Source organism: Bos mutus, chromosome 22 (assembly GCF_027580195.1).
Source record: "Bos mutus isolate GX-2022 chromosome 22, NWIPB_WYAK_1.1, whole genome shotgun sequence".
NCBI classification, from domain to species: domain Eukaryota; kingdom Metazoa; phylum Chordata; class Mammalia; order Artiodactyla; family Bovidae; genus Bos; species Bos mutus.
Genome location: NC_091638.1, coordinates 22,692,787 through 22,764,875, shown reverse-complemented (window position 1 = coordinate 22,764,875; position 72,089 = coordinate 22,692,787). Strand labels below are relative to the sequence as shown.

General features: G+C 40.2%; 1 protein-coding gene across 3 annotated transcripts; it reads left to right on the top strand.

Annotated features, from left to right (window-relative positions):
• The first annotated feature begins 22,108 nt into the window (after window positions 1–22,108).
• Window positions 22,109–69,802, top strand: LRRN1 (leucine rich repeat neuronal 1). 3 transcript variants are annotated; one of them, XR_011461896.1, is made up of 3 exons: window positions 22,109–22,563; window positions 60,609–64,716; window positions 64,805–69,802. XR_011461896.1 is itself a non-coding variant. In XM_070359311.1 (2 exons), the coding sequence occupies exon 2, from the start codon at window positions 60,888–60,890 to the stop codon at window positions 63,036–63,038; it is 2,151 nt and encodes a 716-aa protein (XP_070215412.1). In that variant the 5' UTR covers window positions 22,109–22,563; window positions 60,609–60,887; the 3' UTR covers window positions 63,039–69,802. The 3 variants fall into 3 exon arrangements, 2 of the variants coding, with proteins under 2 accessions (XP_070215412.1, XP_070215413.1); XM_070359311.1 differs by having other exon boundaries at window positions 60,609–69,802; XM_070359312.1 differs by having other exon boundaries at window positions 22,561–22,696; window positions 60,609–69,802.
• Window positions 69,803–72,089: the final 2,287 nt, after the last annotated feature.

Genomic DNA, 72,089 nt, shown 5'->3' with positions numbered 1-72,089 from the left:
CTTTGACCAGAGAGTCCTAGGATTTTTGTTTGGCAGCTATTCTTTTAGCAGTGGATTCCACAGTACTTTCAAGAGTTAGGGAGAGACTCCTGATCATAGCCTCATGTGTATTTACTCCTATTCAGGGAAATAGAGGCCTGTGAAAGGAAGCAAATACTGATCTGTGAAAGCATCCTGGTAAGACTGTTCTAACTCAATGATGTAAAATCAAGGAAGTGGACTAGTGTGGTGTCTCAGTCTGTCTGTGAAGAGTTAGGGGCACAGTTAGGTAACCTAAAATCATTGCTGTATTATACACCATTCGCCCAAAGAATGGATGCTTTTGAATTGTGGTGCTGGAGAAGACTCTTCGGAGTCCCTTGGACAGCAAGGAGATCAAATCAATCTTGAAAGGAATGAACCCTGAATATTCATTGGAAGGACTGATGCTGAAGCTCCAATACTTTCACCACCTGATGCGAAGAGCCAACTCATTGGAAAAGACTACCATGCTGGGAAAGATTGAAGGCAAAAGGAGAAGAGGGTGGCAGAGGATGAGATGGTTAGATAGCATCATCAACTCAATGAACATGAATCTGAGCAAATTCCAGGTGACAGTAAAGGAGAAGGAAACCTGGTGTGCTGCAGTCCATGGAGTCACAAAAAGTTGGACATGATTTAGTGATTGAACAATATCACATAGCCAATCATTAAAAAAAAAATGCAATTAGAGCTTTTTCAATTGTATCCAGCTTGTTCACACATCAACATTTCTTTCCACAGATTCTTTTTCCACAAACCTTCTACAACTTTTTTTTTTACATTCAGATTCTATTCTGTTTTTTTCCCTCTTCCCCACTCTGAAATAATCAGTCTTACATTAGAACAAAATTACCTTCTTTTCTCTCAATAAAATGCACCTCTGTTCCTCATTTCTTCTCTTGCCAAAAACACAATCCTACTTTCCATTTTGCCCTTTTCCTTTCTAAAAGCATTAAACAGTTGTGAATAGTCTGTTACTGACAAATTTATAAATACATTCCATTAATTTCCCCAAGTATGTTTTCCTCATAGTACATTTTCAATGTGGCACAAAATATGTTTACCATTAGATCCAAATATCTTTAATTCCTCTGTTAAAGGAAGCCAAAAAAATGTGTAATCTTGTTTTTAGTAATGTTTCAGTGTTTTATTTGGAAATAACCTAAATATTCAATAAATTTGACTTAACATCATTTAAATTAACTTAGCAAAACCTCAAGGCTACAAGTAACCAAAGGTTTTGGAAACTCTGTTGAAAAGTTAACCTAGAAACTCTGATCCTATTTAGACCTATTATATTCATTACATCTTTAAACTACTTGTTCTTAATCATGTTTTGAATATCTATGAAAACTTCATTGGACATTAGACAAAGGTAATCATCTTCTTAAGCTATTTTTATCACCAACAAATGATGCCGGAGGTAACATTAATTTATTTAATTAGAAAACCCAGGTAGAATGAAAGTATTATATTTCATGCTAATAACTCCAAAGACGTATCTGTTTTAATTAAACCAACAACCTTATACTAACCTTTATTTTCTAAAGAACTTATTATCAGGTTGTCAACTAAAAAATAGTCACAACCTAAAAGTTAAGAATTATGTTTTTTATTCGATGGGAATTTTTAGGACTTCAAGCCCCAGGCGACAGCATCTCAAGTGATTCTGAGAGAACGGCTCTGAAGGGAGGAGGGTACAAGGGAATGTGTGTGATCAGGTTAGACAGGATTTTGTAACAAAGGGCAAGTACTCTAAACATGAAAAGTATTTTTGTGAATTAAAGAAAACCTGATCTCTCAAGTTAAAGAATTTAGCGCTTTTCTATGTAGGGGGCTTCCCTGGTAGCTCAGCTGGTAAAGAATCCGCCTGCAATGCAGCGGAGACCCCAGTTTGATTCCTGGGTCAGGAAAATCCACTGGAGAAGGGATAGGCTACCCTGGAGAAGGGAATGGCTACCCACTCCATTATTCTGTTCTGGGTCACAAAGAGTTGGACACAACCGAGCAACTTTCACTTTCATGTATGAGAAGATGTAACAGTCTGGGCTCACTGAAATCATTCCTTTCATACGTATCTCAGCTATCTGGCGCCAGCATCCAGTGATCTTTCCCATCCTAAATTCCTCAGTTCTCACCGTAGGGCAAGACTGCAGCCTGATGGTTGCCTAATCGCAGGTATTGTTCTCCTTCCTGCTTGTCCTTAGGGCTAGAAATTTACATTTGGAGGGTCAGAATTGCTGATGACTGTAACATCCTTTTTTACTGATATGGCCGGAAGTACTCTGTTTCTCAAGGTGAACTTGAAAAACATCTGAGTTATATTTTTGCATTTCCAAGAGTTTTAAGAAACTTTCACCAGTATAAGAACTTGATTTTCTTCAAGCCAATGAAATGGAGCTCTTTTACAAGTCAATTTACAGTAATATCATCATATCATCCAGAGGTAGAAATTAATATACATCTACAACACATACACATAGATACAGACACAGACACCTTATAGTTTCTATTTAAACATTTTAGCCATGAATTAGATACAATAACATAAAACTTACTAGTTATAAAAATGACTGGAGTCAAACTACATTTCTGACAGATGGAATAATTTAAAGTTACCTCCTCAGATGGCTAAAGGCCTTTATTAATATTGGTGGAGAAGACATTTAAGATTTTTCATTTGCCTAAGTGTCAAAATAACCTTTCCTTTTTTAGTTTTTCTTCTGATAAGAATTACCTCCCTGAAGTTTTCATTTCAAGAAGATGGCCTAGATAAGAGTTCTAGGACAGGACCAGGTAGAATATTTACAGCTCAAAGGCACAGTGAGAGAATGTAATTCCTCCAAGAAGGACTTTTGTTCCCTAAGGCCAAAATTTTTATAATACCTACAATTTGTTTGTAATATTTTACTAAATCTTTTCACAAAAGCTTCAGGTTTTTCTTTCCCTCTGGGCACATGGTTTCATTTTAGCTTAGGGGTTCAGTTCAGCTCAGTCGCTCAGTCATGTCCAACTCTTTGCGACCCCATGAACCACAGCACGCCAGGCCTCCCTGTCCATCACCAACTCCTGGAGTCCACCCAAACCCATGTCCATTGAGTCGGTGATGCCATCCAACCATCTCATCCTCTGTCATCCCCTTCTCTGAAGGCCTTAAAAAAAAAAATTCCTATCAGGCTATGAATATCAGCTTCAAATTTAGCCAAATTCTGATGTGAGAGATACTTTAAAAAAAAAAGAAAAAGAAAGACATCCTTTCAAACATCTTGTAACTTTTTAGCCAGAACAAACAGTAAATAATTTTGGTAACATAGAGTGATCCTTTTTGGATTAAAGAGGTATCCCCAAAAAGGATGCAAGAGAGGTTTTCTTTTCCTTTCTCTACCTGGTATTACAGAGATACAAGAGAGCAGATTCTGGTAGGAATTCTCAACCTTTACTGACTTCTGCAGGATCCTACCTGTAGGCTATCACTGGGGTTTAGAGTGTAGCTATGATATTACCAGAATTTGGCAAGATTTTTTAATTTTAATTTTAGTTTTTCTTTGGCGGTTTAAAAATATTACTGGTAGCAGTTTACTAGTCCCAGAGAACCCCATGAACTTCTGAAGAGGCCCACATAGGGCCTGTCCTTTGAGGGTAGAAGCAGCAGATTTGGAGATGACTTTGAAGATTTTTCATAGAGCCGATGAGGACAATCTTTTTTCCCCAGTGTCCTAGTTGATTGCAAGTGAGACATCAATCCCTGGGCCAGCATTTTGATGATGCTTGTGAGGGTGTGATGTAGAGGACCCAGGTGTTGTTTTAGATGCCAGGACTTGAAGCTGTTGTAGTTGTAAGGTCAATAGCTTAGTCGACTTTTGCTTGTGGTCTTGTTCCAAAATACTTTCAAAGTGCACAGCACTGGTCATGAATTCAGTCAAACCAATAGTCTCCCACCCTATTTCCTGCCCTTTTATCAGTCCATTTATCTTAGGAGATAATTTATTTACAAACAGGGCAGCTAGAGCAGGTTATGCTCAGGCAGTCAGGTCCAACTCTTTGTGGACCTATGGACTGTAGTCCACCAGGCTCCTCTGTCTATGGGATTTTCCAAGCAAGAATACTGAAGTGGGTAGGCATTCCCTCCTCCAGGGGATCTTCCTGACCCAGGGATCGAACTAGCGTCTCCTGCATCTCTTGCACTGGCAGGCAGATTCTTTATCACTAGTGCCACCTGGAAAGCCCAGAGCAGATGGAGTGACTTCATTTATTGAATGAAAGTTGGAATGCCTTAGGTAAAACACTTCCAGACAGGCTTTAAAACTTGCAACAGAATCATTTTTGTTTTGTTTGCATCTTTGAATAATACACCAACCTACATGGGCAGAGAAGACTAGGAATGGCTTTTAAAAGATTGGTTGCTATTTCATGAGCTTTATTTTTTGGTTCCTGAGGGAACCATGTTGATGGCTGAGGATCTCATTCTCAGGATTATGTCTTTCTGCTTCCCATATCCACTTTTTAGCATCATGAGGTCCTATCAATATGTGCACCAGCAGAGTACTTTGGTAAAGGATAGAGGGGAGCAATAGGAGTTATGTCGGATTTATTTTCTCTATTTTAGGTACCTCTTGGGTCTTTAATTTTCTACTAGTGTTTCACAGCACATTTTTTGGTGAAGCTATTTTGGAATCTAGAAGACTTTTGGATGCTTGTGCACACCAACTTAAATAGGTATCCCATTCTGTTAGGATCCCATTCAGGAATGCTTGCTTTCAACTACACTTTTTAAATGACCGATCTTGTCTAATTGGAACATTCACCACAATGGCCATTGTAATTCTAGACTGTTTTTAGTAAGATTTTGCCATTTTTGTAGATATTTTTAACTTCTGGGACCATAGTTCTTAGACATAAAATAAGCAGGTATACCAGAGACGGCATGCTCAACTTTTTTGGAATTTAAGTATCCCATTTTATTACTGTTATTCTATTTGTTTATTTTAGCTAAACTTCTGAGTCTTTTGGAGCCAAACTATACCTAACAGGAATGTGCCTCTGGGTTGGGAATTGTGTAATGTTTTTCAGTGTACCTTATTGCGCAGAAATTTTCTTGAGATTGACAGGTTAGTGTCAATCTAACCCATTGTGTGACCAACTGAATGTAACACAGGTGTGTTAGGTGACAAGCACTCTAAAGGCTTTTAAATGCTTGACTTATGTACATTTCTGTGACTTTCTGAGATCCTGACTAGCAGTAGTTTCTACTTCATGTGCACATTAACTTACCAGCATTATCAATGTTACTGTGGAATGGCCGACAGAAAGTCCTGTGTCCATCAACAGCAATTCCCATGAAACTGGGGGGCTAGATAAAGAAGTGAACCAGTGAATCCCGAAGAATGGGGGCTGCAGGACTGGTTTGTACAACAAATCATTTGCACAACCAATGCTGGTGGTGGTGGGGGCTGGGGTGGTGGTGGGGGCTGCAGACTAAACTGCCAGCAGTTCCCAATGTGGATCTAGAGACAGAAACAAAGGTTGTGGTGTTCCGGTGAAAAGGGGAATTGTGAACTGAACCAAAGGCTTGGGTTCTAGATGGAGCCATCTGCTTGCTCATGCTGACCTACCCTGGACTGGAAAGCCAATTAGATCAGGAGCTCAACACAAAGAGAACAGAGCTCAGAACCACAAGGAACTTACCCACAGCCCTCAGAAATGGAGAAAAAGAGAACTCAGAAGATTTTCCAGGTACCAGGCCTCTATTTCTCATTTTCCCTGAAACCACTGGAAGTGTTAGCTGCTCAGTCATGTCTGACTCTTTGCAACCCCATGGACTGTGGCCCACCAGGCTCCTCTGTCCATGGTATTCTCCAGGCAAGAATACTGGAGTGGGTTGCCATTCCCTTCTCCAGGGAATCTTTCTGACCCAGGGATTGAACCTGGGTCTCCCGCATTGCAGGCAGATTCTTTACCATCTAAGCCATCAGAGAGGCCCCATTGGGAGTCTCCTTCAATTCCAACATGGCCACTAAATTTGTTTAAAAAAACAAATTCAACTGAGTAAATCTGAAGATCTAATTTGCTTTATTTCATGATTCATGAATTGGGTAGCATCCCATCTCAGCCAATAGAAGGGGCTCCAAAGATCTGTACAAAATGGAAAAATTATAGGCAGAAGAAGGCAGGACAAGAAAGCTATTCTAGCAAAGCATGGATTGTTTCAGGTGAAGTCACTTCCTTTAGGGAAAGGCAGGGGGCTTTCAGGCAGATTACCTCAGTTATACTGACCAGGTAATTCCAGATTGACTGATTAAAGGTCACATTCCTGGGAGAGGTCAAAGTTGCAATTAGGTTAAGTATGATGTCTTGGTTTGCTGACATGGGGCTTAGCACAAGCAACTCCATTTTGGATCTGCTGTTTTTTTTTTTTTTTTTTTTTTTGGCATTTTAACTGTGTTTCTCAGGCTCATGGCACAGAAAGATTTCTGCCTAGTTTGCATGGCAAAAATGTATATATCTATCCTGTCTTTGTCACCTTTCCTTTCCACTAAATTTGCACATGGCAAGGAAATAGGATTAACGTGCATTCAGATAATGGGATTAAGATGCAATAATTTAGGTAAGGGAGGAGGCTTCAGAAGCATATGATCTGAGCTACCTCCTATGATCTATATAAAAATAACATTCATCATGGTAGACCTAACATTTAAAAAAGTAGATTATAAAAAATAAACAGAGTATTTGCTGCATATTTTATCCCTAGGGCATTACAAACTAACCTCAGTATTTTGTGTTCCCAAAATTTTATCATGTTAAGTTCTAGAAGCTTTCAGGAGATACCCAAGACATAAAAAGATCACAGTTGCACTTGGGAAGGTTATAGTTTTATTAGTAACTTGAAATTCAACTAGTGAAAACATTTAAAGAGAATTTCCAGAGCAATACAGAAGCACAAATGCTGGAAGACAAGCACATGTATATGAAACTCCTTATTTTTAAGCCAGTATAGTATGTTTCCTTAATTGAAGATAGAAAATTCCTAAAATATTTTATTTCCTTTCTGTGCTATACATGTGCACTATCTCATTTAACCTATTCAAACACATATAGGGTAGATATCTAAATGACAATTGCTTCTATAGATGAGGGAGCTAAGGTTTGGAGAGAGAATTAATTTGTCAAGGGTCATCACAATACCAAGAGCTAGGACCAGAATTTCAGCTACCCTTTTGAATCGTTCCAGACCACTTTGGACCACAACACAGCTACATCCCAATGCAGTTTCTTATTTTAAACTCAGGGAGTTAAATTCCTCAAATGTAGAAAGGCTGCCTAATAGTGGATATAAAACCTGCTAGAGTGATCAGCTTACTCTGGTCTAGCCTGACTTTACTGATTTTAGGCATCAAAATATTACATCCTGGGAAATTCTCCCTTTAAAAAAGAAAAGTTTTCTGCACCAGTAAACTTTTGCACGCAAACTCGACAGGTGGCCACCTTACTCATGGTTTTGCCACATATATACGGGTCGAGTCAGTCCTAACATCATTCTCTCAAGTCACCACCACAGCCTACATCCGATCCCCTAGGGCCTACCTAAAGCTCAGAGCCAAAAACAAGCCCTAAACATAGGAGAAACTCAACAAATATTTGCTGAGTTAGTGTCCATGTTTGTCAAGTTCTCCAGCTCACGGGCCACAATGTTTTGCCTCCAGTCACTGTTCATCAGTGTTTGCTGAATCATATATAGATTAAATCAGTCTGAAATAAACTTTAAGGGCAGTCTGAAGGAGGTAAAGAAGGCTCCAAGGAAGGAAGAGATCTGTCTCTTCATCTTGATGATGGTGTAGGACTTGGGGCTTGATTGCACATTTATGAATATCATATCTCTCTCCTCTAGAAGGTCAATTGGTGGAGCCACATTTCCTCTCCTGACCAGCAACCTCCCCAAATTGCTGCTTGATTGCCAACACCAGCTGAGGTCAAAGTAAGTGCCCCAGTGACTGTCTAGACAACATTCCTCAAGTCTCAGGCAATATGCTCATAATTAGCCCATCTAATGCTTGCAACAACATGACACTGTTACTATTATTATTCCCATCTTATGGATAACTTGACCAAAGCTTCTAAGGGGACTGAATCAGAAACCAAGCCCTTAGACACAAAGACAAAGAACATTCCATGTAATCATAGAGTTGATGGACATGTCATCCACCAATCATGTGGTACCTCACCGACATCTATTGTCTTTGAGTGTCGAAAATAATCAGAATAGTTATTTTCTGGTAATTGAAATATATTAGGGAATAAAAGATTATGTAAACAGAACTTTGTATAATTTATGGTGGCTTAACTTTGCTTGTTCTCTCTTCTCATTTTTGGAACTTTGTACTTGGAATCTGTAGGTCTGAACTTGTGCCTAACACTATAAGCAGTTTTCCTATGACTGCATCTGCAAGTACTAGCAAAGGTAAAATTCTTCCCTTGAAAAGCCCAAAATATGTCCCTCTGAAAAACAAACTATACATCTTCGTCAAATATTCACCTTTCTTTCCCTTGCACTTCTTTTTCTTTCCTTTTGTGTAAATTGGATGTTCTTGTACAGATATATCTAACTGAGGGAATCAACCAAATGTAAATGTAAATGAAGCCATATGCCATGGCTTTAATATCCTTAACTACTGATAATTATAGAGAATATATTGGAACTAGCTGAGTCCAATAGGAAAACACTTCTTTAAACTTCTCCACTTTAACCTTGGAAATGCATGGAATCAAGGAATTTTACAACTGGAGAGATCTTAGAAATAATCTAACTTGGTGATTTTCTAGCTTCGGTTTACAGAGCCATGGGAGCCTGTTTGATGAGTGACTGTTCAACAGGGTCCCATCAACATCAAGGAACAGTGACAGGAAAAGGTTAAATAGGGGTCCTGCTCAACTTCAATGTGTACTGATGGCATGTATTATGAGTTGGCCCACCCAGCACTTACTTCAACCCCTTTCTAGCTCCCCTCCTGCCCTGTACAGGGCCTGGCTTCAATCAACAGCACACACACACAAAAGCGAGCTACATGAAAGGGCAGCCCAGAGGCTGGGGGCTCAGATCTTCTGGCAAGGACAATGGCAGCATCATTAGGCAGAGCTGTGTACAGTTTCTGGTTTCCAGTCTATAGTGCGGTAGGTATCGAGTGATGGGCAAATGACAACGTTGCTTCCACCAGAAGAGGGACATTTTGGAATATTCTCTAGCTGCTTTGTTCCTTTGCTGACAAAGGTCCTTCTAGTCAAATCTGTGATTTTTTCAGTAGTCATGTATGGATCATAAAAGAGTTGATCATGAGAGTTCGATCATAAAAAGACTGATGCCAAAGAATTGATGCTTTCAAAATGTGGTGCTGGAGAAGACTCTTGAGAGTCCCTTGGACAGCAAGGAGATCAAAGCAGTCAATCCTAAAGGAAATCAACCCTGAATATTCATTGGAAGGACTGATGCTGAAGCTCCAATCCTTTGGCCACCTGATGCAAACAGCCAACTCACTGAAAAAGACTCTGATGCTGGGAAAGATTGAGAACAGGAGGAAAAGGGGACAACAGAGGATGAGATAGTTGGATGGAATCACTTACCTAATGGAAATGAGTTTGAGCAAACTCCAGGAGAGAGTGAAGGACAGGGAAGCCTGGCATGCTGCAGTTCATGGGGCCGCAAAGAGTTGGACACAACTTAGTGACTGAACAGTGAACAACCTCATGCCTGTGCCTGAGGTCATGGTCTATGGGAACCTCATGCTAGAAGCCCCATGTCTCAGAGACTCTTCCAATCTCCTGGCACAAGAAAAAAAAAAAAAAGAATGACATATTCCACAGATTGCAAAGTGCTTCATTGAACAGTTTGACTTGATTCAAAAAAAAAAAGCACTCAGGATGGACTTTTCAGGGGGCACATTTAAACTGGCGGTTGGCACACTGAGAGGGACATGACTGGTCAATGGCACACTCATATCTTCTGACTGTAGTCCAGGACTCTTTGGAGATTTCTATACAAATAACATTTGACTAATATATTTGAATCAGTTCAGTTGCTCAGTCATGTCTGACTCTTTGTGACCCCATGAACCGCAGCATGTGAGGCTTCTCTGTCTATCATCAACTCCCAGAGTTTACCTAAACTCATGTCATGTCATGCATGCCATTTACCTTAGGTAAATCCCCTTCTCCTGCCCGCAATCTTTCCCAGCATCAGGGTCTTTTCAAATGAGTCAGCTCTTCGCATCAGGTGGCCAAAGTATTGGAGTTTCAGCTTCAACATCAGTCCTTCCAATGAATACCCAGGACTGATCTCTTTTAGAATGGACTGGTTGGATCTCCTTGCAGTCCAAGGGACTCTCAAGAGGCTTCTCCAACACCACAGTTCAAAAGCATCAATTCTTCAGTGCTCAGCTTTCTTTATAGTCCAACTCTCACATCCATACATGACTACTGGAAAAACCATAGCCTTGACTAGACAGACCTTTGTTGACAAAGTAATGTCTCTGTTCATATATTTGAATAGCCAGTTCTAAACCAATTTATAAATCATAGGCTGTACATTACAAAACCAAACAGATCTAAGTATGTGACTCAAGACTGGTGTAAGGTAATAGACAGGGTGGCTTCTGAGATCATCTGAAGTCCCTACCCCTTGAAAACAATCACCTTCAATATTTGTTAATGTGTAGGCTTACTGCCACACTTACACACTGTTCTTGGAATAAAAAATGGTACCACCACTTTGGAAAACAGTCTGGCACTTTCTTAAAAAGTAAAAAAAAAAAAAAAAAAAAGCCCACGTACCATATGATATATTCATTTCACGCTTGGGTATTTACTCAGAGAAATAAAAGCATATATCCAGATAAAGACTTGAACATAAATACTCAGAATAGTGTTATATGTAAGAGGCAAAAACTGGAAACAATTTAAATGTCCATTAACAAGTGCGTGAATAAACACATTGTGATATAAACACAACGGAGTTCTCCTCAGCAATAAATAACAGACTATTAAAACACCAAACAACATGGATGAATTTCAAAATAATTATGCTGAGTGAAAGATATTCTGGAAAGTATAAATGAACTTAGAGAAAGAAGATGAGTTTACTGAATCTAGATTTGGGTGGCAAGGAGGGGCACAGAGGGTCGGAAGGAATAAAATACAGGAAGACACAAAGAACCCCTTGAGGGTGATGAATCTCTTCATTATCTCCATTGTGATGATGGTTTCATAGGTGTATACAGAGGTCAAAATTCAACAATATAAATAAGTGAATTTATCATATGGCAATTGTTTCAGTTTGTTAGGGCTGTTATAACTAAATACCATAAACTGATTTAAACAACAGAAATTTATTTTTTGATAGTTCTGAAAGCTAAAAGTTCATGATCATGGTGTCAGTAGGGCTAGTTTCTTCTGAGGTCTGAGAAGGAGAATCTGTTTTGTGACTCTCCACTACCTTCTGTGGCTTGCTGGCAAACACTGGTGTCTCTTGGCTTGTAGAGCCTCACCCTAATCTCTGCCTTTGTTTTCATTGAGTGCTCTCCTCATGGGCATGGATGTCCAAATTTCTCCATTTTATAGGACTCAGTCGTTTTGGATTAGAGGTCCACCCTACTCCAGCATAACTAATCTTAACTAATTACATCTGCAATTATCTTATTTCCAAAGAAAGTCACTTTCTGAGGTCCTGGATTAGAACTTCAGCATACGAGAAGAGACACAATGCAATTCATACAAGAAATTATAACTGAATAAAGCTGTTTAAAAAAAAAAAAAAAAACTTACCAAACCAGTTAAACTCAAATTCAACCATCAATTTTATGTAAGAGTTGAACTTTTCCCATTTTTTTTCTAAAATTAAGTCACCTCTAAAGTGGCACCCCACTCCAGTACTCTTGCCTAGAGAATCCAATGGGCGGAGGAGCCTGGTAGGCTGCAGTCCATGGGGTTGCTAAGAGTCAGACACGACTGAGCAACTTCACTTTCACTTTTCACTTTCATGCATTGGAGAAGGAAATGGCAACCCACTCCAGTACGCTTGCCTGAAGAATCCCAGGGACGGGGGAGCCTGGTGGGCTGTCATCTATGGGGTCGCACAGAGTCGGACACGACTGAAGCGACTTAGCAGCAAAGTGTGGACATGGTGTTCATCCTGTCTCTCTCTCTAGTTTAGACTACTCCATGTTGTGGGCTGATTCAGTTCTTTTTTTTTCTCTCCCTTCACTTTTAACTCATGAAATCTCTCAGGAACCTTCTTTCTTGGAATATGCTGAGACATCATGTGGCCTTTACCTAGTAAGAAGACATCATTTATATATCAAAACCACCCATTTTCTCTTATCAGTTCCGATACAAAGTGGTACTGTAATCAACATGGTCATATACACAAAAAAAGATACTGGCACTCGACAGCATTTTTCTTCATTCAGTTATAGGATGCCATTCAATGATTCAGAATATGCTTATATTGACAGTAATTTTTCAGATCATTACTAGAATGCAAACAAGTAAAATTTTCTTACAGCAACCTAGTGGACTCCTGAGAGTATAACCACAAAATTCTGGGAAACCTGAGGATCCCAGTTAAAGTTATATTACTATTAATACTAGAGAAAGATTCCTGATCTAAAAATCAGAGACAGATTTTAGGCTTAAGTGTGCCTATTAACCAGCAGTGTGACCTTGGACAAGGATTTAAATCTACCCAAACTTCCCAGATGCACTGAAGTACGTGGAAATGTTAACATTCTTAAGACATGAGCTTCCTCATCTGTGAAATGAAAAGGTTGAGCTAAGTTATCTCTAAGGTTCTTTTCAGCCTTCAATCCTATGGTACTCGCTGAACAGAACTTCAATATAGGTTCAATTCAAGTGACCAGCCTAAGTCACCACTTATATATCACATGTCTTTCTGCGGCTTTTTCATCTTCCAAAGTCACAAAACTCAAAAGCTAAGGCCCTTTTCCAAAAAACAGTGTATGGTGCAAGGTTTGGGCTAGATACAGACTCAAGGGTACAATGTGAATCAAATTTCAGAGAATAATGATTTCAACAGATGATTAGCCTGGTAGGCAAGTACTCAGTTATCCATGAAAATGAAATACAGGCAATCCTTTACTTGGAAGAAACTGTTAACATGCTCAGAGATGTAAAATGTGAGCATCTTTATTATAAAATGAAGTGCAGTCAAAAATGCAGACAAACTTGACAGAGGAAGGTATTGAATGAAGTGGAGGGAAATTCCAAGAGCTTCTGTATTTCTGCAGGATATGTATAAGACTTCTGTGTCTCCTTTGCCTGATGATCTTTCTTTTATAGCCTGGTAGACCCCTAGGACTAAAAGTAAATGTAGATACTAAATTTATGGTAATGGGGCACTGAATTCCCGTGCAGTTTTCCTATGAGGAAATATTCTGAACTTTTTTAAAGTCTTATGGTTACTGGAAAAAAAAAAGGATATTAATGAAAGCAGGAGCAAAAGCTGCTGTGGGGGCAGCTGACGGTCACCTCTCCCTACTTTAAGTCTCTGGGAACTTTCGGAAGGCAACAGAGTGATGGTAATGAGGTTAGCCATCCCCCAAGAACAGTTTTAAGAGGAAGTGAGAGCAGAATACAGCCAATATTTTATAATATCAGTCATGTCCGACTCTTTGCAACCTTATGGACTGTAGCCTGCAAGGTTCCTCTGTCCATGGGATTTTCCAGGCAAGAGTAGTGGAGTGGGTTACCATTTCGTCCTCCAGGGGATCTTCCCAACTCAGGGATTAAACCTGCACCTTTTGCGTCTCCTGCATTCTTTACCACTGAGTCACCTAGCAGGAAGCATAAGAAGAGAGGAGAATATGGCCAATATTTTATAATGACCATAAATGGAATATAACCCTTAAAAAATGTGAATCACTATATTGTGTATCTATAGCATAGACTATTACACATCAACTATACTTCAATTAAAATAATTTATAATAGAAAAAGAGGAAGTGAGAATTGGAAAGCCCTGACAGATGTATTATAGTGTATTTTGTTTGCTATAACGATGGCCTTGTCCTTGCTGTATGACCCTGAGTCAGTCATGTCCAGACTGACTGTCCATAGGAAGAAAATCTATGAAAAACCTAGACAGTGTATTAAAAAGCAGAGACAGCACTTTGTCGACAAAGGTCCGTATTGCCAAAGCTATGGTTTTACCAGTAGTCATGTATGAATGTGAGAGTTGGAGCATGAAGAAGGCTGAGCGCTGAGAATTGATGCTTTTGAACTGTGGTGTTGGACAAGACTCTTGAGAGTCCCTTGGACAGCAAAGAGACTAAAGCAGTCAATCCTAAAGGAAATCAATCCTGAATGTTCATTGGAAGGGCTGATGCTGAAGCTCCAATACTCTGGCCACCTGATGCAAAGAACCAACTTATTGGAAAAGACCCTGATGCTGGGAAAGATTGAAGGCAAGAGAAGGAGCAACAGAGGATGAGATGGTTAGATGGCATCACTGACTCAATGGACATGAGTTTGAGTGAACTCAGGGAGACAGTGAGAGAGAGGGAAGCCTGGCATGCTGCAGTTCATGGTGTCGCAAAGAGTCAGATATGACACAGAGACTGAACAAGAGTAACAACATATGTTAGGAACATAAACATTTTTTAATCCTCACAAGCCCCACCATATAGATGCAAAGACTAAGAGAATTTAAATAACTTGTTCAAATCCACACAGCTATGCTGTGCTGGAATATAAACCTTGGTAACATCCCCCATCCCTGGGATTCTCCAGGCAAGAACACTGGAGTGGGTTGCCATTTCCCTCTCCAATGCATGAAAGTGAAAAGTGAAAGTGAAGTCACTCAGTCGTGTCTGACTCTTAGCAACCCCATGGACTGCAGCCCACCAGGCTCCGCTGTGCATGGGATTTTCCAGGCAAGAGTACTGGAGTGGGGTGCCGTTGCCTTCTCCCAACATAAATAAAAGGCCCTAACTTGTAACTTGGAGAAGGCAATGGCAACCCACTCCAATCCTCTTGCCTGGAAAATCCCATGGACGGAGGAGCCTGGTAGGCTGTAGTAGTCCATGGGGTTGCTAAGAGTCGGACACGACTGAGCAACTTCACTTTCACTTTTCACTTTCATGCATTGGAGAGGGAAATGGCAACCTACTCCAGTATTCTTGCCTGGAGAATCCCAGGGATGGGGGAGCCTGGTGGGCTGCCATCTATGGGGTCTCACAGAGTCGGACACGACTGAAGCGACTTAGCAGCAACAGCAGCAGCAGCAACTTGTAACTATTACAGTATATTGCCTCTTTAGTAGGTGTATTACCTGGCACAGAGTAAGTACTTAATTTATTACTTTATATTATCTATTATCGTACAGGCAAAAGAGAAATCAGAATGGAGAGCAAATAATTGAAAACAAGTATATAAACTAAAATCTTTACAAGAGCCAAAAACCAAAATAAACCTTTATTTATTAGTAAGGTCTGCCTAAACATAAATAGCAATGGAAATAGAGAAAAACTGAATATATTAAACTGATGCTTCAAACTATAGTTTATGCATCCATAGTTCAATAACCAAAATGGGCATTTCTAATGAGTAAGTTTACTACAACATCTGCTGTAGCAAATAACTGATAAGGCCTTATTTCTCACCAACAGAAGATTGGTAGAATTACACAGCCATAAAGCATTACAGTTTCAAAGACATTTTAATAATATGAAGAAAAAGCTCATGATCTAATTTGCCCTAATTATATAAAGACATTAATTTATTAATTGAGTCAATTCATCCATTCAAAAAATGTTTACTTAGTACCTATTACAGGCTGAGTGCTGGACTAGGAGATGGCCATCTGGTTTCTGCCTTCAACCAGTATATAGTCTAGCTTTATAGAGTAAGCTTTGTCAATATTCTGGCACAATCCCTGTGTAAGACTTAGTTTTCTTATGTGTAAAATAAGGAGATTGGGCTAGATGACTGACAAGGGCTACCCAGCAATTAAATTAAGTGGAAATGGGATTCTTGATTCAGTTAGGCAAAAAGACATTATCTGGTGTATGTGCAAGGTTATAGCAGGACTAAAATTGCAAAAGTGCCCTAAACTTAGGAATGCGAGCTGTTTAGAGCAATGAACCATCTTGATTTGTTCCAGACTGAGGGATTTCTCAGATGTGAAACTTCAGGACTAAAACCTCCAATGTCCTAGGAAAACCAAGATAGTCGAATGCCTTAGTTTCATGTCAAATTATTAACATAATTGCTGAAGTTACATTAGTAATAGTAGAATTATTTTGTTAAAACAATATAAATTATTACAGAAACCTTAATGAATACCTTTTCTGTGTTGAAATGATTTCATATGCAGTACAAAACTGAAGGAACAGAAACTCAGACACGCAGTAAACTCATTCAGTTGTCAAAATTTTTTAGAGAAATAATACGTTTGGTGTGCAAGTGAACAATGATCACAACAATCACATGAGTTTTACAGTCATTACCCTCTAAAAGCTTGGTGATGATTCCTTTAAAACTATAATCTTAATTCAGAGGCTGTATAAAACACTGGCCGTCAGAGAGAGACCACACTATCTCTCTCTTATTGAAATACATATTTACTATTAAGATACATTAATATAATATTTAGTACATGTTATGTTAATATTTAATATATTAAATAAATAATAATATTTTACTCAGAGAGACATTTCTTTATTATTATTATTTTTTACTGAAGTTTTTGTTCAGTCGCTATGTCATGTATGATTCTTTATAACCTCATGGACTGTAGTACTCCAGGCTTCTCTATCTTCCACTATTTCCCAGAGTTTGCTTAAATTCAAGTCCACTTAGTCGGTAATGCTATCTAACCATATAGTTGACTTACAATGCTGTGTTAATTTCTGCTGTACAGCAAATTGATCCAACTTCATGAAAATGAAAGTGAAAGTCCGTCAGTCGTGTCCGACTCCTTGCAACCCCATGGACTATACAGTCCATGAGATTCTCCAGGCCAGAATACTGGAGTGGGTAGCCTTTCCCTTCTCCAGGGGATCTTCCCAACCCAGGAATCAAACTGGAATCTCCTGCATTGCAGGCGAATTCTTTACCAACTGAGCTATCAAGGAAGCCCTCAATTTTATCTATATATGTAATATACTTTTTAATATTCTTTTCCATTATGGCTTATCACAGGGTTTTGCACATAACCCCCTGTGTTATACAGTAGGACATTGTTTATACCACATCTTCTTTATCTTTTCATCTGTTGATGAGCACTTGGGTTGTTTCCATGTTTTGGCTGTTGTAAATAGTGCTGCCATGAACATAGGAATGCATGTAACTTTTTGAGTTATTGTTTTGTCTAAATACACATCCAGGCATAGGACTATTGGATCATATGGCAAGTCTATTTTTAGTTTTTTGAGGAACCTCCATACTGTTTTCCATAGTGGCTTTCCCAGCTTATATTCCCACCAACAGTGTAGGAAGCTTTTCTTTTCTTCACAACCTCTCCAGTATTTGTTATTTGTAGACATTTTAATGAAAACCAGAATGTGTCACTGGTGTGAGGTGGTGTCTCATAGTTTTGACTTGCATTTCTCTAGTAACTAGAGATGCTGAGCAACTTTTCATGTGCCTATTGGCCATCTGTATGTCTTCTTTGGGAATATGTCTGTTCAGGTCTTCTTCCTATTTTTCAATTGGGTTATTTGTCTTGTTGTTGAGTTGTATGAGATGTTTGTAAATTTTGGAAATTAACCCCTTGGAGAGAGATATATTTTCAGCTTGTAAAGGTTATGGCTTAAAATGGCATTATTATAATTTCATTCTTAAAGTACAGATGTCCTTTAAAAGATTATTCTAATATGATTACCTTCTAAAGATTCCATCTTTCTTTTTTCTGTTCTTTTACCACATATACCAGTACAATTAAGCTAATACCAATTATAATGTTTCTTCAAACTGAAGCTAAAGAATATCAAGGGGATGGTGAGGGATCCCAGAGGAATTTGCAGTGTCTCAACAAGGCCAACTCCAGGGGCACGAATGCCTCCCTACATCAACAGTAAGACCTGGCTCTCTTGGGAACTCTGGGGCCCTTCTATCAATTTCCATTCTCCTCCAAAGCCTCCGAGGTCTTCCAGAATGTAAGAAATAAATAAATGTTTACTAATAAATCTAGGATACCAGTAATGGGTGAGCTCAGTAGGAGTAATTTAGATAGATTGAGAATTCTACAAAAGAAACAAATGAGTTTGGTTTAGTTATCCTTGTCTGTTGACTATTTCCTCTTTATTCATTCCAGTGACAAGAGGTTTTTAAATGTCAGTTGATAAAATAATCCTGACACCCCTTTGCAAAGCTACAAAATGGCAGTTCCTAAAATTTGGACCCATTAACTATTTAGGCAATTCATCACATTTCCAATGACTGCATTAAACTTCTGATTCCTTTATAAATGCTCTTTCTATATCTGTTTTCCTCTGTCCCACAGCCATCTTTCCAACAAACAGCAATCCTGGTCTTCTGCACCAACCAGGCTCCCTTCCCACCTCTGGCACATATCTTTCTTCCTAATGATAATGCTTCTTCTGTCAGGAGCCAAATACACGCAGTGGTCAAGGGGAAATAGGCAGAGCTTCTTTTCTCATTCTTGCTTTGGGGAAGAAGGAAAGTAGTTTAAATAAATGATATGGGGGTTTAAAAAGAAACGAATAGTGGAGGGACAGTCTGTTTCTCTCATTGGAGCTAATAGTGCTTTTAAAATACTCTGTCACCTGTGTCAGCTCTGTGAAATAATCATGCCACTTGTCTGACCTAATGACCTAATGAGGACCTAAATAGTCCTCACTACTGGGCTAGTAATGCCTAATGCTTCTTTGTGCTGAAAGCTTACTTCAGTTCAGTTCAGTTGCAGTTGTGTCCAACTCTTTGTGACCCCATGGACTGCAGTACACCAGGCCTCCCTGTCCATCACCAATTCACGGAGTTTACTCAAACTCATGTCCACTGAGTCAGTGATGCCATCCAACCATCTCATCCTCTGTGTCCCCTTCTCCTCCCACCTTCAATCTTTCTCAGCATCAAGGTCTTTTCAAATGAGTCCATTCTTCACATCAGGTGGCCAAGTATTGGAGTTTCAGCTTCAGCATCAGTCCTTCCAATGAATATTCAGGGCTGATTTCCTTTAGGATGGACTGGTTGGATCTCCTTGCAGTCCAAGGGACTCTCAAGAGTCTTCTCCAACACCACAGTTCAAAAGCATCAATTCTTTTGTGCTCAGCTTTCATTATGATCAAAGTCTCACATCCATACAAGACCACTGGAAAAACCATAGCTTTGACTAGATGGACATTTGTTGGCAAAGTAGTGTCTCTGTTTTTTAATAAGCTATCTAGGTTGGTCATAACTTTTCTTCCAAGGAGCAAGTGTCTTTTAATTTCATGGCTGCAGCCACCATCTGCAGTGATTTTGGAGCCCCCCAAAATAAAGTCTGACACTGTTTCCACTGTTTCCCCATCTATTTCCCATGAAGTGATGGGACCAGATGCTATGATCTTAATTTTCTGAATGTTGAGCTTTAAGCCAACTTTTTCACTCTCCTCTTTCACTTTCATCAAGAAGCTCTTTAGTTCTTCTTCACTTTCTGCCATAAGGGGGGGTGTCATCTGCATATCTGAGGTTATTGATATTTCTCCTGGCAATCTTGATTCCAGCTTGTGCTTCCTGACTAGACACCAAGAACTGCACCAAGCATTTTACAAGCTTATTCTTACTTAACCAGCACAACACCTTGGGATAGGTACTGCTATTATCCCCACTTTATAGGCAAGGAAACTAAGGTTTAAAGAGGTAAAGTGACTTATCCCAGAGGGAAACAGTTCATAACTTGCAGTGCTGGGGTTTAAAGCAGTGTCAGCCTAGTTTCAAAGCTCATACGCTGGTATCTAACTTGATTTCTTAGCTGGGCTTCACACCAGTCTCATGAAGCCTCTTCCAAAACCTGGAGGCTGTTAGTGATCTTGCCTCCTAGTAACAGTAATTCCTGCTGCTGCTGCTGCTAAGTCACTTCAGTCGTGTCCGACTCTGTGCAACCCCATAGACGGAAGCCCACCAGGCTCCCCCGCCCCTGGGATTCTCCAGGCAAGAACACTGGATCGGGTTGCCATTTCCTTCTCCAATGCATGAAAGTGAAAAGTGAAAGTGAAGTCGCTCAGTCGTGTCCGACTCTTAGCGACCCCATGGACTACAGCCTACCAGGCTCCTCCATCCATGGGATTTTCCAGGCAAGAGTACTGGAGTGGGGTGCCATTGCCTTCTCCACAGTAATTCCTAACCACCATTAATTGCTTCAACTGCTCCCCAGGACTTACCTCTGTCAAACTCCACTGTGCAAAGTACAACATTGTTTCCCTTCCTCTCCCAGAAAGACAGTTCGAAAAACCTAAAGTAGACTTCCCAGACTCGATGGACATGAGTCTGAGTGAACTCTGGGAGTCGGTGATGGACAAGGAGGCCTGGCGTGCTTGATTCATGGGGTCGGAAAGAGTTGGACACGACTGAGCAACTGAACTGAACTGAACTGAAGAAACCTGTGTTGAGTCTTTCCCTTATCATTCAAGTTCTGTGTTTCTGCTAGATGCCCACCTCCTTTCAGACAAGCTACTTCCAAGCTACATGTAATCAGCATGAGAAAATTTGAGTCTTGGGAAAAGTTCTAGATTCACCTTACTTTGAAAGTTTTAAAATCTTTTCTAGGCAGCACTCTCCCATTCTATTTGCAATGGGCTTTTTTGTATAGCTGTCCTTCTACACTTCATTTTACCTGTTTCCCTAAATCAAAATATCTTCTTTCCCTCGAGCTTTTAAGGCACAGTACGACCTACTGATATCTTTATGACAGTTTCAGGACAAAAGAAAGTAAATGGACATTTAAGACCATCAAATATTTATCAGGCATCTATGAAAGACATCAAGGAATGCTATAGGAATCAAGATAAAACATTACTATTATTAAATGCATACCATATTTTCAAGGAATTTGAAAGATGATACTATAATAATGAATTTATTCTTCCAAATTCCACGGAAGTTCTAAACTTGGACATCACAAAGAAATGTCATATTCTCTTGCCAGAAGCCACTTGGCACTGAGGGGTTAATAGTGCTCTAGCTTAAATCAGTAACAAGTACTAAGGGCTTCTCTGAAGTCTGGTTGCAAGGTGCCCACTTAGAGGATGAAATTCAGGTTCATGTTCAGTTTCCAAAAACCCGTTTCCACCTTGCTCTCTGACACCCTCCACTTCAAACAGACTGCATTCTCAATCCTTCGCTTATTTGAACACAACTTTCACACCTAAACAATCAGAGAGCTGTAATTACGAAGTTTCAGAAACGTTTTCTGAAAGCGTCCCTAAATATAAGAAGCTGTTTCACCATCCATTTAAGTGTCATAATAGTCTCTTTCTGCGGCAAGGACACAGACCAGTTCCATGTGCATGTAAGTTCAGGTGTGTACACACAGCCCAAGAAATCTCCATTAATTTTAAGAGGAAGGGTCAGGTTTCACACCGAGACCTAGCTGTCTCCTGGGTTGAATTTGTCTGCTTCTCAGTCTCAGAAGCCCAAGTTCTATGTTGCGCAGGAATCTGGCTCCATTGTGCCTAGGTGGCCTGGTAGAAAGGGTGTTTTTTTTTTTTTCCTTTTTTTTGGGTACCTTTTCTGCTAAGAAATGGCAATGTGCTTTGCCTGCCTAACCCAGCCGCAGCCTGTCGTTCCCTAGACAAAAAGCGGTGGCCCTTTGCTCCCCGCAGCGGCCGCGGCCGCGACTCAGGGAGGCCGAGCCAGCCGAGACCCACGGCTTTACGCTTTTGTTGGGCCGGCTACAGATGGTGCCCCAGCACTGGGCTGAGTCGGGGTGGTGTGGGGGGGCAGGAGGACCAGAGGAGGAGGCCAGGAAGGGGGTCGGGCGGGAGGGGAGGAGACCGTGGAGCAGCCAATGGGAGTGCAGCCCATCAGCTGACCGCTTTTGCTTACACCAGGTGCACGCCGGCTGCGGGGAGCACAAAGCGGGGCGCACCGAGGGCGCCGGCAGCTAGCCGGCGAGCTAAGCGAGGCCCGTGCGCCCGCGCCTGCAGCGCCCTCCGGGCGGGGAGAGGGGCCGCCGGCGTCAGCGCGGGCAGCAGCATCCGCGCGGTGGCATCCCTAGGCGCCCCGGACGCCCTCCTTTGGACCTGGACACTCGCTGCCCCGCTGTCAGCATCCCGCTTCTATCCTTTATCCCAATCCTGCCTGCCTCTGCCCGGCCCCCGAGAGCCGGATTGAGCCCAGGCCCGCGCAGCAGCTGTTGCTCGTGCTACTGCCTCGCTTCGCGTCTTGGTGCTCTGCCGCGAGCCCCCTAAGGAGCCAGTGCCTGTGGGTTTGGAGGGAGGTGCCGCTCAGCCGGTCCTCCTCCTTCTCGTCTTCCTCCTGCTGCCGCCTCCGGTGCCTGGTCAGTGCGCACCCCGACACCCCTGCCAGCCGGGCCTCGGGGTAAGTGCGCTCGCTCAGCCGGGCAGTGGCGGGAGACGTAGGCGGCAGCGAGGGGAAGTCAAGGCAAACTTGGTGGCTTGGAGGGCTCGAGAAAGGTCTGGGGAACCGTGGGACAAGATCGCGGGCCTAAGAGGTACGAGGGGGCGCGGCTCATGAAGCTGGGGAAAATGACGGATCCGGGGGAGCGGGAATCTAGTAACCTCCTTACGGGGGGGAAAAATCACTGGGGTCGGGGAGAACGGTAATTCGGAAGGAAGGCCGAACAGAAATGAGCAAAAGGCAGTAACAGGAGGCGAACCCGTTAGATTCCCGGGACCGAAGGCGGGGAGGGTGATGCCCATGGATCCGGAAGAAGGAGGGCTGCTGGAATCTGAACTGAGGAATGCAGCCCGGAGTCGGAGGGAGCCCGGGGAGTTGGAAAAAGGGCTAAGAAAACGGGAAAGAAGGTGGCAAGCTGTGGAAAGAGAAGAGAGAGAGGATGTCTTGGCGGTGGCCTTTTCGGCCAAAGGGTAAGGGGCGTAATTCACAAAGCACTTGAGTGTACTGAAGTGAAAGCATTCGAAAGAATCAACTCAGCTGTCGCGCGGTCTAAGTGGGGAAAGACCTCACCCTGCGTCGCGTTTTGAGTGCAGAAAGGGTGGCAGCCTCCGGAGGTTTGCCAGGGATGCAGAAATGTCTGGGAAACTCTGTCCGCTCCAGGCACGGAGCCGGTGCTGGTTCCCGGCTAGGCTGGGGTGGATAACGAGCAAAGTTTGCCAGCGGGTGTCTTTTGTGCTGCGTGGAGAGGGGTGTGGGTAGCCGCCGACTCGGCACTTCCGAGGGACCGGCAGTGACTGCCTTCACCGAGGGGAGCCCCAGCCTGGTAGGCCCAGCTAGGGTGGAAAGATCGAGTAGCTGGAGGGGCTCGGCACACCCGGGACTGGTGGGAAAACCCGTCCCAGGATGGTTGTAAGGAAGCCGGCCTGGATACTGGCACTGGGAGATTGGGCGGTAGTACCGCCTTCGGGAGAGAGATGGGGACCTTGCCTGCTGAGTTCACCTCTGTAACCATAGCGCCTGGAACTGAATTAATGAATTACCGGGGTGTGAAGGTTTTGAGGGATTCATTCAACTCTCGAATCCCACAGGCCAAGAGTTGAAGAAAATAGACCCTTCTCTAAATCGCACACCACTATTAGCATCTTCATTCCCAGACCCAGATAATAAAGAAAATAGAATTCATTGAGGGGACAGGTATTGCTGACTTGAGAGCTTTTTGCCTGTAGGATATTTGGGAAACACAGTATATTGTTTTGTTTTGCAATTTGCTCTGCCACCATGGCCTCAAAAGCATTAACACTACTCGGATATGCCGATTATTTTTGAAAGCCAGCACTAGAGGACTGGAAAGTTCAGGAAGGTACTTTGATCAGTGTAAGTCTACAGTTAAAAAGTGGTGTTGTTGGCTCTGGGGCCATGTGTGTCCCTAAGTCTCTGATTTGCATGCAAATGTGAGCAAATCCTGGCAGATGTCTGGCCTCATCCATTCACATGAAGGAATTTGAAAAGACAAGGAGCCTTTAGTTAACAATAGACCTTAAGAAAATGGAATAAAGGCTCAGTGAGTTTTTCTCTTTGGGAATTCCAAGGCTTGCTGACACTTTTATTCAAGAGCCAAAATCTCTGAGTGTGATTGTACTGAAAGCTCCAAGTACTGCTTGATCTTTACCTGGCTGTGTGTTTTTTGCAATATTTAAGCTGGATGTTCTGAGCTAGTGAGGAAAAGTGTTAAATGAAGCAGAAGGTAACTTAATTCCACTTCTGGTGGTTTGAAGTAATTTCTGAATTGACCCCTCAACTTTTATTTAGAGTTTCTTCTCTTTTCCTTTTAGTAATCCCACTTCCTGCTCGCATAGGCTGTCCATCCTCAGGGATATACAATATAGTTGAAGAGAATTGTAGATGGCTGACAGGAAGATCTCACTAGAAGATCTTCATAGTCCTGTCAAAATCAATTCAGTAACAGGCACCAAACTTGTAGAAGTGCAGGAGATGAAACCATCACACTCCTGGTCACCTGAGGGCCTTCAGGGCCACAGGACAGAACAGTGAATAGGGAGGCACTCATGCAATGGACCCCCAAACAGAGAAATGTCTGCCTTGTCTAAGAGTAGCTAGCAGACCACTGCACTGCTGACTTCCCGGCACTGATCAACTGCTGAACAAAAGGCAGGCAGTGTGGTCTGCACATGAGTCCCAGGGATCATACCTACTTACAAGCCAACCAGTGGCCTCGTCTTTTCTCAGCCTCAGTCACTGTTGAAGGGAAGAAGAACCTATTCACTGAAAAGCATTTGCCCCTGTATTCTATATATTCACTGAAAAGGACATTAAAATACAAGTTAAAAAAAAGAGAGAGAGAGAGAGACAATATTGTTTTGAAGTTCAGTGGGGTGGGAGGGGTTTAGGGGATGGGTAACAGATGTTAGTTTGCTATTTTACCTGTTTTCTTAAGTTATTTTTGCTGGTTCAGTGACTTTTTTAAAACACATAACGCTGTACTTTCCCAGAAGGGTAAAACTGAACTGAGTCAAATTTAAGTAAGAAAAGGTTATAGCCAAGATTACATTTTTCTGTCTCTGAGCTATCTAGAAGTCAGAAAGTTACAAATCATTATAATAAACTCTTATGTGACTTAAACTTGGGATTCTGTCTTTACTATGGACTTGAAGGGTACCTATAAAATGTAGTTGGCATTTCTAAACTAGGCAATAAGCCATTTTATTGTAAAGTTATCATCTAGATATTTTTGAAACAAATGTGGTAACTTTAAAATGACCAAAGTCTCACCTTTTGTGAGAATTTCTTTGGCTGTTATCCTGGCTGTGTGAGATCTTTGTTCCACAAGTCTAATGAAAGGGAAAATTAGGGCCTATTCCTTGGTAAATAAAAGTAATAAAGTACCTATTATTAGAAAGTATCACTCTGCTAAATAAAATCTTAGACCAGATCCAACTGCATACTCTGGTTCTAAACAGTAACATAGGTACTTTTGCACAGTGTCTGTAATTCCCAAAAAGCCAGGAGAAACACAACCACTGATTTTTCTCTGGTTCGAACCTGTTAAAGCTAGCTTTTTGACCTGAACTGTTAGAACAATTAGCACATATTCTAAAGCAGTTATACTCATGGGAATGAACCCAGTAGGTACTAAAGAAAATCTGCCTTTACAGAATTATACTGCTACTTCCCAAGCCAGTTGGGCGTGATTTTAAATAATCAGAATGGTAGACCTTTTTATGCCACCATAAACAAACCATAAACCATAAGTAAAATGTGGTAAATTATAGGACCTGGATGTCATTTTTTACTAGACTTTCATAATACTTTCTTATAATTTATTTTTAAGCTACTAAATAATAGTTTTTTGAATGATTCACTTGAGCACTAATGTAAGGTTGCTCAAATATTGTATTTAACTTTTCAAAATTATTATGCAGAACATCTATTTTGGGTTAAGGCAATCTGGAGATAAAGCAAATTCTATTTCAGAATCATAATCATATTTTGGTTTCTGGGAACAATGGAAGTATCTTTAACTCATGAATAGAGTTTTGATTAATATTTTATTCAGGATGAAATTATAATTATATAAATAAAGTCCGAAAAACATGTATTCTCTCTTGTTTTGGCTCAAAGTGCAGAATAGAGACCAAAGTTAAACCCTATATGTAAAATTCAGTACTTTAGTGACCAAGGGAATCATTCCTTCTATAAGTCTTAAATAAAATTTGCTTTTTAAATTTTCTTGTTTTATCATAGTACTATTTGCCTACTTGCTTCTCTTGTAGCTCAGCTGGTAAAGAATCTGCCTGCAATGCAGGAGATCCTGGTTCGATTCCTGGGTCAGGAAGATCTGCTGGAGAAGGGATAAGCTACCCACTCTAGTATTCTTAGGCTTCCCTGATGGCTCAGCTGGTAAAGAATCTGCCCGCAATGCGGGAGACCTGGGTTCAATCCCTGGCTTGGGAAGATGCCCTGGAAAAGGAAACGGCTACCCACTCCAATAATCTCGCCTAGAGAATTCCACAGACTGTATAGTCCATGGGGTCACAAAAATTTGGACACGACTGACTTTCTTTCACTCACATTTGCCTACTTTATGGATCCATCACTGGATGTAGTATCCAAGTCTCAAAACAGACAAATGCATAATAAATTGTTTACTGGCATTACAATTATAATATATGATACAATCATATAGTATTTATTTTCAGACTTTATGGACACCCTTGGGCTCCCTGGTGGCTCAGTGGTAAAGAACTCGCCTGCTAATGCAGGAGATGTGGGTTTAATTCCTGAGTCTAGAAGATCCCCTGGAGTAGGAAATGCTAAGCCCTGCCTGGGAAATCCCATGGACAGAGGAACCTGGAGGGCTATAGTCCAGCCTACAGTCCATGGGGTTGCAAAAGAGTCAGACATGACTTAGAGACTAAACAATGCCATGCCAACAGAAGTGCTAAGCATTTTATTCAATAAATAAAATTTATTCCATTTTATGTTCAGAGTTTTTTTTTAAAGAAACAATATGCAGGCTTATATATTATTATTTTTTTTACTTTTTGAATATTTTCAAAAGGTCTAACAAAAGTAGAATGTTATTAGCAGTTTTATCAGTTATCTGGTTGGTAACTCAGCTTTCTAATCATAACCAGGTGATCTTAGATTAGTTTCTTTACCCCACAAACCCTCAGTTTCCTCATTTGTATCTGAGCAGGTTAGGTGGATAGGGCTGGAAGGACTGACTGCCCTAATAAGTAAGATGGCTAAAAGGTCTGTAGGAGTTGTGCCCTCAGTACCACAGCTAGCATAAACATTTAACTTGGATGGGACCCTTACACTTAATACACTGAAAATCATCCTGAGATGCAAAGGAACTTGCCTTAAACTTGCACTGATACATTACGGAAGGTCTGTCAACTTTGACTTGGGGGTACCCTCCAAAAATACTGCTGACTTTATTTATGACATTTAGTTTCAAAAACTGAGGCGTGAAAACTGCTTTTACAGTGGCTTATTGCCTTCCATTTACACTCATCGCTCAGGGGTTGAAATGTTATTTGAAAGCTCTGATTAATATAAATGACTGGTAATTTTCTGACCCAGGCCATCCTCGCTCATATCTATTATACGACTGGCAGACATGTGGACTCCACAGCTGCCCCCTCATTTGTGTGTGAAACAGACACACTGGTGGCATTTTTTGGTCACCATAGTTACACTAACAATATACATGTGACATGACATTCTTCTACATGAAGGGTTTTTGTGGCAAATACTATGTAGACCTGGGGGTAAAGGACGACTGTGTAAAGTTTGAGGAATACATAGATTAATCTGTTGTCCGTTTCTGGAGCCATCATTTCATTCATGGGAGGACAGTCATTCTACAGTGAGATCTAGAAAGAGGCAACTGCAAGCCTTTGATTAACAAAGATTTTTAAGGGAGGCATTTCCAACAATGCTTAACCTCTACTGAAGGATGTCTGTTAAGTATTCATTTCAAAATATTTGCTACTCCTATTTATGACTGCCCTTTGAGATAATGTATTAGCATAGTCATTTTTGATTCATATAGGGAAAAATGGACAGCACGAGTATTAGCATCCATCTCAGGAAGGCCCAGGAGACAAAAAAAAAAAAAAAAGTCAGCGTTCAGTATTAAGTAGGAAGCACAAAGAGAATCTTCATTTAGGAAAACTAAGAAAGCTTTACAAAGAAAGAAAGCTTGCTTAATTGGTTTCATGCCTATAATTTTCCCCTCTAGAAAAAAATGTTAGCATGGCAATAAAGAATATCATTAACCTGCATTGTTATTTCACAATAGTAATAAGTCTTAATTTGCATCCATAATAATCACTGTAATCAAGTACTGGACAGGGAGTCAGGAAGGCGCAGGCTCATTTCCCAGCTCTGACACTAATGACTGAACGTGTGACCTTCTGGATGTCCTGCATCCCTCCTGGTGCTTAGCGTCCCTAGCCAAGTTGTGTTTTAAAGGATCCAAGCACACTAGTACATGTTTCTAGTATTTCCACTGCAAAGAATGTGATTTCTGTCGTGTATGTCATGATGAAACAGAGAGCTTAAGGTCTGGGGGACACAGGAAGGTGATCTTCTTGGTTCCTAATCCCACAGTTTAAGAGATTGTTTTGTTCTTTAAAAATCCCCCCACCCCTTCCACCACAGGACAATTTCCCAGCACCTCACTTGGATTCTTTTGAGGGAAGGAATTTTACTTGGGATACAGGGAGCTGCTTAGGATTATAGAACACTTGTTCACCCAGTAAATATATACTGAGCACCAGACGTGTGCCAGGCACTAAAACCAATAGAAATTAGCTTGATTTTTCTGCAGCTTGTACACTAAATCATCATACGCATTTTGTTGCCATCAGTCACGTAATCTTAGGGGATTTATTGAATGCCCAGTATGAAAGACACTTGGCTAGATCTAGCATGGAAGTTTTCAACCGGGGGTGACTTTGCCCCTTCACCCCCAAGGGACATTTGAAGACACTTTTGTCAGGTATTGTCACAACTGAGGATGGGGCTGCTACTGGCTAGAAGTCAGGGATGGTGTTAAATATCCTAAAATGAACAGACGGGCCCTCCATAGCAGAACAGTACCTGTTCCATATGTCAGTCAGCCTGAGGTGGCGGAATCCTGCTCTGGTGAGTTTAAGTCTAGAACAGGTGACAGAAAGGAGACTGGCAAGTGCAATAAAGCACTCTGTGATGGTAAAAGTGTGAGCTACAGAATCTGTACAGAAGTAGAAGCCTTCATCCAAATTTTGACTGCCAGCAAACGCTTTAAGAAACATTCTGATTCATTCCCTGAACAGGCTATCCCCTGGAATACCAATACTCAGCAGGAGACAATTTTAGACCTAACCGTACTGAACATGAATGAGTTGGACAGTTGGTTGAAAGAGGGTACAAGCCTTAAATTTTCAAGAAGTCTACACTGGGGACAGAGCTGTTAATTCCTTGTAGAACTCAGAATTCAGAGTGTCTTGAGTCATCAGGAGAGGAGGCTGGAAACAGAATGAGTGTCAGTGACAAGAAACATAGGGCTGTACAAGCTGCTTAAAGAGCTTAAAGAGGAGACGTGTCTGACAAAGCGAATAATTCAGCAGAGTCCTTAAATATCTATCTCATTTGACCTGCAGCATTCTGAGACACCAGATATTATCATTCCTTCTCTCTCTCTCTCTTTTTTTTTTAATAACTAATGAACCAGAGCCATGGAAAGACTCAGTGTGACCTTGGACAAGTCACTTAATATTTCTCTAAGGTTTACCTATAAAAGAAGTAGGGTTGCAAGGCTCTTCTTCGTAATGCATTCAGTTTGTCTAAGGTCACACATCTAAGGAAACAACAGAGCTGGGTGAGACCCGCCTCCCTGCCTCTTTCAGACCCAGTGCTTTTCCCATTCACACTGAAGTGGCTTCCTGGACCATGAAGTCAGAACAGGTAATAATATGACAGTGACTCAGCATTCTAGCTCTTGGGTTACCAAAGAGAGCAAGGGGTGCTTTAATTATAATGTATCATGCAGAGAAACTTAAGCTGGGTTTCCCAGACACCTAAGGATTAATATTTCTTTTTCTAATATTTTATTTCAAGCTGACCTTAAAAGCTTAAAAATATACCATGACAAGCTCGGAATAAAGGTTCATAAAAGAGTGATACCAGGGTAAGAAAATGACATAACCCAGAATATGTGGACAGAATTGAGGCTGTTCTCCCTAGGAAAAGAGATGCAGTAGTAGTGTGGCTTTCTGCCTTTGCTTTTGCTTTTTTTCTTTGGCAGGATTATTTTAACTTTTCTGAGAATAATGACCAGTGTATACATACATACACTTGCACACCCACATGTAACAGGTATGACATTAGATTTCACACCGAGAAGTTTCTGTATTTGCTTTTAATAAAAGCAAAAAGAACACAAAAGTGTGAGTCGCTCAGTTGGGTCTACTCTTTGTGACCCCATGGACCGGAGCCTGGAATTCTCCAAGCAAGAATACTGGAGTGGGTAGCCATTCCCTTCTTCAGGGGATCTTTCCAACCCAGGGATTGAACCTGGGTGCCCTGCATTGCAGGCAGATTCTTTACAGTCTGAGCCACCAAAAGACTGGCACATTAAAAATGAGTTTTGGGGAGAGCCTTCTCTCAAGGTTTTAAATATATAACTACTTCTCACTTCTCTGGAATGGTATAATATTTTCTTGTGATAAGAAAGACTGAGGAACTGCCTGACTCTTCAGGGTTTTCCCATCTTTGTAATTCTGTGATTTCCAAGATCATGAGTGAGAGTTATGTAGGCCTTCAGCCATGACCTGAGAGTTTCCAAGACACTAATGGAATTTATATTAACTTATCCAACCATGATAGAACCGCTGGAGATGCTGGAGTGGCAATTAACTGGATTTCTCCGCTTGTTCTTCCAGCTAATTATGGTTCTTCACAGAGAGAACCGCACGTCAGGTTTAAATTCCCAAAGGACCAGTTAGCTTTGCTGTGTCCTACAGGGATAGTCTGTCTCTGGAATCCCAGCCAACTTCTGCACATACTCAAAAACCCATCATTTCTCACCTGGGAGACCAGGTGGAAACCTTGGGTCCCTTCAAAGCCATCTAAAGGAAAAACAGAAAGTACGTGGGCAAATGCTGGTGGGACAGTGTTCTCTTCATGCATTGAAGGATAACACTGTCCAAATAAACCTACTGAAGAAGTTTCCAAATGATTTCACCCTCAAGATAGAGCAATGGAATCAGAGATTCACTCCATGTAAGTGAGATACTTTAGTTTTTAGGAAGAAAATATTATGTAGGACTCCCAAGTTATATCCCCAGGGCCTGCCATGTTACCTAATATAAAATGTAGAAGCAGTAGAAGAAACATGTCCAACATTCTTGTGCCTTCCCAGTGTGCCCAGAACCATCCCACATGCCTTACCTGCATTCATTCATTTAATCCTTGCAACTACTCTATAATGTAGATGCCTGCTTTACAACGCAGGAAACTAAGGGACAAAGCAATTAAGTAACTTGCCCAAGGCCACAAACTAGTGTATACTCAATAGATATGTCAAATGAATGAATATAATATATATGTTTTAGAGGAGAGAGTCCTTTATTTGAACTCTCAGTTTTATAGCAGTCCTGCTTTCTAAGCAGGGCATTTTCAAGAACTGGCTCTGGATGACAAATGAAGTCTTAGAGCTGGTAAATGGCAGGGCAGGGATGTGAACTTGGGTCTGACTTTGAAACTGCACTTTAAAAGTCCTTGGCAGTGTTTCTTTCTCTTTAATTGCAGCTGAAAAACAAAAGGATTGGACTAGACTAGCTTTCATAGCCCATCTGGCTCTAAAAATTCTATAATTCCATTATTAAGGGTTTATGTAAAATAAAATGATGTACTTATTTATTACTTTAAATTTTAAAATATGAGGTTTTTATTTAACCAATCATCATTGAATTATCCTTTAAAATTATATTGCAATTATTAACAGCATGTTTCTAAATTGTATTTAAGATAAGTAATTTTAAGTGGATGAAAATGCATACTTAAAGACTGCATTCTCCTAACCATTACCATCACATGGCATATTGAGTTATTTCATCTGTTTAAATTTAGAAGGTTTCTAAAAGTTGAAAAACATCTTTATGGTACACATAAAAAAGAAGTAAAATGATTAGTTGTGACAAAAAGTTATTTGATATTTGCAGAGATAAGTAGATTGCTGAATATTATGAAAAGTATTGAGTTTGCTATCCATATTAGAAACTACATGAGATTTGCTTCTTTTTTTTTTTCATGGAAGGCTAGGTGTTTATTTTTGCTGCTTCTCAGACAAGCTCCTCAAGGTAAAAACAAAATACACAGTTTCAATAGCATAGATTTTGCTTCTAAAAACTGCTTTGCTTTAAGAGATCCTTCTGGTGTGCAAGTGATGCATCAAAAACAATGTGAGTCCCTGTCATAGTGTTACAGGATGTACAACCCAAGGCAGGGCTAAGAGAGTGGATAACCAGGCAGGTCTTAGGGTTGGGAAGAATTGGTTCCCAAACTGCATCCTGGCTCTGTAACCTGGCGTGAAGTCAGTGAGCCTCAGTCTCCTCTTCAGTAAAATGGGGATAGTAATAGGCCTGCCTTACAGGATCACTGGACTCATTCAGTGAGATCATCACCTAAAGCCTTCTGCACAGTTCTTGGACCAGCGTAAGTACATAGTAAATAGCAGCAGTGGGTCAGAGTGGTCTTATTATGTAGAAGCCCGGCATTCTGAGTGCTGTAGTGTCTGGATGCTCTTTTGTAGTCAAGTGGAGGTATTTTAAGAGACAAGAAGATTCAGACTGGATGTTTGAGAAGTTGATTGTACACACAATTGTCCCCTTTTGTGGTGGACCCCAAGAGAGCTTATATTTGTCCAGACATGCAAGAAATCTTGAATCAGTGGATGTACAATAATTTGAAAGAACTGGCAAACAGATGAATACATTAGAGCCTTTTTTTGTTTCTAGATTGTGCTTTGTATCCATTCTGCCTTTTCTTTCTTTGAAAATATTATAATACCCCCAAGCTGTGATTCCTAGAAACAGATTTTCTAACCAGAGAGAAAAGGTACAGTTCAGAGCTATCATTCCCCCAAAGAGGAGCTGAATTCAAAACCTTCTTACAATTAACAGATCCAAAAGCTTCAGCTCTAACTCTGTAGGATCCACTGTTAAGATAATAAATCATGCTGCTACCATTATCATTGTCGACTCTTTGAATCACCGTCTTTGTAATATTTACCTTCTTGCTTCTTGACTAAACTGCAAAACTCCTGGTTGGGACCAGATTAAAATCCAATGCAACGTAACCAAAAGTCCTCCTGGGAGCAGGTCAATCACAAAGCAAGAGGAAGTACCAGTCTAGCCAAATCAGGTGACTCTTAAGGAGACCCTTGGTAGAGTGACATAGGAAAAAACTGCTATGATTTAAACTGTTCTGCCTTGCTTCAGCTAGCAGATTCTACTTTACACATGAAGGAGAGGGTTGGAATACTATTAAGTGCCTCATTTTCTTTGAATTCTATGAGGGCTGGAAATAATAATTACACACAGAGAACTTTTATTGTCTGTCTCATCCTTCTAATCAGAGCTTCCCAACTGGTAGGTGGGTGTATTGACAGGTAAATGGAGATGCTGCTACTCTTAGCCATTGGGGACAGACAACCAGTGCCACCCAATCAGTCACCTCTAGTTACTCTTGCCAACAAATAGCTTTTTCTAAGTGTGCTGAGAGGAGGGCACAGCAACTCTGGGACATAGGTGTTATCCCCAGTTTAAAGATAAGGAAAAAACCTGACCCACAGAATGTGTCCAGTATCTCACAGCCAGTTAGGACCGGATGCTTTTAACTCTGGTTTCCCTCCAGGCTGAGCTAGTCACATTGTCTTTGCTTTCCCCACATTTCCTTGTCCTCTCTTCAAGCATAGATTATCTTAAGATTATTTATTTACATCACTGTGATACCACCTCCTCCATTCAACAGCTCCTTGAGGGAAAGACTATGACTTCCTCAGCCTCACGTCCCTAGCACCCAGAAGAGTCCACTTAGAAACACACAGATATTCAGCGAATGAAAGAGGAAAGGGATTTCCTTATCATTTGTCCATTTCATTTTGCCGTGCTGTTTCTTTCAAATAATTTTTAAAAAATTATTTCCTAAAGTTTGGTAAAAATTAGTAGCTCTTAAACCTGTATTATACTCACACATGTTAGTACATTACTATTTTAGACAGGGTGTTATAGAGAGCTGAACTCATTTGGGGATGCTTTTATGTTATTAATGCCAAGAAAGTACTATTAATCAAAAAGTATTCATTAAATGCATGTAGAATATCAAGTGCTATTAGCAGGGTGATGGGGGGGATCAAAAATAATGTGCAAGGTGCTATTTCCATCCCAAATAAGCTTTGAGACTCATTGAGGAGATAGAATGAATAGAAACAAGACAAAATAATAAAGTGATCATCTGTGGAAATTCCATAACAACGGAAAAAAGGGCTTAGATGAGATGGGTCCAGATGTCAATTTCAACTGTATCCCATACTAGCTGAGTGATCTTGGTTAAAAGACTGAATTTATTTGCTCCCTGCCCCCGCCCAAATTCTCTCATCTGTGGAATAGAGGAATGATGTGATCTCACAGGGTTGCTATGAGGATATGTGGGCAAGCTCTTGCTGTAATGCTTAGAACATGACAGTCATTTACTTCAGTCACTTGACAGACACTACCAGCATCACCTCTGTCTCGGTGCCCATCTTTGTGTGTGGACTGAGGAGCCTTGCAGGCTATAATCCATAGGGTCACAAAAGAGTTGGATGCAACTGAGCAACTAAATGACAACACTATGGCCCACTCTCACATGCATCGTATCTGGGGATATAGTGGTGAGCAGAACAAATGAAATACGGTCCCTTCCCATGTGGGGCTCGCCTGCTGATGGGGAAAAAGCATTAATCCAGTTATCACACAAGGAAATGTAAAAGTATGGCTCTGTCAAGTCCAGTGAAAGAGAAGTTCAAGAGGCCAAAATAGAACATGCCATGGAGGCTTCTAAGAGAAGACTTCCCTGAAGAAGTGACATTTCAACCAAAATTTCAAGGGTAAGTGAAAATCATCCAGGCAAAAGGGTGTAGGGGAGATCTTTGTAAGCTAGGACCTGGAGGTTGGAAGAAGCTTGATGGGTTTGAGAAATAACAGAGAAGACCAGTGAGGCTTAATATAGAACAAAATTTTGAGGGAAATTAGTTTTACCTTCCTTTACCCCTTCCTCTAAAGAACACTGGAGTTGACAAGGCAGGCTATTATGGAGTTCTGCAAAGGAAGAGTTAGCATTATGTACAGAAGGAATGGGATGTGTTGAGTTTAGTCATGGAAAGAAGAAGACAGCAGAAGGCTTGAATTCCTGGAGACATGAACTGCAGGAACGGACAGTTGAGTGGCATGCTGGTGCCTGGCATATTTGGACTGACATGCCCAGACTAAGAGCCAAAAAGGCACAGGGCAAGAAAGGCTCTCTTCCTTTCTGAGTAGTCCTGGGCATGTTACTTAACTTCTCCACCTCTTGGTTAAAGATATAATGCATGTGAGAGTGGGCCATAGTGTTGTCTTTTAGTTGCTCGGTCACATCCAACTCTTTCACAACGCTATGGACTGTAGCCTGCCAGGCTCCTCTGTCCACGGGATTTCCCAGGCAAGAACACTGGAGTGGGTTGCCATTTCATTCTCTAGGGGATCTTCCCAATCCAGAGATTGAACCTGCATATCCTACTTGGCAGGTGGATTCTTTACCACTGAGCCACCTGGGAAGCCCTGTAAACTACTATACCCTCTTTTATTTTCTGCTTTCCATTGCCTGTTTTCCCCCTTCACTGTAGATGTAATACACGTCCCTTTATTGTAGATGAACCTCTGATTAAAACACTGGCTAACTAACAACATATCAACTGTGTTGCCCACAGTTATAAAGTTTTAAGTACTGGTTTAGGAGTATCACTTAAATAACTCCTCTTGCTTGGTATGCAAATGTTTTAGGTGTAGAATATCATTCTTGTTCATGGTCTCCATTATGAAAGTTGCACTTGGCCACATCTGGCCGGTGTTAACATGAAAGAGGTGACTAATGTGGAATGTGCAAGATCCTCTAAGATATTTAGATGGTGAGTAATTTCATTAGGGTGTTAATGACCATAAAACCTAGTAGTTATTGATTTGTCCTCCATGGAGAGATATACTTTTCTGCCTGATCTCAATTGTTATGGTTCATAATACAGAGATCACTTCAATACTGAGTTAGAGTGCTGCCTGCTAATAATTTGTTTTAGCTCCATCTTTGTATTGACATATAACTTAATTCAGACACTATCACCAAACAGTTATCAAAGGAAATGATAGAGATAAGAGTCCCGTGTTTTTCAGCGAGATGCCATTATCCTTTGTATTTGTACTGTGCTTTATGGCAGAACATCTCTGGCTTCCCTGAACCCTTTTGTTATTATTCTACTTTTCTCTCCATGCCTCTTGGGATTTCAAGTCTTCTATACTAGACCTTTATGAAAAAAACATTCAAGTTTCTCTCTGACCATAACCTCACTTGCAAACTCCTGTCCTATATTTTCAAAATATCTGCTGGATATTTTCACCCCTAAAGAATTACAACATCATGGAAGGGTCAAGAGGAGGCAGTGATTTGGATCCAAAATGAGCTGTGCCTGTATGAGAGGATACCATAGTGTTCTGCAGAGGAACATAGTCACTACACACTGGCCCAGCAGTGACGAGACCAGAGGGAGAAGTACTCCAACCTTTTTCTCTTCCCGCCTTCTAATCACACAAATGGAAACTCAGCCCACTTTCAAAATAAGCTCTTGCATGCCCTGTCTTGTTTCACAGCCAGGATCTCAAAGTCATCCAGGCTCAATACTTTGGTATTACTTGTAACTATTTTCTCCCCTTTCTCCGCATCTAGTCAATGTAATATCTGATAGATACCTCTCTACTTATAGCCCTCTGATGTCTCCTACATATGGTCTTTCTACTCTGTTCCTATCACTGTGACCCCAATTCCAGTTCTCATTACCTCTCATTTAGCTTATTCAAAGTGCTTCTTGGTGGGTTTCCCCATATCCATCATGTTCCCTCTCCTGTCATACACAGCCAGAGAATCAGTCTTTCTGAATTTATAGAAATAATCCCATAGTTCCCTGCAAAGACATTTAGTTGTCCTCACTGATACTGAGACTGTGCTGGATATTCTCTATACCCCTCTGGATCCACCCTACCCTTTCCGTTTCACTTTGTAACCTGGGAATGGGATTGTATGGACTGTCCCTGTGGGTCCCTTGCTGTCTGGTTTCTTGTTGGCTTCTGCTTCTTGCAGTAGCTAGCTCAGGGCTGTTTGGTCATCTTTTGTGAGTTTAACTGAACCTTGTCCATGCCTTGTAAATGGTCCCCTTTTAGGATTTTTTTTTTTTTTTAATTCACTCCCTTTTGAATGTACCTTCTGTTTTCTGCTAGGTCTCTGACAAGGATAGTAAATTGAGAGAATACTTCTTAATGAAGCATTAAAAGCCCTCCATAGATAGGTACCATCCTTCCTTCTCTGTCCTGATTTTTCCACCCTTATCTTGTTGTTGTTCAGTCGCAAAGTCATGTCTGACTCTTAGTGACCCCATGGACTGCAGCTCTCCAGGCTTCCCTGTCTTTCACTGTCTCCCAGAGTTTGCTCAAACTCATGTTCATTGAGTCAGTGATGCCATCCAATCATCTCATCCTCTCTCACCCCCTTCTCCTCCTGCCTTCAATCTTTCCTAGCATCAGGGTCTTTTCCAATGAGTTGACTTTTTGTATCAGGTGGCTAAAGTATTGAAGCTTCAGCTTCAGCATCAGTCCTTCCAGTGAATATTGAAGGTCAATTTCTCTTAGGATTGACTGGTTTGATTTCCTTGCTGTCCAAGGGACTCTCAAGAGTCTTCTCCAGCACCACAGTTTGAAAGCATCAATTCTTCAGCACTCAGCCTTCTTTATGGTCCAATTCTCACATCCGTACATGACTATTAGAAAAACCATAGCTTTGTATGGACCTTTTTTGGCAAAGTGATGTCTCTGCTTTTTAATATGCCATCTAGGTTTGTCATAGCTTTTCTTCCAAGGAGCAAGCATCTTTTAATTTCATGGCTGTAGTCACCATGCTATCTTAGCAGACGTTGAATCTCATTCATACTGAAGTAGTTCTGATTCCGTGTACCTATTCCAACTCTGCTACTTTGGTGCCTTAACACCAGTAGTGTGTTGGTAAATGTTTAACATCTCTCCAATAAGATAATCCTGATTCCTAGGGTTTGCCAATTTCTGTGGTGTACTCCAAGCCAGGCTTTAGCAATATGTGAACTTCCAGATGTCCAAGCTGGTTTTAGAAAAGGCAGAGGAACCAGAGATCAAATTGCCAACATCTGCTGGATCATTGAAAAAGCAAGAGAATTCCAGAAAAACATCTATTTCTGCTTTATTGACTATGCCAAAGCCTTTGACTGTGTGGATCACAATAAACTGTGGGAAATTCTGAAAGAGATGGGAATACCAGACCACCTAACCTGCCTCTTGAGAAATCTGTATGCAGGTCAGGAAGCAACAGTTAGAACTGGACATGGAACAACAGACTGGTTCCAAATAGGAAAAGGAGCTCATCAAGGCTGTATATTGTCACCCTGTTTATTTAACTTATATGCAGAGTACATCATGAGAAATGCTGGGCTGGAGGAAGCACCAGCTGGAATCAAGATTGCCGGGAGAAATATCAATAACTTCAGATATGCAGATGACACCACCCTTATGGCAGAAAGTGAAGAGGAACTAAAGAGCCTCTTGATGAAAGTGAAAGAGGAGAGTGAAAAAGTTGGCTTAAAGCTCAACATTCAGAAAACGAAGACCATGGCATCTGGTCCCATCACTTCATGGCAAATATATGGGGAAACAGTGGAAACAGTTTCAGACTATTTTTCTGGGCTCCAAAATCACTGCAGATGGTGACTGCAGCCATGAAATTAAAAGACGCTTACTCCTTGGAAGGAAAGCTATGACCAACCTAGATAGCATATTCAAAAGCAGAGACATTACTTTGCCAACAAAGGTCTGTCTAGTCAAGGCTGTGGTTTTTCCAGTGGTCATGTATGGCTGTGAGAGTTGGACTGTGAAGAAAGCTGAGTGCCAAAGAATTGGTGCTTTTGAACTGTGGCGTTGGAGAAGACTCTTGAGAGTCCCTTGGACTGCAAGGAGATCCAACCAGTCCGTTCTAAAGGAGATCAGTCCTGGGTGTTCTTTGGAAGGAATGATGCTAAAGTTGAAACTCCAGTACTTTGGCCACTTCATGCGAAGAGTTGACTCATTGGAAAACTCTGATGCTGGGAGGGGTTGGGGGCAGGAGGAAAAGGGGATGACAGAGGATGAGATGGCTGAATGGCATCACCGACTCGATGGATGTGAGTTTGAGTGAAGTCCGGGAGTTTGTGATGGACAGGGAGGTCTGGAGTGCTGCAATTCATGGGGTCGCAAAGAGTCAGACACAACTGAGCGACTGAACTGAACTGAACTGAACATGGGTGCTTGTTAGATTTTTGAGACTTAAAAGTCCTGAAGCAAAATTAAGCTACCTGTCCATGTTTTATCCCAAGTTGCCGAAGCTTACTATTTAAAATTGCCTAATTATCCAGGAAAGTAATTCTCATTTTCTGGTCTTGTGTTCAAATTATGTCTTCATTATCCTCATTTAAATGTAATGTGAAGTAATAATAAACCAACATCAATCTATTTCATCACTGTTATAACCAGTTGAACAAATAGTGTACTCTTAAACTTAAAACCCTAAGAAAGCTTGTAAGGTGTACATTAGTCCTAGATAGATAAGCTTGTACTGCATTTTATTCTAAAATGTATTTTATTAAAAAAGAACCTTCTTATTTAGTTAACCTTTCTAAGAGATAACTTTCATTTTGATTCAGTAAAAATATCATCCCTATATCTAAAGTTCAAAAAGTAACTCCTAAAGTAATAAAGATTATCTTATAATAGCATTGAATTATTTTATATTTTAATGGTTATGATGGCAATATATTATAGCTATTTAACTAAAACTATTCTTTTTACTTTTAATTTAATAAGACACATGAATTGAGGAGATTATGGAATGCATTATGATTTACAATGCCTGCTGGCATTTTTATGTTCTCAGCTGTTCCTTTGCACCATTGATTACGTCAAGCCTAAACTGTGTAATTAAGGGACCGTCCCACTAATGTGTTCTGGTGGATTTACGGCCCCCAGGTCATCGACGATCTGAGCACTTTGTGTATTGGACCATTAATTTCAAATGCATACTAACATAGGCAAACACATTGGCATTAAGGAGAATCTATAAGAAGAAGCTATTTCAAATTCAGGAGGTAGCTTTCACCTGATTTTAATTTACCAAAACAATTTAAAAACCTGATTACCAGAAATCCTAATTAACTAGAAATTTTTTCCTCCAGAGTCCTTTTTTAGGAGAAAATGGGAAATTTGAAGAAAAGAAATTAATAACAAGGGGTCTAGATATTTTAAAAACAGTTCTTTAATATGAGTTCATTATCAGGGCCTTGAAGGAAAAAAAAGTCTTTAAAACAAAAAACCAACTACCCTTATCTAAGGCAAGAAAGTGGGTATTAAAGATGGAAACTAAAAGCTCTCTAATAACGCTTTAAACTTGCAGATTCCCTGAGCTTAATCTTCTGGTTAACCAAGGTTTTACTTTATACATTGGTTTTCTTCTGCGTACCTGCAATTCGCTGCAGTGCATTCACACTTCTTATTGGAGGTCCAGTAAGATCACCGAGGCAAGTGGCTTCACAGAATGGGTTCTGACTTCAGAATGTAACAAACCTGGGGGACTTCCCCAGTGGTCCAGTGGGTAAGACTCTTTGCTCCCAATGCAGCGGGCCTGGGTTCGATCCCTGGTTGGGGAACTAGAGCCCGCACGCAAGCTACAACTTACGTCTGCAGCTACAAATTGAGAGTCCGCATGCTACCACTACTAAGCCCGCACGCCACAATGAAGATCTCGCGAGCCACAGCTAGGAACCAGTTCAGCCAAAATAAGTAAATACATATTTAAAAATAAATCACAATAAATGTACTTTTAAAAATGATGTCTTTTTTTTTCTTTTAAAGAATGTTAATAAACTTGGGTATAATACCAGCTCTTTCACCAGTTAGCTGTGGGAATTCTAGCAAGTCACTTAGTCGCTGGGCCCTAAAAGTTCATTTATAAAATGAGAATAATCACATCTGCCTCCATCCCATGCTGTGAGAACGTAGGTAAAGCATTCTCCACAGTGCTGCCCTCTTGCTGTGTATCCTGCTCCCATCCCTGGTCTTCGGCCATCTTGACACTCTTCCGTAGACAACCACTGCCACCCCCACCCTTCAGAGGGAACATTGGAATGGACAGGCACCCTTTTTAGAGAAAGAACTTGAAACCACATTTATTTTAAGAGTTAGGGGACAGATGGCTTTATTTTGCTTCTTTAAAAAATATTGCAGTCTGTAGAAATACAGTGTGCTTAAGGTCTATCAAACTGAAGGGCAAATACTGTCACTCACCCAAACACTGCAATCTTTAACCTTGAGTAGCAGGAACTTTTACACTGAAGATATGTATACCTCTGTATATCGGTCTCCAAATTTTACAGGAACATTTCAATGTGAAAAGGATATGTTTTTGACATTTTCTCAGTATAAAGTTTAATAGCACTTACTCCTCTAGTTGGCAAATTCTAAGCAGTCAGATTCCTTAGAGAAATACCTCAAGATGAGATCTAAAAGTACAAGCTCCCCTTAGAACAACACTGGGTGTTTTCATTTTTTAAATAAAATTTTTGTGAAAATGTCTGTTAGCTAATAAAGATTACTACTGGATATAAAAATATAACAAAAGGTGGTACAGAATTCTCTTTGAGCAAAGAAAAATGCAAAAAATATTCTGATGTGGATGTGAAAATGTTTGCCATTTTTTAGATGAGAAGTTATTATAGACTAAACTCTCATTCAGGCTGGAAGCAAAAGAAAACCTGATACAGTCTAATGGAGTTGCTTGACTTGGTTGGCATCCAGCAGTCTACAGTGTTGGTATTAGCAGCCGACATATTGCCACTTTCAAAACCAACCATGATGAGTCTATTTTTTTCATTGGTCTATCTGTAGTTTTGAAAGTATAATCAAGAGCCATTATAGCAGGTGGCTCCTTATGCAACATTTATTAACATGGCATGGTGAAATCTATGTGTGCAGTGAAAATATTAAGCAATATACTGTGAAGTTCTTAAAAAGAAATAATGAAACAGCCTTCTGGACATATAAAGGCTGCCAAACTAAGAATTTTGCATTTATTTAACATTTAATCATGTCGGTAATTACAAAGCAATTATTTTATATAGACATATTATGGGAGGAGAATTAAAATAACTTGTAAAAAGACTAAAATTAATTGATTTCATGGTAGTTTTTATGTCACTGCACTTGCTGATACTAAAAAGGAGCAATAAAAATAGCCCAGTTGTTGGTTCATGTTTTGTTCTGTTTAGCCTTCTGTCGGTTTCTCAATTCAATAATGTTAAATTGCTACTTTATGATTCCAGTTATGCAAATAGCTCATTTCTTACAAAGAAAGGAAAAAAATAAAAAAACTTTCTTGATCCTGCAAGTGATGTAAACAGGAAAAAAAAAAAAAAATCCTGGTCCAGCTTCCTTTGCTGTCTTAGAATCTCAGGTTTAAAAGGGATTAGAAAGACGATAGGTTCAAGAATTCTTCAAACTGTATCTGCTTTATGACTTTCAAAACACTGGGGGGAAAATTATTTTGGCATAGAGCTGAGAGTTCATGAATAACCATTAGTCGTGCTTGCTAAGTCCTAGAGAAAAAGCTGTAAAGATCATCAAGTTTACCAGAGCGTTGAAGAATGAGTACTTCCCTATCCATAAGATGTACAGGCAATGGCAGAAAACCACCTTTTTTCATAATTAGTTTCTGTGTCATAGGTATGCAGTGGGGAGAAGGAGGGTAAAGAGAGTCAGCACCTTAAATAAAATAATGATTCATGGAAAAATAATTAGGAAAGTAGCTAATACACATATTTATTGTTTAGTCACTAAGTCGGGTCCAACAGGCTCCTCTGTTCATGGCATTTCCCAGGCAAGAATACTGTATTATTTTCAAGACTGTCATAATAAAATATCAAGGCTTGGGTGGCTTAAACACCAGAAGTCTACTGTTTCAGTTTGGGAGGTCAGTAGTCTGAAATTGAGGTATCCAGGATGTTAGCAGTGTCATGCTCCCTCTGAAACCTGCAAAGGAACCCTTCCTTGGCCCCTTCCTAGCATCTGGGGGTTTGCTGGCAAACGGGTGTTCCTTGCCTTTCAGCTGTGTGACTCAAATCCCTGCCTTCATTGACAAAAGGCATTCTCCCGGTATTGTCACCTTGCTTATTTAACTTATATGCAGAGTACATCCTAAGAAATGCTGGGCTGGATGAAGCACAAGTTGGAATCAATATTGCTAAGAGAAATATCAACAACCTCAGATATGCAGATGATACCACTCTAATGGCAGATAGTAAAGAGGAATTAAAGAGCCTCTTGATGAAGGTGAAAGGAGAGTGAAAAATCTGGCTTAAAACTCAACATTAAAAAGACTAAGATCATGGTCATGACAAATAGAAGGGGGAAAAGTGGAAGCAGTGATAGATTTTATTTTCTTGGGCTACAAAATCACTGCAGATGGTGACTGCATCCACGAAATTAAAAGACACTTGCTCTTTGGAAGTTAAGCTATGACAAAAAGCAGAGACATTACTTTGCTGACAAAGGTCTCTATAGCTATGGTTTTTCTAGCAGTCGTGTATGGATTTGAGTTGAACCATAAAGAAAGCTGAGTGCCAAAGAATTGATGCTATCAAATTGTGGTACTGGAGAAGCCTCTGGAGAGTCCCTTGGACTGTAAAGAGATTAAACCAGTCAATCCTAAAGGAAATCAACCCTGAATATTCACTGGAAGGACTGATGCTTACACTAATACTTTGGCCACCTGATGCAAAAAGCTGACTCATTGGAAAAAAACCTTGATGCTAGGAAAGATTGAAGGCAAAGGGAGAAGGGGGCAGCAGAGGATGAGATGGTTAGAAAGCATCATCAACTTAATAGTCATGAATTTAAGCAAACTTTGGGAGATGGTGAAGGACGGGGAGCCTGGTGTACTGCAGTCCATGGGGTCGCAAAGAGTCAGACACAACTGAGTGACTAAACAACAACAATATTCTTGCATGTCCCTGTGTTCACATCATCTTCTCTCTTATAAGGACATCAGTTACATTGGATTAGGGGCCCACCCTGCACAAGTATGACCCCATCTTAACTAATTAACATCTGCAACAACCCTATTTCCAAAAAAGGTCACTTTCTGAGGTCCTGGGATTAGGATTTACAAATACCTTTTTGAGGGAGGACAGTTCATTTGAGCCTTTTAACAACCCGATGAAGAAAGGATGCTCACACTGCTCCTGTATGTAGAACCAGGTTTTCATTCAATCTATTGGCTCCAAAGCCTGAGTTTACTCTTATCTTCTAAAGAGTTGCCTTATCAGTTGACATGTCTTCCCTCCCCTTTCTTTTAGGTGGGAAATATAATTTCCTGAGTTCTCAAAAACAATTTCCACCTTTTCTACCATAATATGAATTTGCTGTATCTTCTATTATCTGACCCAAGGGTGTGATCCAGAAATGACAAATGTTTTTGATGAGGTCCAGCTAAAGTGCCTAAAAAACAAAATAGTTAAGGCACAATAGCACCTAAAAGCTTATTCATGCAACAACCAATGTTGAGTGCCCCCTCAATGCTGAGCACTCTACTAGGCACTGTGTAGCAAACGCCATCAGCAATTCTTAATTTCTGAAAGTTTCTTACACTCAGCCTTATAAAGAAATAGACAAAGAATGATGGCATTTGTTACAGGGTTAGACATTTTTTGTTTAGGTTATTTTCTATTATTTTCTATACAGAAAGGTCTCAGATAACTGCTATTTTCAAAGATGGTAAGGAGAACAATGGTGCACTCTGATACCTAATTTGAAGGCAGGAGTCTTACTTGCCTTATCCTGAGATTCTGGACGAAAGATTTCTTTTTTCATAACTTTCCTTCTGTAGTCAAATTATGAATCTTTTAAAGAGTGCATTGGCTTTCTTGTGTTTGCTTTTTGCAGTCTGCCATCCATCCATACATCTGTTTCAAGTGGGCTTTGGCCTCTGGAGTGGCAGTCTCCTTAAGTGGAAGATTGTTGAAAATGTATTTTGTGATATATCTTGGTTGTTTCAGTCAACATTTATAGAAGACTCATAGGCAGGCACTGTGTTAGGCACAGCAGCTACCAAGAGGAATAAAACACAACTTTGGACTTCAGTGAAATATTAGCTTGGAGCTTGGGTCACCTCCAAAACACTTGGATGAGTTGGTAAAGGAAAGAAACAGAGTGACTTAGAGCAAAGCCAAGCCAAGCGACATCTTTACGGTTACCATGTAAAGATGTCATCTGGCTGACATGCCTGCCAGACACTCTGAGCTTGTGCTTGCTGACAGGGCAGAGCCCAGGATAGCCTGAGGCTGGAATTTTTAAACTTGGTGTGCTTTAGAGCACCCTGTGGAGCTTTATATACCCAAACCCTATCCCAGACCAACTTCATCAAAATTTCTTAAGGCATGAGAATCTGCATTCTTAAAGAGAACTCTGGGTAATAAACAACTAAGTCTATAAACCTAGGGCTCTGCTGCCCAATATAGTAGCTGCTGGCCACATCCGGCTATTTAAGTGCAACTGAAATAAGTTTAAATAAAAGTTTTAAATTCCATTCCTCAGTCATACCAGCTACATTTCAAGTACTCAGTCACTACCCTGTTGGGAAGAGCCAACACAGAACACTTCTGTCATCAGAGGTTTGGACTGGATGTTGTTCATGGAGCTGTCACAGGCTGGCAACTCTCATCTCTCCTTCTCAAGGATCTATATATCTCTTCATTCCTTCCTTCCTTCTGACATGTATCTTATTTTACACAGTCATTTGTATATTTTGTCTTCTTCTCCTCGACAGGATTATAAATTATTTAAGCCCAGGGTCTGGTCTTTCTGGCCCTGTGACATAGTCAACACCCAATGAGCCTTTGTGTAATGAAATTAATCTAATTAAATTAGGTATCAGTTTATTAGACCTCTTTTGCATTTAGACTAAATCCGGATTTCATCAGAGTCTGGAAAAAAGATCAATCAGAGAGCAGGATTTTCCTAAATCACAGGCATTAGGATGGATGGGGAGAAGTTTATATGCTAAATGGAAAGCTTTTTATTCTTCTTTTTTAATTTAAATAAAAGTATGACTTTTAAAAGCACAAGGTTGGGCTGCCCTGGTGGTCTAGTGGTTAAGAATCCTCCTGACAATGCAGGAAACATGGGTTCTATCCCTGGTCCAGGAAGATCCCACATGCCCATCCATCACAACTACTGAGCCCAGGCACCGAGAGCCCGTGCTCCTTCCCCAGCAAGAGAAGCCACCACAATGAGAAGCTCGAGCACTGCAATGGAGAGGAGCCCCACTCGCCACAGCTAGAGAAAGGCTGCACACAGCAGCGAAGACCCAGCACCGCCAAAAAAATAAATCAAAAGAAAATAAAAGCATAGGATTTGTATCAGCCCAAATTAGAAGAGACCCAGTAGGACTGTGAAAATTGCTGGCTTAATATCATTGTCATATTTGGGCACTTGGAAAGCACGTTTTAATTGATTCAGATATTTTCGTTATTTAGTAAGTGCCCTCTATGCAGATGCCAGGCCAGTGTCATCGTGAACAAGACAGAAACAGGGTCTCTACTGTGAAGCTCATTTTAGCCTTGGCAGATAAAACATTGCCAAGGACTTGCTCTGCCCAGACAGGCTGGGACAGTAGAGGAGCATGGTTTGGGCTCTGGCCTCAGGTGCCTGGATTCACACAGATCCTCCATCACTCTGCTGGCTCCTTGATCTTTGCCAGCTTGTTTCATTTTTCTGAGTCTCCATTTCATAATCCATAAAAATAGATAAATTAATGTTTCCTACCTCATAGGGTTGTGAACACTAAATGAAATAGCTTATGTAAAGTGCTTAGTGCAGTGCCTGTGGCATTATAACAGCTAACTGCTATTAGTTAGTATGGACTGATATAATGACTACTACTCAGTCAACACAAACCCACAACAAACATTAGGTGTAAAAATGAGAAGTGTCTACAAGGTTAGAAAATAATTTATTTTTTTAGAAAAGATGCTTCCTATCTTTCTTGGGCTAACAAGTTATTTCCCTTTGCTTCTTATTTACATCTCTGCACCCAGAGTAACCAAGATCAATAGGTAAGTATATTGGTAAATGCCCATCCTTTGCTTCATTTTTTGTTTCTTTGTTTGGCAAAGGATTTAATTCATTTGGAACATTTCTAAGACAATTAGAAATGGAAATATTCTGGTTGTCATTCAACCTCTCAGTATAGAGAGGTATATGTACTTCTAAACATAGTGCTTCCAAAGGAGAATTCTTTCAAGAGGTTTACCATTAAACTGCAAAATTGAGATCCTACTTAATTTGCATGCAAAGATTTAATTAGCATTGTCTTATTAAAATAAATATAATATTTTCTTAATTCTAAAAATGATATTGCCTTTGAAAGTATGTTCTGGAAATGAGCATTGAACTTTGAAGGCAGTAATGTGATAATTGGAGAGTTTGCAGGTTGAGCCTTTTCTGAGTCCTGCCCATTGTTTTGTCTGAGGGAGAAGGACAGCTGCTTATACACTTGTATTTCATATTAAAGTAAAATAGAATAAAATGTGGTACCTACCAAAGTCTCCTGTAAAGATTCAATCCAAACCAAACTGCAGAACTATTCTTGTGCCTTTGTTCTAAAATCTTTCTAGAATTCTAGAAAACTGTTTTATCCTAACTGAGGAATAGAGGATGTCTCAGTGGTACACGAGCATTTTGGCAAAGAGATGACCATGCCTAGATCATTTGGGAAGAATCTGTACTGCCTTTAAGAGCAATAAATGCTCCCAGCCAGCCACTCTATACTTTTGATACTTCATTGACCGTCATACTCCTCTGATTCAAAGTCTCGGCTTCTTTGGGATGATCATGTGGGAGGTCACATGTTACATGTGGGTGTGTAGGCCATGGGCTATGGAGCCAGGGAGCCTCAGTTCAAATCCTGTTCCATCACTTTCTAGCTGTATATCTTGAGCACACTACTGAATATCTCTGCGTTGGTTTCTACTGTGTGAAAAGCGACAGAGTTCCTATCTCCCAAAGATGTTGTGAGGCAAAAGTAAAGCACTACATAAAGACTGGGCTTGATATAGAGAGGAGAAAGGAAAGAAAAGGAAAGGAAAGAAGAGAAAGGTGTTCCGGATAATTTTCAGGAAATGTGTTCATTTCCTTGTTGGAAGAGTAGATATTAACTCAGTTTTCAGCACCTAACTGTATTTTCTAAGTTGAGAACTCCAGAGTAAATGTGTGATTATTGAGATTCCCAGGCAGTGCTCAAGACATGCTCTTTCATTAAATCTTCATAGTACCCATGTGAGGCAGATAGATGAAGATCCCCTTCCAACAGATGAGGAAACCATGGCTCAGACAGTTGGACTGATTTGTCCAAGGTGATATCGATAGTGGCAGGATATGGACCTAGCTCTGTCTGCCTCTTTAGACCATTTCTTAAAAAAAAAAAATTGCTAAGCATAATTTCTCTTAAAAAGCCAGGATTAAGTAGTGTTTTGCTGTCAGTCATAGGAAGGGCTGCTTACATGGGCGCTACTATGAGTAGAAACTCAGAAAATAAGTGTCAAGTACCTAAAATCCTAGAGCTACCAGAGTCCTAAGACATCATCTATACTTGGCCCCAACTCATCCCTTACAGGTGGGAAAGATGGCCAGCATGATCTGAGTTGGAGGCAAAACCAGAGCTAAGGACTCAGATCATCTAACTGTTGGTGTAATCCACCAATCCTGGCACCACTCTGATTTTCGAACTGCTTCCAAACCAGAAAAGATTCACAACTAGATCGCATTATGGCCTGAGCTTTATGTCCTTGACTCAGTCTTACTTGAGATCTTAGACAAGTTACTTGGCCTCTCTATAACACATGGCTATGGCTAAGTATGGCTAAGTCACTTCAGTCATGTCCGACTCTGTGCAACCCCATAGACAGCAGCCCACCAGGCTCCCCCATCCCTGGGATTCTCCAGGCAAGAACACTGGAGTGGGTTGCCATTTCCTTCTCCAATGCATGAAAGTGAAAAGTGAAAGCGAAGTTGCTCAGTCGTGTCCGACTCTTAGCGACCCCATGTACTGCAGCCTGCCAGGCTCCTCCGCCCATGGGATTTTCCAGGCAAGAGTACTAGAGTGGGGTGCCATTGCCTTCTCCACTATAACACATAGGGATGATCATACATTATAGCATATACATGTAAGGCACTCACTATAGTGGTTAGTCCATAGTAATTCTTCTATTAAAGTAAGTCTATTAATAAAGTGAGCTATATTCATATTATTATTATAGTATTTATGAGGCCTCTCCTACCTTGAATGCTCAGTTCCAACTCCTACTAATCTTTCAAATCCACTTATTATATTTGAATATCTGTGCCCTTTCTTAACAAAGTTTGCAACATACACAGTCCATCATCAAATTTTAAAAAGTTTATGCATTTTAAAAATTAAACTTGTGATTTGGTTGTGCTTATGTAGAACAGATCAACCATTATAATGAATTCACTAGCATGTTTTAAAAACATCAGTAGACATTGTCTAGCTGACCTGACTAAATTTTTTGGAATAAACTGGCCATCAGCATGATTGATTGAGCTATCCTGTCTGTGATCCACCTAAGCGAAGGTTAAGATGGAGGTTACTAAACAAGCCACTGAACTCTTCCTAAATGGAATGACATTTTCCTCTGCTTCTAATAAATGGTAACTGATTAACGGAGTGCTGGAGGCCAACATTCTTCAGAGAGTTTTGGACCCTGCCCATTTAGACCCTGCCAGAATATGAATTTCAACTAACCCAAGACTAAGTGAAGCAGTGTGGGGTTCCATAAACAGCCCTGTGTTTGGAGGGTAGGAATGCAGTCAAGCTTGGCCTCCAAATATGTGATCTCACCTCTCTGAGGTGTCCTCTATGAAATGAGAGATGTTTTAGATGTGCCAGGTGATCTCCAAGGTCTTATCCAACTTTCATAGTTTGTATTTCTCGTATTTCAAAGGGAGACGAGCCTGTTTGCCTTTGATCAGTTGAAACCAAACCAGATTCTGAAGTAGATGTTATTCCCCAGGGCTCTTCCACAAGCCCCTTCCCGACCACACCAAGCCACCTATTTAGATTTGGGTTCATCCCAACTGGCTCTGGGCTTCTGGCTTTTGTTTTCTTTCGGTCTTTTAAATTTTTTCTTTTGTAACTCTTCAGTCCATGCGTCCTAGCCTGTTCTGTTTACCATGCCTGGCCAACCCTCCCACAAGGGCTAATGTGCTGTCCATGCCCAGTTCCTCTCAGGAACCTAATAAATTGTGGCTCCAGCTTATACCCTCAACTTGGAGACCAGCTGCACCTCTGAGCTTTTCCCAGAGGTGCTGGCTGATGCTTTACCTGCAGTGTGATGGATTTGCCCCAGCCCAAAACAGGAAGGAAAATTCGGGGTAATCAAAAGATCATGTGTGGCCATCTTCTGCTTTACACACTACTGAATTTGTACTGCCTACGCATGCCAGAGGATTTTTTAGTCCTTATTAGTTAAGAATAACATATACAAGAAGAAAATAAAATTAGGAAAGGGATGATCACACTTTCCTCTAGGAACCAGAAAAACCAACACTGAATTTTAAAATGGTCAGATCAGGAACTGATGAATTGAGGATCAAGGCACCTGTGTTTTATTTTGTTCCTCTGCCAATTAACTGGGTCATGCTGGATCACCTAGGGTATCTCTAAGGTCCTGCCTTTTAAAGTAGGTGTTCCAAAAGAAAGGGGTGTAGAATGAATTTCTGTAAATGTAATGCTCTTTTAAAAAGCACTAAAGTGTTGAAGGAGGAGAAGGGGACCACAGAGGATGAGATGGCTGGATGGCATCACCAACTCAATGGACATGAGTTTGGGTAAACTCTGGGAGTTGGTGATGGACAGGGAGGCCTGGTGTGCTGCGGTTCTGCTGCTGCTGCTGCTGCTAAGTCGCTTCAGTCGTGTCCGACTCTGTGCGACCCCATAGACGGCAGCCCACCAGGCTCCCCCGTCCCTGGGGTTCTCCAGGCAAGAACACTGGAGTGGGTTGCCATTTCCTTCTCCAATGCATGAAAGTGAAAAGTGAAAGTGAAGTTGCTCAGTCGTGTCCGACTCTTCTCGACCCCATGGACTGGAGCCTACCAGGCTCCTCCGCCCATGGGATTTTCCAGGCAAGAGTACTGGAGTGGGGTGCCATTGCCTTCTCCGGTGCTGCAGTTCATGGGGTCGCAAAGAGTCAGACACGACTGAATGACTGAACTGAACTGAACTGAATGCTCTTTTAAAAAGCACTGAAGTGTTGAAGAAGAATCTTGAGAGTCCTTTGGACTGCAAGGAGATCAAACCAGTCAATCCTAAAGGAACTCAACCCTTAATATTCACTGGAAGGACTGATGCTGATGTTGAAGCTCCAATACTTTGGCCAGCTGATGTGAAGAGCTGACTCATTAGAAAAGACCCTGATGCTGGGAAAGACTGAAGGCAGAGGAGAAGAGGGTGGCAGAGGATGAGATGGTTAGATAGCATCACTGGTCAATGGACATGAATTTGAGCAAACTCCGGAAGATGGTGAAGGATAGGGAAGCTTGGCATGCTGCAGTCCATGGGGTTGCAAAGAGTGGACATAACTGAGCAACTGAGCAACAACAAAAGAAGTTTTCTTCAAAGCAGAGTCACACCCACACCTTAATACGCTGAGCTTCTAATTATAGGTTTTCACGTGGCAAGTATTTGCTGATAATATTTGAAAACTGACATCTAATTATCAGGTACTCCCATTAGCTCAGCATTATTGGTGATATTGTTACCTATGGTGATATTTAAATAGCTCAGAGATTTAAAACCGGCCACATGCCATTAAAGGCCTCATAAAGCACATAGTTTTGTTTTGTTCTAGTTTGTTCAGATATAAATATCTGTGGATGCCTTTTGGAGTGCATGCACTCTCCAGCTTTTTACATGGCCATTATTTCCTTCTGTGTTCTACTCAACTGACTTTACCCACCTGATCCCTGCAGGCACTGCAGTTTGAGATCCTTGGCATAATCATTAAACACCATGCCTGTTTAACAATTTAATAACCAAAAAAGAGAAACAAAGGAAAGAAGGAAGGGCAGGAAGAAGGGTTACCTCCCTGAAATGGCAGGAAGTGTAGTTTTCATGACACTGGAGAATGGGCTGATGAGATGACTTCCTGAGGATTGTGTTGGTCTCAGAAGCTGTGACTGTCTTTCCTCTTGATCCACTTACTGTGAGATAAATAAAATAGGACTCAGAGTACTGGACTTGGTCAAGGTCACCTGAAAAGTTTGTGGTGAAGCCAAAATGAAGAATCGTTTCCCTGGTGTCCTCATTCTGTTGCTCAGCCCATTCACACGCACACTGCTGCACTCTTTGCTGATGAATAATGTGGGCTCTCAGGAACAGTTCCTTATGCAAAAGAGCCTCTGCGAGCTCCATTACATCCTTGCAAGGGGATACACTTTATTGTTGCCTTAATGCGTTATGGAGACGATTATAGCTCTTTCTCCCGTACGCACCCTCCATCTGTGGTCACTAACACATGCTACAGGGTGCTTCACTTTGGATAATGTGCGAACAAGGAGCATAATTTTGGGAAATGGTTGGAGAAGGAAATCTAAAAGTCAGAAAGGGTCAAGGGCCAGAAGAAAGTGCAAGAAACGAATGCCTTTAAAAACAGTTCTTGCAGATTCAGAGTTCAGAATGCATTAGCAAGACCTTCTTTCTTTCTTAAGGGAAATAAAATATACCCTTCATAAAGAAAGCCTTGCAATCTCTCTCCTCTCTCTCTCTCTGGTTCTACCTGCTGTAGCCATCTGCCTTGTTAGAAGGCCTCTGGCCAAGTCCTTTTCAGAACTTGCAGTTGCTGCTACCAAAATGGCACTCTACTGATTTCCACCACCCTTTCATCCTCAATGCCCATTAAGAGACTCTAATTCAATATGAGACACCAACCTGTAAGTAGTGATGGCTAACACCTGTTGAGCCCTTGCCATGTGCCAGGTCCTCTACCAAAAGCTCCCTATTTAACATCTCATCCTAATTCTCTTACCAAAGAAGGTTTTATGGTAGCCAGTTTCTGAAAAAAGGAACCAGACTTAGAAAACTTCAATAACTTGCTCAAGGTTACAGAGCTGAATTTGACACCAGGTCTGCTTCTCCAGAAACTTCACTCTTAACTCTATGCTAAATTCCTGTTTCAAAAGCTTAAAGACTTTGTGAATCTAAATCATCAGGCACTTGTACCTGGAGCAGAAGTCAAGGTGGCCTTCAGACATAGGGGAGTTCCCTATGGGAGGTCAATCCATAGAGTGAGGTTTGCTCTACCTTACCACCCCCACTTCAGCCCCCATAACAGGAGAGTGGATACAGAAAGAATGTGTATGGAGACAATTTTTCTTTCTAACCAGAAGGAAAGCTTACTTGAATAAAAATCCCTTCTCTCCATTATTCAAGCCATTCCCAAAAGAAGACAATCAAACCTGAATTCTGTGTTAGCCCTGGATCTATGCCCTATTTTTCTGAACATTATGTATATGGTGTGAATTTGGCCACCAAAGAAACTTTGCATAAAAGCATACGTCTGCTGAAGGCATTTTCTTCAGCTTTTAGGAGGTCAAAGTTTTAGTTCTTCATTGATGTAACTAATAGTGTCTATGAGATGATGTTAATTTCCAGGTGAGAGGTTTGTGTTTCACAATTTGCTTGCCTGCAACAAGTTTTAATTTAGCCCCAGTGCAATATTTGCTCTCTGGGTTTCTAACATTAATTTCAATAATACTGGGTAAAAATATAATGGAAATGGTAAGCAATAATAATTTTTGAAATAATTAGAAAAAAATAACTCTTTTTCTAAATACCTGTCATACCTCAAGAGTCTTAAAGAGATTTGCTTATTCATTACCTCCCAATCTCACTGCAGAGTGAGAATGAAATTTAACGGGCAAATTTGATGAGGTTCCAGAGATCCAAATAAGGATTTGCGGTCTCAGTCTGTGCTGGACTCTTTCCCAGATTCTGGGCTGAATACTTTCACATAGATTATTTTATTTAGTTTCCACATATGAAGTATGTATAATTAGTCTTACTTTAAGCCATGGAAACTGAGACACAAAGAATGTATGCAGTTTGTATAAGGTAACACTTCTAGTAAGTAAGTGAAGAAGTCTGATTCTGAATCCAGATCACTTGATTCCCCCAGGACAGAATCCTTTCTGTAATTTGAGAGCTATCTGGGTTTAGTGTAACTACAATTTGCACAACCATCATGTGACTGTGACTTGCTTATTTCTTTTGCCCAACTCCCTAAGAACTTAATGCATAAAGATTCTAGCCCAAATTCCTATCAAACTAACATCCATCTGCATGATTCAATGGGGGAATGGGAATCAGTGCCAGTTTCACTGATGGTGATGACCATGCAGCCCATTTCCTTTGAAATTTTATATGCAGAGCAGAGTGTTCCAAACATACATAAAAGAAGCATCAAATTTAATTATATAATTGCTCATGGACTCTTTGAAAGGCATCACTGGCCAATTCTGGGCCTTTAAAGCTATGGTTTGCTATTATTTAAGGGACCGTTCCTTTAAACAGCCACACTTGTTTATGGAAGACACAGTCTTCTCACATTTGACCAACTTTGGTCCAATTAGCCCTAGAACAAATCAATTTTACTTTTTAAAATAATCTGTGCTAGCCATTTGTTATTTGTTGCAGAATTTAAGATCTTAATTTGTGTGTGGGTGATAAAAGTTGGCCTGTATTGTGATTCACTTACTTTATTATAGTAAAAAGCCCTAACGTTAAATGTTGTTGGTGTTCAGTCGCTAAGTCATGTCCAACTCTTTGCAACCCCACTGACTGCAGTATGCAGGCTTCCCTGTCCTTCACTTAAACTTACCATCTTCCATTTTTTAAGTGTATAGTCACACTGTTGTACAGAGCTCTCAAAACTTCTTCATCTTGGAAAACTGATACCCTTATCAGTTTTCCAAGATGAAGTTTAAAATTTTTTCAAAATCTATCTCTTTCCCCTCCCTACAGTCCTTAGCAACCACCTCTCTACTTTCTGATTCTGTGATTGTGATTATTTAAATAATTCATATGAGTGGAATCTTACAGTGTTTGTCTTTTGTGACTGACATTTCATCTAGTGTAAATGTCCCCGGGGGCCATCCATATTGTAGATGTGACAGGATTTCCTTCTTTTTTAAAGCTTTTCTAAAGCTGTATAAGATCCCACTGTATGTATATGCCATGTTTTCTTTTTCCATTCATCCATCAGTGGACATCTGGGTTGCTTCCCCTTCTTGCCATTATAAATGACACTGCAGTTTACACTGGTGTGCACATACCTGTTTGAGATCATGCTTTGAATTCTTTGGGATAAATACCCAGAATTTGGGTTGCTGGATCATATTGTTATTCTATTTCTAATTTTTTGAGGAGCCTTCCATACTGTTTTCCATAATGGCTACACCATTTTACATTCCAACCCGTAGTGCACAAGAGTTTTAATTTCTTCACATCCTCATCAAAAGTTTGTTCTTTTCTGTTCTTTTGACAGTGGCTATCCTCTTGGGGCCCAACGTCATTCTTTTGCATCTGGATACCCACACCATTTGTTGAACAGACTATCCTTTCCTCATTGTATAGTCTTGGCACTCTTGTCAAAGATCTGATAATATATGGAAGAGCTTATTTCTGGGCTTTCTGTTCCATTGGTTTGTATGTCTATCTTTGGTCATTATTACTTTGTAGTATGTTTTAAAATCAGGAAGTGTGATGCCTCCATCTTTGTTCTTTGTTTTCAGGATTGTTTTGGCTAGTCAGGGTTCCTTGAGATTCCATGTAAATTTTAAGATTTTTTTCTTTAATTATCTTTAAATATTGTCATTGGGATTTTGATAGGGATTGCATTGAATCTATAGATCATTTGGAGTAGATAGTATCTTAACAGTAGTAAGTCTTCCAGTCTATGAACATGGAATTTCTTTCCATTTATTTTCATCTTCTTTTATTTCTCTTGGCAGTATTTTGTAATTTTCAGTGTACAAGTCTTTCACCTCCTTGGTTGAGTTAGTTTATTCCTAAGTATTTTATTATTTTTGATGCTATTGTGGGTGGGATTCTTTCCTTAATTTCCTTTTTGGATGGGTTATTAACATGTGTAGCAACACAACTGATTTTGTGTCCTGCAGTATTGTTTAAATTGTTCATTAGTTTTAACAGTTTGGAGGATTTTTGCATGACACCTTTAGGGCTTTCTACATAGAAGATCATATCATCAGCAAACGGAGAAGGTGATGGCACCCCACTCCAGTACTCTTGCCTGGAAAATCCCATGGGCGGAGGAGCCTGGTAGGCTGCAGTCCATGGGGTGGCGAAGAGTTGGACATAACTGAGTGACTTCACTTTCACTTTTCCTATTTGGATGGCTTTTATCTCTGTCTCTTGTCTAATTGCTCTGCCTAGGAGTTCTAGTACTAAGATAAATAGGAGTGGCTTAGTTCTAAGGTAAATAGGAGTGCCAGTCCTTGCATTGTTCATGATTTTAGATGAAAAACTTAGACTCTTTCACCACTGAGGCTGATTTTAGCTGTGGGCTTTTCATATAGAGGCTTTATTATGTTGAGGCGGTTTTCTTTTACTCTTAGTTTGTTGAGTGTTTTTATCAAGAAAGGGTGCTGGATTTTGTCAGGTGCTTTTTCTGAATCAACTGAGATAATCATGTGGGTTTTGTCATCTGTTCTGTTAATATGGTGTACAGTGATTGATTTTCATATATTGAATCATTTTTGCATTCTGTGTATGAATCCAACTTAATTGTAGCATATAATCCTTTCAACGTGCCATTGAATTCAGTTTGCTAATATTTTGTTCAGGATTTTTGGATCAATATTCATCAGATATTGGTCTGTAGTTTTCTTCTCTTGTTGCAATAATGGCTTTACTTTTAAACACTGTTAATGAATGGCTCCTGAGACATAACCTATGTTTTAAAATGGTATAGGGACTCTGTGAAGCTTTGTTCTATGTATAATGTTCAAAAATAAGTCTGGGAGAATAAAATAAAGAGAATTTACAATGGTATACAAATAGAAACATCTTAAACACTTCCTTTTGTATTAAGGAAGTTTTATTCTCAGTTCCCAAAGGAGCTGAATGCTAGTTTGAGAGAATATATCTTCCCTCTATGTTTGATATGATAGCTGACATTCTGAGCTTGTGTGGTGTGTTTGTTTAAAGAGGTTTGTGTATGTGTCAAGGAGAATTTTGAATATTTCAATATAATAACCTCATCATATAAACTAAAATGGAGGGATTCCACATGACAATATTCAAAGGATAGCCCCATAAAAGATACTCTTCAATGGTAACAGACTGTTTTGGGAGTTTCACACAACTTAAATATATGTTTTACTTTCTGCCATGTTTTCTTCAGTTCAGTCAGAATTTTTAAATTAGTTGAAATTCCATCTCAGAGGTATTAAAGGTATATTTATACTCCTGGTTTTTCTATTATGAATTAAAATTAAGGAAAAACCTGTGGCAAAAGTGTTCTTAACAGAACATATATTGTGACCACTGTCCCTATTTTAAGATTACTATAAATGGAAACAAGAGTAGAATAAACTCATGGAGTTAATGATGTTTGGAAAATGCTATTCTCTGAGGTATGCTTTTATTTTATGGAATTTCTTGATAAAAGTCACAATCAGGTAGTGTTAAACATTGAAAAGTTTTGCAGATCCATGATATGTGGTCAAGTATCCACATCCAGAGGAGGAGGATATCAGTATGTTTCACCCCACTGAGGATAGTGAGCATCTAGCATTATACATGGCACCCCACTCTAGTACTCTTGCCTGGAAAATCCCATGGATGGAGGAGCCTGGTAGGCTTCAGTCCATGGAGTCGCTAGGAGTTGGACACAACTGAGCGGCTTCCCTTTCACTTTTCACTTCCATGCACTGGAGAAGGAAATGGCAACCCACTCCAGTGTTCTTGCCTGGAGAATCCCAGGGACGGGGGAGCCTGGTGGGCTGCCGTCTATGGGGTCGCACGGAGACGGACACAACTGAAGTGACTTAGCAGCAGCATTACACAGCACATGGCCTCCCTTCTCCGGCTTCTGATTTGCCAGATCTGTACTGGATGGTTTTTTAAAATTCAATCTTGTTAGACCAGGAACTTGGTTTGTGTATTTTATAAAACAACCTGAAAAATGTACAATTTTTCATTCTTTCTACATAAATATATATATATATAACAAATAGAGAACTGCAGGACTATTTGTAGCATTATGCTTCTTGGTCCCTCACAAGGATAACTGTGTTTTGTAAAGAATGAGGGTAGTAATAGTAGCTAATATGAATTGAGAGCTTGCTGTGTATTGAACACTAGGCTTCAAACATGTTATATGCTCTTCTTTATTGAATCCTTACAGTAATCTTCTGAAGATAAAGAAAACACTAGTCACTGAAGTACCTTCAGTACTCAAAGCTGAATTGCATTATAGCAAGTGTAAGAAAATATATATCTCTACTTTTAATATCTTAGCAAATGACTGGACTGGTCTTGGGAGAGCAGGACAGACACTGAATCCATAATGCCTTTTACGCGTGATGTAATCTAAAAAACCAGCGGCATTAGCTACTATATGATCTTTACAAGCAGGTGAGCAATACATATTTGACTCTAGAAGACCTTATCAAAATCAATAGATGATACATGGCTAAATAAAATCAAATATCTCCAGCTTTCCTTCTTTTATTTATCCTCCAATAACCACTGCATGCTGCTACTGCTGCTGCTGCCAAGTCGCTTCAGTCATGTCCGACTCTGTGCGACCCCAGACGGCAGCCCATCAGGCTCCCCCGTCCCTGGGATTCTCCAGGCAAGAACATTGGAGTAGGTTGCCATTTCCTTCTCCAATGCATGGAAGTGAAAAGTGAAAGGGAAGCCGCTCAGTTGTGTCCAACTCCTAGCAACTCCATGGACTGAAGCCTACCAGGCTCCTCTGTCCATGGGATTTTCCAGGCAAAAGTACTGGAGTGGGGTGCCATTGCCTTCTCTGAACCACTGCATAGCTAAAATTAAATAGATGAGAGCTATAATAAGATAACAAATATAATTAACTTTTATAAGCATTTAATATCTGCCAGGCACTACACTAAGAGCTTTACATAGATTCTTTTAGTTCTCTCAATAATCCTATGAGAGAGATACTTTTATGACCAATCCTGCTTTATGGTTGAAGAAGCTGAGGCTCTAAGAGGTTAAATAACATGCCCTTGTTATTTAACATGTTAAATAAGGTTGAATAACATACCCGTGTATAGCTATTAAGTGACCATGTCATTTCCTATGAGACAGATGAAATCATGCATGTGAAATTATATATATATATATATATATACATGTACAAGTGTATTTGTATTTTTAATGAAGACCAGTAGTGTGGTAGACTGGAGTCCTTTTACAATTTCATTCAGTCAAAATCAGATGTGTCTATGAGAATACAAGAAAAACTGATATTTTTCTTTTGTAGTTCTGTTAAATTAAATTTTTGCATAAAAATAATTGAGCTAGATCAGCTGTGGCTGAATATGTCTACCATTTGGAAAAGAAAGAATTCGTGAAAACAAATGAAGAATACAATTAAAATACAAAGAGGAATGACCTTTTAATTTTTTTTTTTTTGAACCATAAATATATGTAGTTTCTACAGTCACCTTCCTCTTGAAAGAAATGACATCTGTGGGCTTTTCCAAGTGTTTTTATTAAGTGTGTGTGTATGTGTGTACCTGTGTGTTTAATGATTTCACTCAATAATACAAGAAGTCCTAATTTAATTGTAAAAGTGAAGGAACACTAAAACTAGTTTAGTAAGTGTAATAATATATTAAAAGTATTCTACAAACTAAAAGCTTGTTTAATTATTTTGAACGTTATTAGATTTATAAATGATTGTCTTTTTAGTAGACAAAGAAAAGCTATAATGTAGAACGTACATGGAGTAAACATAACATTTGTCCTAATCTGATTTTCAGGCACATCTCCAGACTTTGATTTGGCTGAAATAACTTATGCCATAGAGCTGTGCACATGCCTGGAATTGAGAGATACAGGTAAAGAGACTCCAGATTGCTTCCTGCCTTTTGAAACTCCAGGAAATCATCCCTTCAGACTCTGGAATTCTACAGTTTTCAACAGAGACTTTGCTTAAATGTTTACATTTTTTGCTTGCTGTCTTTCATACCACTATATAGTGCTCGTGTTTTGTTAAAACTTAACAATTGTCAGGAGTTCAACTTGCTTGGCAAGCCAGCATGGCTAGGATGAGCTTTGTCTTAGCAGCTTACCAGATGGTGCTGAGCCTGCTCATGACTTCATTAACTGGGTCTTCCCTACAAAGTAGTGAGTGTCCACAACTTTGTGTATGTGAAATTAGGCCCTGGTTTACCCCTCAGTCAACGTACAGAGAAGCCACCACTGTTGACTGCAATGATCTCCGCTTAACAAGGATTCCCAGCAACCTTTCCAGTGACACTCAAGTGCTTCTCTTACAGAGCAATAACATCGCCAAGACTGTGGATGAGCTACAGCAGCTTTTCAACCTGACGGAGCTAGATTTCTCCCAAAACAACTTTACAAATATTAAGGAGGTAGGGCTAGCAAACCTGACCCAGCTCACCACTCTACATCTGGAGGAAAATCAGATTACGGAAATGAATGATTATTGTCTACAAGACCTCAGCAACCTTCAAGAACTCTACATCAACCATAACCAGATTAGCACTATTTCTGCCAATGCTTTTTCAGGCTTAAAAAATCTTTTAAGGCTCCACCTGAACTCCAACAAATTGAAAGTGATCGATAGCCGCTGGTTTGATTCCACACCCAACCTGGAAATTCTCATGATTGGGGAAAACCCCGTGATTGGAATTCTGGATATGAACTTCAAACCTCTCTCAAATTTGAGAAGCTTAGTTTTGGCTGGAATGTATCTCACTGATATTCCTGGAAATGCCTTGGTGGGCTTGGATAGCCTTGAGAGTCTGTCATTTTATGATAACAAACTAGTCAAAGTCCCTCAACTTGCCCTGCAAAAAGTTCCTAACTTGAAATTCTTAGACCTCAACAAAAACCCCATCCACAAAATCCAGGAAGGGGACTTCAAAAATATGCTTCGGTTAAAAGAACTGGGGATCAACAATATGGGGGAGCTCGTTTCTGTGGATCGCTATGCCCTGGATAACTTGCCTGAACTCACAAAGTTAGAAGCCACCAATAACCCCAAATTATCTTACATCCACCGCTTGGCTTTTCGAAGTGTTCCTGCCCTAGAAAGCTTGATGTTGAACAACAATGCTCTGAATGCCGTTTATCAAAAGACAGTAGAATCCCTTCCTAATCTGCGTGAGATCAGTATCCACAGCAATCCCCTGAGGTGTGACTGTGTCATCCACTGGATTAACTCCAATAAGACAAACATACGCTTCATGGAGCCCTTGTCTATGTTCTGTGCCATGCCACCTGAATACAGAGGACAACAGGTAAAGGAAGTTTTAATCCAGGATTCCAGTGAGCAATGCCTCCCAATGATATCTCATGACACATTTCCAAATCATTTAAACATGGATATCGGCACAACGGTTTTCCTAGACTGTCGGGCCATGGCTGAGCCGGAACCTGAAATATACTGGGTCACGCCCCTCGGGAATAAGATAACTGTGGAAACCCTTTCAGAGAAATACAAGCTAAGTAGTGAAGGTACATTGGAAATATCTAAAATACAGATTGAAGACTCAGGAAGATACACTTGTGTTGCCCAGAATGTGGAAGGGGCAGACACTCGAGTGGTGATGATTAAGGTTAATGGAACCCTTCTGGATGGTGCCCAGGTGCTGAAAATATATGTCAAGCAGACAGAATCTCATTCCATTTTAGTGTCCTGGAAAGTCAATTCCAATGTCATGACATCAAACTTAAAATGGTCATCTGCCACCATGAAGATTGACAACCCCCACATAACATACACTGCCAGGGTCCCGGTAGATGTTCACGAATACAACCTAACACATCTGCAGCCTTCCACAGATTATGAAGTGTGTCTCACAGTGTCCAATATTCATCAGCAGACTCAAAAGTCATGTGTTAATGTCACAACCAAAAATGCTGCCTTTGCGCTGGACATTTCGGATCAAGAAACCAGTACAGCCCTTGCTGCAGTAATGGGGTCCATGTTTGCCGTCATTAGCCTTGCGTCCATTGCTGTGTATATTGCCAAAAGATTTAAGAGGAAAAACTACCATCATTCACTGAAAAAGTATATGCAAAAAACCTCTTCCATCCCACTAAATGAGCTGTACCCACCGCTCATTAACCTCTGGGAAGGTGACAGCGAGAAAGACAAAGATGGTACTGCAGACACCAAGCCAACCCAAGTTGACACATCCAGAAGCTATTACATGTGGTAACTCAGTGGATATTTTGCTTCTGGTAGTAAGGAGCACAAAGACGTTTTTGCTTTATTCTGCAAAAGTAACAAGTTGAAGACTTTTGTATTTTTGACTTTGCTAGTTTGTGGCAGAGTGGAGAGGATGGGTGGATATTTCAAATTTTTTTAGTATAGCGTATCGCAAGGGTTTGACACAGCTGGCAGCGTCTCTAGGCTTCCAGTTTGTGTCTGGTTTTTATTCTTATCATTATTATGATTATTATTATTATATTATTATTATTATTATTTTGTTTTAGTTGTTGTGCTAAACTCAGTAATGCTGTTCTAACTACAATGCTCAATAAAATGATTAATAACAGGTTGGGGTTCCCCTGTGCTTTTACCAGTAGCATGACCCCTTCTTCTGAAGCCATCAGCAGACAGTACCGTGTCCTCCAAAAAGCTAACACAAGGTTGTGAAGCAGCATTGAAATTTTGTAGCAATCTAGTCTATAGACTTTTAACTCAAGAAGCTAAGGCTAGACTTGTTACCTTTGTTGAATGATGTTAGTTGACTGTACTGTAATGTTGTATCAACTAAATTGAATGTTTGCTTTTGAACAACAACTTTTCTTTTTGTAATAGTTAAAAGGCTTAGAACAAGCTAACAGGCAATAGAAATATGTATATCAGATTTTTTATGTAACAAACTACATGTTAATTGTTACCTTATTCTTTTTATCTTTAGTAGACACTTTTAAAAAAAAGACAATAATTTTGTTGTGTTTAACTCACCAACATGTGGTGTATAATGAAGACAGAACTATAATAAATTAGTTTTGTTCTGATTTTTTAGAACACTTGCAATAATGTATCATTTATAGTTCTTGCTAGTTGCAGTGGTGATATTTTTCACATCCCTAATAACAACCACCAAAATAAATTACCGACAGCATGTTGCTTTTTAAAACTAGGCCTAAAAAATTTTGATTTCTTTTTCTAAGGGAAGAAATAAATATTTTAATGAAAAGGATTTCTATATTTTAAATATTACTGATGAGACCTAATGGAAGGAAAAGTTCATATTTAGAAAGAAGGTATATTACTGTATCCCATGTAGAGGTAAATGTAGCAAAAGACATAGATACATTGGCTATGTCACATTCCTTCTCTGTAAGGGTCTTGTTAAAATCTGATTTTTTTTAGTAGTAGTCATATTCCCCATCAGTCTAAAACATAAGCTCCAAAATGTATTGCATGTTATTCCTTTCACAGCTGTCATTATGCCTAGATACATAATAATCCACATATCAGTGGGGAGATAGCTACTGAGAAAAGTAAGTGATTAATAGAAGAGAGAACAACTTCTCTACAATTGGCATTTTTACATCCAAATAATATATATAAACAGTTTTGCAGAATAATGTGTTTCCCGAATAACGTGTGTGAAATTTAGAACAGAAGGAGCCAGATTTAGGTAGGAGGCCAGATCCACAAAGTAGGGGAGGGGGACGATTTAAAGGTATAGTTAGAGGAAAGAGGACCCACTTGAAGATGCAGATTGATACAGCAGAGAAATGTTTTCAAAAGACTGTTCCAGCTGGCACCTGCTCCCAGAGACATGCTGTCACACCAGGAACGATGAGATTGTAAAAAGAAATCGAGAGCAAGCGGGTGCCAGCTGAGCAAAAGCAAGGAAAAAGGAGAAAGAAGTGCAGGTGAGGAAGGATGAAGGATTTCTTTGTAAAATTCCTGTTCTGTGTGTGTGAATCTCTTAGAAAAAAATTGTCACCTTCCTTCCCACAGTGTCTACTGAGTAGAAGAGAGGTTCAAATGCTGAAGCAAGTGAGCTGCATAGAAAAAGAGCATCCGAATAAGAGCATCTCTTTCCACAGCCTTCATTTGTTGGCAGAAAAACTGGGGCCCGGGGAAGGATTGTAACTTGCCCTGGTCACTTTTATCCATGGAGAAGGCTGCCTCCATCTGTTGCTCTGGGACCAGCAGCCTTCTAGACTGCGGTGCAGAGCTTCTCTTACAGTTCTCACAACCTCTGGTGCCCTTGCTTCACAATGGCCTTCACAATGGCTTCACAATGGCATCTTCAAGTTCCCATTTATTCAGGACATATTTTAGCGCAAGGGCAAACGAAAGGGTCAGGAAAGCTTCTGCCTCACGGGTATTTGCCAGTTACATGTGGGATACACCGGGGGCTAGAGATGCTTCGGATGCAGCCTTGGTGGGGGAGGGTTTCCTGCTGGGGACTCTTGTCTTCAAATATCTACAAAAAGTAATGGACTATCCAACAAAGTCTTCTGCTAATTCTGCAAACTGTGAAAGGAAAATGATACCAAAGCATTAGGCTCAGACCAGGGAGGAGGCATTGTTTATCCCATACAGCAATGACTTGAACCTGGCACATAATCAGCACTCAAATATTAGTGGCATAAATGGAAAAAACAACAACAACAACAACAATGACAAAACTACTTCCCTATTCTGGATATGTAACAAGGGATCGCAAGAGTCGGACACGACTTAGCGACCAAACCACCACCACCACCACCAAGCAGCAGGAAATCCAAGTGTTTTTTGCCAACTATCTTCTGCCAGGTCAGTTTGGGGGTAAAACCCTTTAACACCTTCTCCAATAAAATATTTGAGCTTCTTTTTCCTTGTCCGTGCTACTTGGTTTGGTTTTCAGTCGAGAGAAAGCAAAATGGTATAGTACTTGTTTTAACCCTAACCAAGTATTTTCTCATTTGTACTTAATTTAATTTGATACATTAGACAGCCAGTGAAATTAGACATCAAACTAGGTCTTGACTGGTAATGGAAGTTACATCACCTTTACCAATGAAGTGACTGTTACAGGTCACTTTGTAATTTCATATTTTTCCCTTTCACTTCCTGTACCCTCAGGGCATAAAATGTATCTCTAACTTGATTTTACAAGGTTATTTTTGGATTAGTTTCTCAAAACAGGCATTCCCAAATTTGCCTAATTGAACTGATGCCATGAATATAAAAACAAATGCAATGCTTGATTATCAAATTTTCTAATTTGCCTGTGTGATTGGCCAAAAGGTATTACATTCATTCTTTCACAAACAAACAATACTAAAATCTATTATCTTCTCTCATGTGGTTTTCTATTTATTCATTCATTTATTTGCTAAGGACACCATGATCAGCCCTTTACTTGGTGTTTGCTTTCTATCTCTGTAGTCACATTCCAGGGCATTTTCTTTTCTTCATTACTGGGGAAAAATTTTCCACATCCCTAACATTTTGCCAGGAAAACCATACTTTCTGACTTTCTATTCACTGAAAAGGGGAGTTTAACTACTTCTGATGCATTCTAAATACAACTGAAAAATGCCTTCTTCACCTAAGTTCTGTCACTCTCACTCTGCTGGCGAATAGACTTTTTTTTTTTTTTTTTAATTGTTATTCATAAGGGATTACCTGCAGGGAAAATGTTTCTTAAAAGACTTTGACAATCACCATTCATCCAGAGCTCTGGAATGATTTTGACCTAGAATCCCTGCAGGACTTGATCTGATCTGGTGTTGGCAAGATCTCTGCTCTGCCCCCCTTGCAGTGATACCAGCTCCTTCACTCTGTTCTCCAAGTCAGGAACTTAGGGTACATGGTAAGAATAAGGAGATAGCAAGGGAGTGCTTTATTTTTGTACCTGCTTATTCAGCATTGCCCAGCACAGGTTGAGAGAACTAAATGGATGCCTAGTATTGTAGAGCTCCTCGGACACTTGATGGTACTAATATGAAGTACATAGCATTTCCCAGTCATTTCACCATTAGGCTACTTCAGGCTACTATTCTGTATTACAGATCCTGAGAATTTGAGGATTTAATTTAATCTCCAAAATAGTCCTGATAAACTGGGTATTTATTCTTCACAATTTTATAGAAAAGACAACCAAGGCCCATTTGCTGTTGTTCAGTCAGTAACTCGTGCCAGCTCCTCTGTCCTCCACTATCTCCTGGAGTTTGCTCAGATTCATATCCATTGCTCTGGTGATGCTATCTAACCATCTCCTCCTCTGCTGCTCCCTTCTCCTTTTGCCTGATGCCATTCAGTTCTGTAAGTGGGTGACCAGGATGGGGCCCTTCACTTCCAGTCTCCTCCACATCCACCTGGCACCCTTCTAAGGTGGATGGGGGAGCATCTACCAAAGGTGAGAGGCTGGAGGTCACAAGCATGTGGAAGAAGGCAGAGAAAGCACATACCGGAGAATTCATGGGAGATGACTCTGCAAACTTTTTATCTTCAAGTTCTTCTCTCTTCCCCTCTAAAGCTTTGTGCTAGGAATTTCTGAGATACCCATCAAAACTATGTTCACATGAGGCTTAACTTTAATTCTAACCTTCAATTCTCCTATAATCTCTCTGTTACATGCTCAGAAAATTTTAAAGATTCTGGGGAAGAAATTCCAAGCTCCTCCGTTCCTTAGCAGAAAATCAGGGAAAGTGTATGTAAAGTTAGTAACAAACTCAGTCTTTAGCTCTGAAGCTTAAAGAGGGAAATGTGGAATTCCTATAACTGGAAAGGTGTGTCTGACATACTTGGAAAAAAAATGGGTTTCGTATAACCACCAAGTTTATGGAGTTGGTGAGATCTTTTTATTCAGGGATTTCTCTGTTTCCAGGGGAAAAAAGTATCCAGAGGCTGAAAGACATTAAAAGGATGTCTTTATTTCTTGTTTTTAATAAATGTGATAGCCCTCTTGACATACTCGAGTTTTGTCAGTTGTATACTACTTAATAGGAAGCAAAGCCAGTTTCACTCCCTTCATGAAAGTAGCTCTCGGTACACAGTGGGTCAGACCATGCAGTCCTCCTCTTTGCACCTTGGCCTTCCTCTCTCTCTCCCATAAGATTAAACTGACAAGGTAAATTTCAGCCTGGGCCCTGATAAAATGGTCATGAATTCCTTATTAGCGGACTGCCCTGAATTAAGCAGCATTTTAATGCGTCAGTCTGTGTCTTAGCATGTCTCACTAATACAAACAAGACAGGATGGTCCTGGAGGGAAGAAAACCAAACATACAGTGGTGACTTATGAAGGAAGAAGGAGGGAAAAACGTTTTTTTCTGTATGTAGCCCTCTGTTAGGAGCTTCATGTGGATTATTTACGTTTAATCCTTTTAATTCACCCTCCTCCCCCAAGGAGTGGGTACAGGGCAGGTAGCATTGTCCCTCCACTAGAGAGGAGAAAAATGAATACTCAACCTCAAAGATGCAAGCAATTTACCTGAAATCATACAGCTTCTAAGAAGGAGAACTTAAACTCAAGATTTATATAAATAAAATTTGCAGTGTTTCCATTATAAAATGGTGTGCAAGCTAAATCTGGACCAGGAGTGTAGAACACTGAGCCCAAAAGCCAATTTGGCACTTGAGACAGAAGGGAAAATGGAGCAAAAGGAGGCACGCCCAGCAGTGAGGCCTCAGAGTACAGGGATCTAATTTAAGACCCAAACTTGAGATCAGTATACAGAAATAACAGTAAGCCAGAGAGAGGAAAAAGTAAAGGACTATTCGTGATAGTAAATCCATACAATCAGATGGAAGACACTGAAGCTGAAGAAGAAAAAAACAAACAAACAAAAGGCAGGGGGCGATGGGTAGGGGTAGAACTTGGAGTAGATGCCGTATTTTGCCATATACTGAGCACTTATGCTCCAGATATTGTACTTATCACTTGACCCATATTATCTCATGTAATCTTTAACAGTTTTATGAAGTGGTTATTTTTATGAAATGCAGATATCCTTATTTTTCACACGGAGAAACTGAGCCTCAGTTCATCAGCCTTAATTTGAAGTCAGATATGAAGCCAAGATCTCAGCCCTGGCTGTGAGACTCTAAAGCCCATGACTGACCACTGAACTGTTTTTGTAGCTAAAAGGCACCCAGAGGACTGGGCTGGCCAGCTCCTTTGCTTGATTGATTTGGTTCTTCCTGAGAGTGAGGAGCAAGAAAAGGGATAGGTTTCATGACCTTGTGAGGATCTTGAAAGGACCTTCCCACAAAAGGTGTATAAACATGGGATTAATGCCACAGACTTCTGGTAAGAAGAAAAACGCTGCCTCATTCTTTTTCTTTTGTAACCGTTAAGGTTAGTCTCACAGTTTAATCACTTCTCTGCTCTGCCTTTTAAAGCTACACCACATCATTCAGAGCACAGAGAACACAGATGCTTGAGTAATCTAATCTTAACTTTCTTGCAAATCATTCAGGGGGTGGGGGAAGGGAGGCCATAGTGGGAGGAAAGGGAAGATAAACTCCCAGGGGACCCATTAAGTGAAGTTCTAGACTAAATCCCATATCTTTGTGATCTCAATAGACTTTAAAAATACATTACTTTCTATCTTACAAGAAGCAAATTGGTTTAAATACCTCCTGTTCTACCGATGAAACTATAAAAAAAGTCCACTATGAACAGTAACTAAAAATGTATGCTCCTGTATTATTTTTCCTCTGATTAGAATATGACACATAACAATGTTCTGTTTCACCAATTTTTATTCTAACTGGCTTAGATGTGTCCACGACATCTTAAGATAGTCCTACTTGCCATTCATTTTTAAATAGTAATTTTTTCCCCTTCGATTATAACAGTAACATACATTCATTATAGAGTATCTGGAGAAAAATAGTAAGAACAAATAGTGTTTATCAAAATAACCAAGTGAGATTTTGGTATACTTTCTTCTAATCCTTTTTTCCCTTCTGTGTGTATATTTATATATGTATATATACAACAATTATAAAATATACATCTTTATGAATATAGAATTGAGAATCCTGGTATAAATGGTCTTGTATATTTTTTTTTCCCTTCATGCAAAAAAAAATGAGCATCTTCTCATATTATTTATTAAATTCTCATGGAAAGCCTGTTGTTAAAGTCTGTGTAATCCAGTGATTATGGATATCTGGTGATTGAAAAATTCCTTCTCTTGGGAGCATTTTACCTCTCTCAAGGACTAGAGGCATAAAAATAAGCATCCTGTGCCTATGCTCTCCAGGGCACAGTCACAAAGGAAGATGAACATCCACATACACCATCACCCAGTATGAGCTCGGCCACCAAGAGGATCAAATGGTTGCATGAAAGCACAGGGGAAAAGAACTCTAGTCAGCTGAGGAACTCGGACATCAAATCTCACCATCTAAGCTCAGATTTAGAAGATGAGGCGAGCATTCAACAAGCCAACAGAGAGAGGCGGCCTGGGTGAAGGGAACAAAGCCCCGTGATCACAGAGTGTCCTATGGCCTGGAAGAAGGCTTCTCAGAGAAGCTGGGGGTTCTGGAGGCACTCTGGTGATGAGGAAAGGGCTACTGAAAATACAGAGTCACTCAACAGGAAACTGAGGTAGAATAGTTTTTGTGCAAGGATGAGAAGGTGAGGCTGAGTAATACAAGGAGGGTACCGGCTCCAGAAGGAGCTTTGTCCCCAGTTTAATTCCTTTTAGCCTTTCCACACAATCCCTGGAGGAGGGCCTTCCTGGGGAGATAAGAGAAGCTTGCAGGAGCAACCTGATAAACCTCCCAATCCCTGGGGCCTAAACATGGAGTCTCAACTGGAGATAGGTAAAACTCAAGCATTACACAGATGAGAGATTGCCCTAATTGCTACCATCAGAGAGGCCTGCAATTAGTTCAAGTTTCCTTCAGTGATCCTGGTGTCAAGGAAATAGGAAGCATGTTTGGAAAACAGAAACTGATCATGTGCGATTATAAAGCACAAAAATTCTCTGTTCAACTTGCTCTTTACCCACTGAATACAAACATTTCTGGTTTCAAAAAAATCTGATTTTTTAATGTATTAAACTAGGCCTTGGGCTGGCAATAGCAATAAAGAAGAAGCTGTACCTTGACATCTACCTCCAAACTCACACACTGGACCACTCTTTGTTCCCCAAAGTAAAACAGATCAGAGACACTGCAGTGTAACCTAATATAAAATACTTCTGAATCTAGAATCTATTCATATATTTCCTTGGGATTCTTAATTTGATTAATTCCTGAGAATAGAAATTCATGACAGCAAGAAGAGACTGATAGGAAGTTTCTTTTTCCTAATTCTGCTCTTAAAAAGTATATTAGTGGACATAATATTTAGTAGTATTTTTTCCCCCACTGGGAAATCTGTCCAAGCCTGTTTATACCTTCCATCAACTCAGTCTCTGAAGTATTGGTCTCTCTCTGGAGAAAGCTTCAAATAACCATTCTACAGATATCTTCATTCCAATCATTGGGAATCATCTTCATTCCCTAGACAGACAGTGTAAGTTATAGTTAGCCTCCCATTAGGTATATAAATTGAGACAAGCAGTTTTGTAGACAATGAAAAACACTGGGCAATCCAGAAGTCAATAGTGGTTTGTTGAATGAATGAATTCATTCACAATTTTGATTTTGGAGTGAATAACAAGTTTTTGCTAGAAACAGATTCATCTTCCCAGTTAGATTTTCTTTTGTCTGGTAATAGATTTTTGGACTGCGTCAGGGAGCAAGCTGTGCATTTGGTTGATTTGGGGAACAGACTGCTCTTTCTATTTTTTTTTTTTTTCTGTATTGAGGACTGGGAAATTTTGCCTTAACTTCAACCCAAGTCTGTGGGCATCACGCAACCTAAAACATCTGCTTGGACTGAGCCACTTGTGGTGACCCGGGATTGTTGGGATTTCCTGAACACACCACACAGCAGCATACACTGTCTGGGCATATAGCAACTATCAGTGAATTTGAGAGCCTCAGACACTCCCCATGCAGATGAATACATATTCTGTTTGGTTCGCTGGAGTACACCTTCCTAATTCTGCAGTTTTGGAAGCTTGGTTCAAAATAGCATGGCCACCCTTTTTGTTTGTTTGTTTGTTTTTCTCATAAAACCTTGTGCTTTGAAGACAAACAGAAATTCATATTCAATGTATCTCATGTTTCACAACTACCAATAGCAAGGCTGGAAAAGAGTTTTGGGGAGAGTAATGCCACTAGAGGAGAAACGAGAAAAAAGCCTTGCAATGCAGCCACTTTAGAAATGCCAAAAAATGGGGACA

What these genes read in the sequence shown, in the direction of transcription:
- LRRN1 (XM_070359311.1), top strand. Translation starts at nt 60,888, where the DNA reads ATGGCTAGGATGAGCTTTGTCTTAGCAGCTTACCAGATGGTGCTGAGC.